Source organism: Anabas testudineus, chromosome 9, assembly GCF_900324465.2.
Source record: "Anabas testudineus chromosome 9, fAnaTes1.2, whole genome shotgun sequence".
NCBI classification, from domain to species: Eukaryota; Metazoa; Chordata; class Actinopteri; order Anabantiformes; family Anabantidae; genus Anabas; species Anabas testudineus.
The window spans coordinates 5629341-5690287 of record NC_046618.1 but is presented as its reverse complement, the minus strand read 5'-3'; the positions used below and the strand labels follow the sequence as shown (position 1 = coordinate 5690287).

At 41.5% G+C, this 60947-nt stretch overlaps 8 protein-coding genes across 9 annotated transcripts; 7 read left to right on the top strand and 1 right to left on the bottom strand.

Annotated features, from left to right (window-relative positions):
• The first annotated feature begins 481 nt into the window (after positions 1-481).
• On the top strand, positions 482-16696 carry si:ch73-138n13.1 (trichohyalin). The gene is made up of 9 exons (XM_026342713.1): positions 482-3003; positions 3286-3411; positions 12631-12746; positions 13664-13829; positions 13985-14147; positions 14337-14467; positions 14722-14865; positions 14981-15068; positions 15156-16696. The coding sequence occupies exons 1-7, from the start codon at positions 610-612 to the stop codon at positions 14803-14805; spliced, it is 3180 nt and encodes a 1059-aa protein (XP_026198498.1). The 5' UTR covers positions 482-609; the 3' UTR covers positions 14806-14865; positions 14981-15068; positions 15156-16696.
• Positions 16697-18064: 1368 nt separating this feature from the next.
• Positions 18065-19499, top strand: crybb3 (crystallin, beta B3). The gene is made up of 5 exons (XM_026343488.1): positions 18065-18154; positions 18392-18510; positions 18628-18760; positions 18970-19112; positions 19250-19499. Exons 1-5 carry the CDS (start codon positions 18080-18082, stop codon positions 19497-19499), a joined length of 720 nt encoding a protein of 239 aa, XP_026199273.1. The 5' UTR covers positions 18065-18079.
• A 3160-nt stretch (positions 19500-22659) lies between these two features.
• On the top strand, positions 22660-23980 carry crybb2 (crystallin, beta B2). The gene is made up of 5 exons (XM_026343489.1): positions 22660-22722; positions 22927-23045; positions 23235-23367; positions 23476-23618; positions 23735-23980. The coding sequence occupies exons 1-5, from the start codon at positions 22660-22662 to the stop codon at positions 23901-23903; spliced, it is 627 nt and encodes a 208-aa protein (XP_026199274.1). The 3' UTR covers positions 23904-23980.
• A 270-nt stretch (positions 23981-24250) lies between these two features.
• ctu1 (cytosolic thiouridylase subunit 1 homolog (S. pombe)) lies at positions 24251-27512 on the top strand. 2 transcript variants are annotated; one of them, XM_026342503.1, is made up of 3 exons: positions 24251-24340; positions 25185-25699; positions 25856-27512. In XM_026342503.1, exons 2-3 carry the CDS (start codon positions 25204-25206, stop codon positions 26389-26391), a joined length of 1032 nt encoding a protein of 343 aa, XP_026198288.1. In that variant the 5' UTR covers positions 24251-24340; positions 25185-25203; the 3' UTR covers positions 26392-27512. The 2 variants fall into 2 exon arrangements, with proteins under 2 accessions (XP_026198288.1, XP_026198287.1); XM_026342502.1 differs by having other exon boundaries at positions 24260-24426.
• Positions 27513-27662: 150 nt separating this feature from the next.
• On the top strand, positions 27663-44960 carry LOC113150916 (paxillin-like). The gene is made up of 11 exons (XM_026343667.1): positions 27663-27799; positions 36851-37059; positions 37298-37383; positions 37736-37875; positions 37956-38139; positions 38976-39090; positions 41952-42101; positions 42179-42352; positions 42450-42531; positions 42617-42765; positions 42914-44960. The coding sequence occupies exons 1-11, from the start codon at positions 27787-27789 to the stop codon at positions 43178-43180; spliced, it is 1569 nt and encodes a 522-aa protein (XP_026199452.1). The 5' UTR covers positions 27663-27786; the 3' UTR covers positions 43181-44960.
• LOC113150915 (protein piccolo-like) lies at positions 39097-41939 on the top strand. Its single transcript, XM_026343666.1, has 3 exons — positions 39097-40505; positions 40998-41264; positions 41374-41939. Exons 1-3 carry the CDS (start codon positions 39231-39233, stop codon positions 41788-41790), a joined length of 1959 nt encoding a protein of 652 aa, XP_026199451.1. The 5' UTR covers positions 39097-39230; the 3' UTR covers positions 41791-41939.
• A 242-nt stretch (positions 44961-45202) lies between the features above and the next one.
• On the top strand, positions 45203-46920 carry rnf181 (ring finger protein 181). Its single transcript, XM_026342411.1, has 6 exons — positions 45203-45305; positions 45887-46012; positions 46093-46229; positions 46461-46576; positions 46680-46754; positions 46852-46920. Exons 2-6 carry the CDS (start codon positions 45927-45929, stop codon positions 46909-46911), a joined length of 474 nt encoding a protein of 157 aa, XP_026198196.1. The 5' UTR covers positions 45203-45305; positions 45887-45926; the 3' UTR covers positions 46912-46920.
• Positions 46921-48891: 1971 nt separating this feature from the next.
• Positions 48892-60216, bottom strand: tmem150aa (transmembrane protein 150Aa). The gene is made up of 8 exons (XM_026343426.1): positions 60140-60216; positions 54838-55114; positions 54541-54588; positions 54329-54415; positions 53784-53851; positions 52283-52410; positions 52011-52188; positions 48892-51367 (listed from the first exon to the last, which is right to left on the bottom strand). The coding sequence occupies exons 2-8, from the start codon at positions 54900-54902 to the stop codon at positions 51066-51068; spliced, it is 876 nt and encodes a 291-aa protein (XP_026199211.1). The 5' UTR covers positions 54903-55114; positions 60140-60216; the 3' UTR covers positions 48892-51065.
• Positions 60217-60947: the final 731 nt, after the last annotated feature.

Here is a 60947-nt window from a genome sequence, read left to right as displayed (position 1 = left end):
CAGCTGTCAGCCCCAGTGACCAGTGGATATTTGTGGGTTTAACCGATTCCAAAGAGCAGCTCAAAGTGGCGTCTACACCTGAAGAGTCTGAGATGAGACAAATGTTTGGTGTCACTTCTAAGGAAAGTGGTCCTACCAGTGAAGTACTGACAGTGAGAGCATCCATGTTTGAAAATGTTGTTGAGAGGCACAGTGTGCTACTGGTGGACGAGGCTAAGCCTGTGAACAAGTCGAAGGATTTGCTAAGCCCGTCATTTAAAAGAGAAACTAGTGAGGATGAGGGAACTCTGGTCACTGCCACCTACAAAGAACCTGTTGCTCCGTCAAGTCCTCTGCGGGTGGTACATGCCTTTGACACAGTGCAGGCAGTCGAAGAGAACAGGGCAGTAAGTGAGAACGTTCCACCAGCTCACTGGGAGGATAAAGCCATGACCCTACGCTCTAGACGCTCAGAGGGGAGCAGGGTGGTGCCTGAGATGACTGCTTCAGCACGCAAAGAACCAGCTTTGCCTGCAACACCAGAACAGCATCCGCGGTATCTCAGAATCGGAGCGTTGCAGAAATGGACCACTACCGACTTTGTCCAAGATACCAGACAAAGAGAAAGGGATGCTGAGAGAAACACAAAGGGAAGTGGCTTCAGCTAAAGAGGTAGAGCAGGAGGAGGTGCCTGAAGCACCTCCACGTTTGAAAAGACTACACACAGAGGAACAGCCAAAACCCAAGGCAACCTACTTTGCTTTGACTGCACAAATACAGGAGCCAGTTTCTCCTGTAGATGCAGGAGCAAAGAAAGGAGGCATGACTTCGCCTTTTGATGATTTCTCTGTGAGGTCTCTTTTGGGCAGCTCTCAAGGGAAGAATCTTCCAGTAAGGAGGAATCCGTCATTGGATGAAGCTTTTGGAAAAACCATTAAATCTCAAGATCAAGCTGATGAATCACTGCTGAGAAGCCACATGTCACTCAAAGAGATCAGGTCGGTGTCAGATGGACAGACGTCAGAGGAAATGATGGAGGTTGAGAAGAACAGAGAGGCTACAATGAAATCACTTGAAAAAGAAAAGCAGAAACAGCTTGAGAAACAGGCACTTTTAGAATTTGCAAGAATGAAGGAGCGAGAGATGCAAAGAAAATTTGAAAGGCAAAGGCAGAAAGACTTTGAGAAAGAGAAACAAGAGTTGGAAAGACAGAAGCAGATAGAGCTTGAAAAGCAGAAACAGCAGGAAATGGAGAGAGAGAAACAACAAGAGCTTGAAAGAGAGAGGCACAAGCAGGAAAAGGAGAGACAAGAGAGGCAAAGACAAAGGGAGGAAGAGAGGCAGAGAGAGCTGGATAAGGAGAGACACCTGCTGGAAATCCAGAAGGAGAAACAGAAATTAGAAGAACTGGAAAAATTTAAAGAGTTAGAGAGACAACAGCTCTTAGAGTTTCAAAAACAAAAGCAGAAAGAAAAAGAGATGCAGCAGGCACTGGAGCTTGAAAAGCAGAGACAAAGAGAGAAGGTGGAGAGAGAAGAAGCAGAGAAAATAAAACAGATGGCACTAGAACAGGAAACGTTAAGACTGAGAGAGCTCGATAAAGAAAGGGAAAGACAAAAAGAGATGGAGAAGGAGCGTCAGAAAGAACTTGAGTGGAAAAAACGGAGAGAGCTTGAGAGACAGAGACAACTAGATATTCAGAGACAGGAATTAGAAAACCAGAGGCTGAGACAACAAGAACTGGAGAAGGAAAGGCGCAGGAAGGAAGAGATGGAGAGACAACAGCTTCTAGAGTTTCAAAAACAGAAGCAGAAAGAAAAAGAGATGCAGCAGGCATTGGAGCTTGAACAGCAGAGACAAAAAGAGAAGATGGTGAGAGAAGAAGCAGAGAAAAGAAAACAGATGGCACTAGAACAGGAAACGTTAAGACTGAGAGAACTCGATAAAGAAAGGGAAAGACAAAAAGAGATGGAGAAGGAGCGTCAGAAAGAACTTGAGTGGGAAAAACAGAGAGAGCTGGAAAGACAGAGACAGAAAGATTTAGAAAAGGAGCGACAAAGACAACTAGATATTGAGAGGCAGGAAATAGAAAACCAGAGGCGAAGACAACAAGAACTGGAAAAGGAAAGGCGCAGGAAGGAAGAGATGGAAAGAATGAAAGAGATGGAGAGACAACAGCTCCTGGAGTTTGAAAAGCAAAAACAGGCAGAAAGGGAGAGACAACAAGTTTTGGAGCTTGAGAAGCGCAGACTGAGAGAAAAGATGGAGGAAGAAGAGGCAGAGAAAATAAGACAGGTTGCCAAACAGCAAGAAGCAGAGAGACAGCGCCTTAAAGAGAAGCTGAAGAAAGAGGAGCAGGACAGGGCAAAGTCAGAGTCTTCACCTCTAAGACCTAAAGTTGTGGATCTGGACTCTGTGCTCTGGAGTGACCCGTTGTCCAAGGCTACTCCTCAACGCAGTGACCCTGCAACACGATGGAAGGAGCCATCTCCCAGAGCAGAAGAGTCTTACAAACCTGCCATTCTCGATATAGACTCTTTCACATCACAGACGCAACTCTCTCCCAGTAAAGACTTGTTTTCCGTTTCTAGCATTCAGGGAGTAGATTCTGGTTTGGGAAGTAGATTACAGCCTACACCCGAGAGAGATGTTAGCTGGAAGGTGCCATCACAGACTTCAGGCAGTTTCTCTAGCCCAGTATGGACAACCTCTCCTCAGGACCCATGGGAGATGTGGCCTAATGAGATATCTGTGGACAAGCCCATGGCCGAACCTAGAAAACAGGCCAACAGAGTCAGCCCAGAGCAACTCTTTATCAGGCAGGAGGAACGGCAACTGGCTCCACAGAGGCACTGGTCTACTTTGATGGATGAGCCACATCTCTTGGCCCCTTTTAATCAGACCAGAACTGGTATTCCTCCTGGAGGAGCATCCAGCAGCTTTCCTGCAGAGCCAGTCTGGTTCCCCAGAGAGCCACAACGTCAAGACAGCAGCAGGGAGATTCAGCGCCACAGGAGATCCCAGGTGAGTAATAAATAATTTCAAGCTTCATATGGATTTTGAACAGCAACAAGTTTTGGTAGGATAGCGAAACAATCTAGTGTAAACTTGTCTTAAAATGGATGCAACATTAATTTGGAAATCAGAAAGTGAAGCGATCTGCATATTGAATACTAAAGCTACTGTCAGTGTTGATAGAGATATGGCCGGTACTCTCTCACAGATTGATGATAAACTATGCAGTTTTCAAAGATGATATTTATTAGGTGAGGAAGCGTTCACACTTCTCCCCTTGTGTGTCTTTAGGAGTTGAACAGGATGCGGTCTCGCAGTGTGTCACGGCGATCAGCTCCCTCAAGCAGTGCCATGGAGGGAAACCTTTCCAGGATGAGGAGTCGCAGCGCTCACAGAGAGCGGGACCGCCACAGCTGGGTGAGTAAGAACTGCAGCTCAGTCTCTGCGACAGTAAATCTGTGCTCCACAGAAGCTATAACTCAGTAAGATTTAAAGCTGCTGCCTAAGTTGTTGCTTCAGTTTGATTGTTGGCTGCACGCCCTTCATTACACTCACTGTTTTTATTTGGACTATTTATCAAACAACTCTGTAGGCAGGAAAATCTGTGTGCTCCTGAGTATATACTCTGTTGTGTGTGTGTGTGTGTGTGTGTGTGTGTGTAAGTCTGCATGTGTCTAATGCAGTGTTAGGAGTGGAATGCAGTTAGTTGACTGAACATTGACAGCTGCTGTGCTCAGGTAGTAAAAGGTCTGTGACTAATGTTAATAGCATTGACTCGTAGCCTCAGCTCCACCCTTCCCACATCACAATCTAGGGAAGTGGCTTCTCAGACCTGTAATTCAGGATTGGACAAATGGTTAATGAATACATGTTCCCACTGCTCATTTATCAGAAAACCTGTCAGCATAGCTTGGAGAATGCTGACAAGAGAAATGGTGCGTAATGATCATGTGTCCTGCATCCAGGCAGACACATTATATTATCTGTGTGTGTCTCCCCCTCTGGGCTGCTTGGTTACACCTGTCATTCTTAACTTTTAACCTTGTAGTTTAGATCTTGAATTTTGAGACAGAGTAAATAAAATATCCCAGCATTTTTACAATTATACAGATCACATACATGCTTAAATCATGTGCATTCAATCACAATTATTTTTATAAGATAAACAGGGTTAGGCTCTTTGTCACTGTGCCTGTAATTGCAGGGCCAAGTTGGAAGCCTACCCAGACATACAGCATATTGTGTCTCATAATTGCACAGTGCCATGATACAGAGCTGAAATTAAGTTACTATGAGCTTAAGGTCACTACCACCATCTAGTGGTTGTGTTTCACCTTGTGTGAATCATTCCAAAATGCACGTACTTTTCTCCTTACTGGTGTTGGTGCTTGTTGTTTTTTTTAATTAAAATGTTGCTGAGTTGTAATCATCTGCGGGCTGACGTTGAAACTTCTGTAGTGGAGCTTATTACAAATGTTCCAAGCAGGTCAGCACCATGTTTAGATGTTTTTACAGCTCAGAAAATGTTGCACATGTGATGTGAAATTAACTATTGTAAAATAAGCAGCAAATATAATTGTTTGCATTGTACTGTATGATCACTTTCTCTCTATTTTAGATGTTTGTATCAACTGCATAAATCTTGCTAGAAAAATGTAAAACATCTGGTTAATTTAATGTGGTGGTGTTTACAGATGTTACAAAGAATGTTTAATGCCAAAATCTGTGAGTATTCATCTATTAGAAATTATCAATTTCCCTTTAAATGTGTTTACTGTAAGAAGCATCCTCATAAAGTACTCACACAGATGATGTAATAGCTGTGTAGTGTCTCACTGGTCAGAGGGTCTGATCTGGTGAGTGGGACAGAGCAGAGATGGGAACTGTGCTGAGAGCTGTGTTGTACATGTGGTCATGCTGCTTGACTGCACGCTGCCTCTGGGTAAGTGACAGCACAACTCTCTTGTTACAGATGTTTCTCCGTAAGATGTACCATATATGTCCTTTTACATAGCAAGTAAAGTAGGTAGTTATTATATTCAGTATAGTGTTTGTACTTCCTGTATCAGTTCTATTGTGTGCTTGATGGCTCAGTTTCTGTCTGGAGCTGCGCACCGACTGATGAGGTCAGCAGAGGAAGGGAAGTGGCAAGTAGCCATGAATCACTTCCAGTAGGTGATGCTTTATTAGAGGGGTGGTAATAACCTAAATCTTAATGCATAGCCTTTATGTTATGATAGCCTTATGTTTTCTCTGTTATTAAAATCAGTAGAAAGAAAAGGTGAATGGATGTGAGATTTCCTGACATTGTTCATCCAAACCACCATTATGTGTTGTGACAGAATATTATGAAAAGGAATTTGGACATTTCTGTTATAAAGGGCTGCAACTGACAATTACTTTCATCTAACGCTCCATAAATAATATTAATAATAATAGTAATTTAGTTTTGTTCAGCGTTGAAGGGTGAGAGGGATTTGTTTGCGTGCTATTAGAAATAGAGTCTTGCAAATAGAGTAAAGTTAATCAGATTACCTGCAGGGGGCATATGTGGACAGGGATTCAACCTATACGAGCCCCTCTGTCCCAGTTTGCTCTGAGGTGAATTCTCTGAAGTGCCTCTGGAGTCACCCACTGTGGCTTTATTTAGGGTACCAGATGACTGGCACCATATTACAGAGGCCTGTTTAAGATCGTAGCATGTATGTATCAGAAAGTTCGAAGCTCGTGTTGTGCTTAGTGTGACTGACAGGGATTTAAACAAACATTCACTCGACTGCTGAGATTCCTGCTTTTGGATTCATTGTGCTGACAAAGTGGTTTATTTTCTTTGGTAGAGCCACACCTGTCTTTCACTTTTCTCTCTCATGCATGTCTAATGCTTCTATTAATAGTTTTCCCCTTAACATGATCACTGAGTTGAGCTCATTCCTCTCATCACACTTTGTCATTCCCACTCTCTCTTTCTGTGTTAATTATAGATGCTACTTAATAGCTTTCCTGCTTCCATCAACATTTGTTTCCACTGCTGTTCTATTCTGGCTGCGACACTTCAGTGTCTTGCCCTGCAACTGGATCAGGCTATAACAACAGAGTACTGCAGAACATATATCTCCTTCCGTTCTCCCTCCTGCTCTGAATCAGGGACCTCCCATTCTCTCTCTCTCACTCTCCCCTACTCTGTTCCACACTCCCTCTCTCCACCCAGTTTCTCCTTGACGGTGAGTCCTAGCACTCATTGCAGAGAGCAGCATTGCTGACGCATTTTGTCCTACCTGCCCATACCTGCAGAAAAAGGCGAGGGGATAATTTTTTTTCCTCTGTTCATCTTTTCTCCTCTGGATTTGTATTCCTTATCACAGAACCCTGTTCTGTTTCCTCTGTTTGATACTGTATCAGTTGCCTTCTGGCTTTCCGTATGGAATACGAATTACTACGGCAGCTTTCTTTTTGCCACCAGCTGTCCTGCACCATTTCATCTCTCAGCTTTTTGCCAGAAGGTAGCGTAGTACTACGCACTATGGGCATGTAGCCTTGTTGAATGGATGGATTCTTCAACTCCGAAACTGGGGCTTGTTTTAGAAGAAGATCAACATCAACTGTGGGACAGCTGTCAGTTCAGCTGTATGTGAGGCTAAGATCAGGGCATAGAAGCTCATACCTGGACGATTGGTAGAGCGTTGTTTTGACCATTCTCATACTCAATCAACCTGTATGATATAAATAGATAATTGAAAGTTCCGATTCTGCTATTGCTCATCACCTGAGTACCTCAGTAGTTGATGCCAGAGAAACATGGCTGAGAAACCTGTTGGTTTTTCAGACTGTCTCAAAAAGTAGTGTACTGCATCATTACTTTTAAGTGCTGACCTTACGTAACATTTTCACGCACACGTGGATGGTGTGGCAGGCTTCTCATAGCTAGCATATCGCGTGTGCATCGAAATAGACATTAGAAAGCTTCACAATTCACTTAAGGCGCCAGTCTGGAGCCTTGACAGTGATGAGTTGAAACAGAGACCTGACGGCTCCAGTGGGATTGCGCAGCAGAAAGGCCATTTGGAAGAGGACCGGCTGCTCTTCTCATACTGCAGTGCTGTGATCAGAAGACACCTCCAGCATCACCAGATCAAACCAGCTGAGCTGTGGAGCTGTTCCTCACTGCTGCAGTATTGACCCTGCAACACACATCAGTGAATACCTAGGATACTGTCACCTCTCCATAATTAGACTCTAATGATCCCCTGCTTATGTGATAGCCAAAGTCACAGCTCAGTTCACAGACTCTATTCTGACACAGCAAGTCTCATTACTAGTGAGCTGCCATGGAGTATTTGGGAGACAAGCTGTCAGTGGCTCACTCTCAGGTGTCAGGATGGGTGGGAAATGTCCGCCGCTCTCTTCATGGGGCACTCAACTTTTTATCCAGCTCGGTAGAGAGGGGAGGCAGAGGGGAGGATGAGACTGGGGACTTCAAGAGAACAAGCTCCCTGCGCTCCTTGGCCTCACGCAGCAGGGAGTCCATCCGCAGATTCTCACTGCGCAGCCAGCAACGTCTGTCTTTACGCAGGCGCACTGCACCCAACACCCCTACTGCTGTAAGATTACACACACATTTAATACAAACACTGGTACTTACTTTTTTCTGATACTGGTTACAAACAGTTAGGATAAGGAGAACTGTAACATCTGGTGGAGTAAAAAATTCCAGTCATTTTGCAGCAATGTCCATGCATTCCCTGTGTTAGCAGCTGCTCCTTCATCAGCTATTTGGTCTGTAGCCAAACATGTCAAGAACTTGTACATCTGCGTTGTTGTGCACAGCCACTCCTGTTTCTCCTCTATCTCTGTCTTAACCACTTTCCCATCTTATATTGTCTTTGCCACAATATAAACATCATTTCATCTCTCTTTGTTTAGCAGTGCTGTTGTTATACAGGTTCTTCAGGCCGTTCTATTGTCAACCATTGTTGAATAGAATTGGTACTGACAAGAGTTGAAAGGGAGATTCTTAAGAGAAAAAAGACTATAATGTTGATTTTGACCAAAAAAAAAAAAAAAAAAAGCCCAACAAGGACAAAGATTGTGATTCCTTGACTCTCCACTCTGACATCTAACCCGGTGTATGCTCTATGTAAAGCACAGATTTGTAAATCCATGTAGGGATATGAATACATTGCTGTGAAGTTGTTCCTATCTTTAGGTTATGCCTTTTTGCTGAACTGCTGTGCAACACCTCATGAGTCAGAGCTCCAAAAGATAAGAGGTGTTTTCATAACTTCTGTGCGACTGTTGGTTGTGTTGACGTCTTACTCTGTCCCAGCTATGATTGTGGTCTGTGAGAGCTGTGTGCCTCCCTGCTGGACTGGTGAATGAGTGACAGTAAGAGGTCAGTTGGGCAGGACGGCCAGGGCTGTTAGATGGATGGGATGTTGCCAGGAAATGGGGGAGAGGAGAGAGGAGATGTGGAAATGAGAGAGTAAATGGACACTGCTTGTGGAACATTGCACCAATTCTGCCACTTTTACAAATGCTTTTTTACTTTTATATCCAATCAGAACTGTCACTCCCTTCTTACTCAAATTTTTAATATTTTTTTCTTCAGAAAATATAAAGAAACGTCATTATAGCAGATAATGAAAATGGAGCAGAAAGCGATTCATGGTTTTGTCCACACATATTCATTATGTGTGCACTTAGCGACATTTAGCAAATAGAGTTGTTAAGTCAGTAAATGTTGCTTTACCGAGTCTCACTGTGAATAGCTGAATTAGGGTTCCATGATATTTCACCTTATGGCTGTTGAAGTATATATATGAAGGATGGAGACTGACGTGTGATAACTCACTGTCAGATGTCTTAGCAGGGTGACAGATTTCCCAGTCTCTAAAGCTTGTTAAGTAGTCTGACATAGAATTTGAGTGATATTAGCTGTTGTGTAAATATTAACGAGCAACTGGTCATGTTGACCATACTTCAAAACCACCCACCTGGTGTCACAAGTTATTGTTTGTCTTGTTCAAGCAGTAGGCACACATTATTAAAACCATCAGTAGTAAGTGAAATTCAATTTAATTTAACTCATTCTTTCAAAAAGCCAGTTAAAGGGGTATGTTGCTGATTTAGCTCTCCACTCCTACATTGTCCTGCACTAATAACTGGTTCTGCAGCAGAGGTTTCTTTTATTATTATTTATGTATTTGTTTATTTTTAATTTTCTGAGCCTGACACCTACATTACCCATGCTATGCTATCTAATGCTGATAGGAGCTACTGTGACATCACTTGATAAGCTTTGTTAGACTTGGTGTGGCTCCTTATGCATTAGTACGCTACAAGTGGAGACAAGTTGAGTTTCCCTTAAACTGTGACTTCAGCTTTTTACAACTTGCTTTGTATGGTTCTAGTTTGGGTACTGCATAAATAAATTGTATTAAACTTAATTAAATCACTCTTCATTACTCTGTTAAATCACCTCTTTGTTTCAGGTGATGTCATCTTTCATACTATACAGTCTATAGGAGCATGTTGACCAAGTTATAGTCTTGGTCGACCTGCTCCTCCAGATGACATCATCTGAACTGAAAAACTACTTGCAGCTACTTGTAGACATGTAGCTGCTGTGTGTCACTTTGTTGTAGCTTATCTCCAAAGAATCCTCACAGTTGAGCTGTATGCTGTACATTTAGGTACTGATAAAAACTAAACTCTCAACAATCTTAATAACAGCAAAAATCAGAAAAACAAACCCCAGACTGAAAGAAAGGGGAATAATCCTTTAAGTCAGATTCAGCTCTCTTTGAGTTAAAGTCTTAAGCCAAGTCAGGTTCTTAAATTCTTTTCCTGTGCTCTTACTGCATTGGTCCCTTGTCTGTATTGTACTACTTATGTAATGATAGAATAACACAACACTATTCCGTTTGTCTCACAGACTTTGTCTTAATGTAAGCCCTCTGACATGTGGCTATAGTGCATGGGATTAGTGCTTGTGGGAGCAGTTTTTTTGAATATATGCAGGATATTGTTATTGATTATTATACAGCATACAGCAAATTTAATGTTGTGATAAAACATTTTTAGTAGTCTAATAGTAGTTAGTAGTCTTACAGTATTCAAGGTGGTCTTGTCAGATCCTATTTACTGTTTATGTGGATAAGGTCATGAGCCACCTCACTTTCATAGCAGTGCTATCTGCAGTACTGAAGTATGTTAACACCTTTACCAGAGGTTGTTTTCTTTATAGATATGTGATTGGAGATAACACTTTTATCCATTTTGAGTAGACAAATGGGACAGCTGATGGCAATACTGAAATGGACACTCACTCTTCAACAGTATCACAAACTTAGTTGTAAGCTTGTGTCTTGGATGTTGTGTTCATGTAAACACAGTTATTATATGTAGAGCAGTGACTCACTCTGTGTGCTCTGCTCTGATGTAAGACCATCTGTTAGGTGCTTTATAGCAGAGCCCTTCCCTTTTCAGGGAACAGAAACACAGTAACTCGTTTTCCATTTAACTGTCGAGATAGGAGCATTCCAAAGGCGGCTGTTCCTCCGTCCTCTGTGAATGTGTCGTCAGGTTATGTGTGGCGATCAGCGATCAGTGCATTATCAAGAACAAGTTTCCACAACCTTGTTCCAGCCCCTTCCTCATCAGATTGTCAGTTAACCCTATTTAGTGATCAGCCCTTTCTCTCCTCTATCCTTCCATTCATCCGGTCTTTGTTTTGTTGTTTCCCCTGACACACCCTTCCTGTCTAGAGGAAACTGACTATTGCTAATGTTATTAAAGAAAAACCTTGCTCCTGACAACCATAAATCCTTGCTACTAGTCTGGCTGGTTCCTCCATTAACCATGTTCTCCATGTCTGTAGTCCATAGCAGAGCCCACACCTGTTACTGTGTAACTGTGATCAATCCTAGTGCTCAAAAGTTGCCTTTTTTCTAACCTGGCATTATCTGTACATTAATGCAGACTACACTAAAAGAGAGAAAGAGTTCATTTGAAGTTCAGCACTGAAGCTGTAAAGATCCGATTTTACTGAATAATAAGTTAGAAATCTACAACAGCTTTAAGCGGCTTGGTGGGGCCTGTTCCAGCAAAGGCAGTGTTCCACATCTATGCTGATCAGGTGAGGGTGTGTTCGGGGTGTGTTGAGTAACACACGCAAAATGAAAATTTTATGACCAACATTTTACAAGCCCTGATTTTTTTTTCGAGCAGTGATAGCAGTGTTATATGAAGATAGAAGAGAGGAAAATGACATAATATTGAAGCCTGCCGCTGGAACTGAACCAAAAATTGTTTAATGTCATGGTTTGGTTAATGATGTCTTGTTGTAAGCTTAAATCATCCATGATGAAACTTAAGGGTTCAGTATATTTCTAGCAAACTAGGTTGAATAGCGTGTCATTTGGTCAATGGCAACGTCCCTGATTCCCCATCAGATCTATACCTTCTGTACTATTGTAATGAACTAAGCACATAGCAATGTTTCTATACAGGTAGTTTAGGTACATCTCCCTCTAGCATATTCTTTGTGGCAGATCATCTCATCTGCTTGCATTAGCTGGCCTGTTAAATTAATCCCACAACCACCAGATACAGTAAGTGTCTGTATGTGTAAGTGTAAGTGGTGCGATCCTGTGATGTCAACTTGAAGAGTGTGAATGCAGTAAATCTTTGAGAAGAGGATGGACTTGACAGCCGGAGCTTTCTCTGAGGCACTGAGCAGTGCTGAATGCCATTCTTGCTGTACTACGTTTTCTTTTTTGCTGTCAGGAAAGGCTTAGCCGATGAATGACATCCTGCACCGCTGTTCCTTTTTCACACTCTCAGCTTTAATTTCTCATTCTAACCTTACATCTATCCCGTCGTCTTGGGGCTTTTTATGCCTTACTGATATAGCTCTGTTTTCACATACACAGAACAGACAAGGACAGCTTTCAGGAAGCTGTGAAGAATTTTGAGCTGTGATCTGTAGTCACTGTTAAAATAAATATCCCTGCTCTCATAGTCGAGGAGGAACCTGGACTGCCAGGTGTATCACATTTCTCTGTCCACCCCTCAGGCTGCATCTGAGGACACAAGGATTTATCTTTTGTGTTTTTTTTCCTATATAGGCCAGGGTTATCAGTTCATGCACAGGCGTGTCCCTGTAAGCTCTGTGTGGTTCTGAGACAGTGTGTCCTCTGTACCAGCCTCATTAAAAGAGGCATGGTTCAGTAGACAGCAAACACACACTAAATCACCCACCCACCTATCTCAGCCTTTGTCCCCACTTCAGTCCTGTCTCTATTAACTCGTCCCTTCACCTTTCATTATGCATCTTACCACTGCAGGCGGCTCAAGCCAAAAAAGATGCAGATCTATTAGCAGCACTGTTGGCTTAACCAACTTTCCTTTATTTTTCATAATAACATGTTACCATTCTAGTTAAACTGATTTTCAGTTGATCTTTGCAATGAAGATAATAAATGGACCATTTCCACATATTTGCCAAACTTAAGATTTTTAAGCTGTCACCTGCAGATGTGAAGTGAGAGATACTTTTAGTGTCTCGGTGGCCTGTTGCATAACTTGGATCCAAATTGATTGCTCAGCATCCATTAACAATACCCTGTCTGCCTCCAGGTGCCACAAAAGCAAGGTGTCCGAGACGAGGAGGAGGGGAAGGACTCTGAAACACCGGTCCATGAAACTGACAGTCAATACGGGACCTGGGAGACAGGACTGCGCACTGATGACAGGTAAACATACATTCTCTGTCCACTATTCTGATATCTGATATGTTTTTATTTAACATTAACATTCAGAAAACAGAGGTCAGTGTCCCCGAACTATCAGACCTTTTCACTTTATGTGTGTGTGTCTTTAGTGTTTATTTTATCTTTATCTGTTTGTTTTACTGCTCTAATCTCTGTGTAGAGAAAGGGGTGCGGCAAATGCAGGTGTGACGTAATGGTGTGGAGGAGCATAAAAGAGTATTTTTTATAAGCAGCCACTGATTGCTATTAAGAATATGGAATGAATACGACATGTCATTATATGATTGTGCAAGAATACTTTGTGTAGTACTACAGACAAGTGCAACAAAGATACAAGACTGCCCCTGATATATTGAATCCACTGCATAAAATAAAAAACACAATATATTAAAATGAAGGCATGTAAACATAGCTTGCTAGTTTCAGTTTGAGTTTAGTTTTTAGAGGCCATTGTCTCTTCAGACACTGTCTGAGAGTGTGCAGTCTCAGGAGCAACAGTTGGTAAAGATTTAAACATAAAGGATGGATTCATACACAATGTTTGCATTGAATCCAATTAGATTTTCAATGAAATCTCTACTAACATTACTACTACTACAGTACTACTGTGCAACACAGTAGTACAGTTGTTTTGTGTGGGTAGTTACATTGCAAGGTATTACTGACCTCCTGTGGCCAGAATATTATGTTAATCAACACTCACAACAAGGTCATTCAAATTAATAAAAAATGCTAAATTGCAGTCTATTACATATGTGTTTTTTATATGAACTGCTTTTGATTATCGCTGAAATGATGACAAGATAACGGGAATGTGAAACTGTGGTTACAGCAGCTGCACAGTTGTTTTCATAAGTGTTTCCCAACTTTTTTACCCCTTTTCTTGTATTCTCTGTCAGCCTCACTCCTGCCACTCCCAGTTCAGAAAGCAACCTCAGCCCATCACCAAGGAAACCCACCCCCCCACACACGCCGGGTGAACGTGGCTCACAGTTTGAAAGTGATTCTCCGGACAGCCTTCTTCCCTCATCATCATCTGAGAGCCAGACCCTGTCTTTCCCTGATGTAAGTGTCACCTGAGTTAAGATCATACATGTCTTTCAACTGGCCTGTTTGAATTGTAGGCTTCTTAAGAAAGCCATGTTCATGTTCTCAATTCTACTTTTATGCTCATAATGCATGTTGGCTGACATAGTTTCTCTCTGTGTCTCAATCATCAGGCTCCAACCACTTTGTTAGACACGAGTGCTCTCCGCTCCAGAGCCCAGCTGGCAAAGAAACGAGCGCCGCGGACACGGCCCACCAGGGCTACCCGTCAGAGTGCTGTGCTGGCAGACGGAGAATCAGAAAACACTGAGGACTGGCTTTACAGAGACTCCACGGGTTAGTACTTTGCCTAGAACCTGTAGTCTTTGTGTTACTGATGCACTAAAGAGATAAATGAGATACTTACACTTTTGATCTCCCAGAAATGAAGCGCTAAATGTCTAACTGCACCTCACCCCCTACACCTTTCTAGTGACTATGCTGTGTCCACACAAATGACAATAACTTGTATTCTTCCTATGACAGAGGCAAAAGTTGAGAGTAAAGATGATTCAGACTCTGAGGAGCAGAACAAAGGAGCTGATGCCAGCCCTGCTGTTTCCTCTCAGCCGCAGAGGATTGCCCTGTTCCCTGGGGTCGACCCTTCAAGTTTAAAGGTGAGTTTTAATCTTATTTGCACACATTTAGGTTTTGGCCATAGTATCTACTTCCCGAACCATTATAAGGAAGTCATTGCCACAGGATATCGGGCTCCATAGAAAATAGAAAAAATCTAGAGAAAATCTACAGTCACTTTATTGTACCTAATTTTGGCCTCTCTTGTCATGGCTACACTGAGTGCTTTCATTGTAAGCTCACCTGGATGACCTTTTCTAAAGCAATTAATTCATTTGTCTTGCTTTTGTGCCAGGCCCAGCTGAAAAGGAGGGGTGACTCTGACAATCAAATTGATGGACCTGCTCCCGCCACCTTTGCAGCCCTCTCGATCCCCTAAGTCACCCTTCCTTCCGCGGGCAGCACGTGTACTGCCCACGCCTGGTGGGAAGGAAAATGGGTAAGAGACACTTGATGAAAAGATGTTTTCTCTATAGACTGAGTTTGCACATTTATTTTTTTGTTCCTGTATTAACTTTCAACTTAGTAATGTTTTCTGCCTCCTATCTGTGTAGTGTGGAGGACTCACCCCAGTGGTTGAAAGAGCTGAAGTCCAAGAAGCGCTTGAGTCAATATGAAAATGAAAACTAATGAAATAATGAGGTGAGAGACTTTTCAAGTGTTAAAAATCTCATTTATTTGCAGTATATCTTTTTTTCACTGTCATCTTTCCCTTCCCTCTTCCTCAAGGTTGCCTTAACGGAAGAATCTAAATGAAACAGAAGCCTTAATGTTTGATTGACCCAGAGAGTAGAGAGAGTCGAATCTACAGCTGCTGATGGATTTTGTTTTTTGTTTTTTCTATTTGTTTGTCGTTCTCTTCCTGTCTGGGTTGATAAAAGTGCATGGTGCCTTTTTTATGGACAGAAAGAACAAGCAAGGGGGAAAAAACATCAGGCTGCAGTGCTTTATCCATTTCATGCTTGAACCTGTGGGAGCTCTCCTGCACCAGGAGGGACTTCGTGTGAACACTTAAATAGGGACCAGAAGAAGTCTGGGTGGGGGCAGTTATATCCTGCCAACAACTGCATTTCAGGAAATGGTTAACTAGTGGGACCGCAACGCCTCTTTATCCTGGACATGCTTCACAAATGCTGGACGACAATCCAGCCAAACCTCTGCAAAATGTGTTTAGTTTCATTACTTAGCTGCGTATGTATGTGTGTGGAGGTTGTTTTGGGAGGGGGGGGTCATTGCCATAGGATAACATTTCAGACACTAATGACTTTTGAACATAGAGAACAAATCACCACTGACTTGATTGTAAGTGGGACTGTATATGATGTTAGTAATTGTAATCAAGAGATGTTATATTTGTATTATGAACCGTTTAACAAAGGCAGAGAGCTAGTTTTGAAAACATTAAGATGCATCAATGCAGTGGAGGCTCCACAGTCTTACTTTGATACACTCCACAACCTAACAGTGTCACGGTTACAGCATACTGTACTGTATGTGCTTTTGTCTATGTGTGTTTGTCTTTTCATAAGATCAACAGGGGACTTTTTTTGGGGGGGGAGAGGGTTAAGTGACTTTGCATCTGTCAATCATGCACACTCTTACTCAGCACAAATGTTCTCTTGAATCTTTTATGAAAACACTAATCAGCCTGTCTTCCCTCCTTTTAAAAGGTTGATTGATTGTAGCTGTAAGCATCCATAATAAGCCATACTCTCTTGTAGCAGACACGCACACACACGATCGTGTTTTGACAATGGTTTTCCAATGAATGTGCAATTTTCCCTCTATTTTGTCCCCATTAATGTGTGGGCACAATCTTTACTGACACAACAGGCTTTTGCTCAAACTGACTGAGTGTTGGGGTTACTCTAGTGGAGGGGTGGTTTGTTGTTTGTTGGTCACTACATTGTTTAAATGACTTTACCCTTTACAGTGCTCCAAACACACCTGACTATTTGTAGCTGCTTTTACAGATAACAGTTCCTCCTCATGTTTACCATCCACCCACTCACTCTGCGCTCCTATACAGCACTTTGTCATTCGATGCACTACAGCACTGACGTCTGCCCCCTTGTGTTGGCTATGTCTTGTCTGTTGTTGGTCTGCTATGTACATGGATGTTTTACTTTGTCATAAAATGTGAGGGTTTATTTTTATGTCCTTCTTTGTCCTTTTTTTTAAAATTTGAAAGTAAAGATGTATATTGCACTGTGTTATGCTGACCAGTGTCCAAAAGTGAATAAATTCTTAATAAAATTTACGTGAGTTAAGCTACAGTCTCTGTTTAGTGCTTGTTTACATATACATACCCATTTAAACATTAAACAGATGTTTAGATTTTTCTGGTTTAGTGAGAATTATGGAAACTTAAAAACCTTAAAGGGTGAATTCACAGATGTTCAGTTTACATCCTCTGTGTGTGTGTGTGTGTGTGTGTGTGTGTGTGTGTGTGTGTGTGTGTGTGTGTGTGTGTGTGTGTGTGTGTGTGTGTGCATGCGCGCGCGTGAATGGCAAAACACATCAATCTCAGACTCTCAAAAGTTGCAGTCTCTGGTCACCTTGCTCCTTCAGATGACATCATCTAAAATCCTGATGATATAAACGTCTCTCCCCATGATGTCAACTAGAGGGTGTTTTACCTCAAAACAGAGGAGGGAAACCCTTTAGAACAGGCAGAGAGAAATAAAAAAAAAAAACAACATGAAAGTACATGTACTTCTCAAACTAGAACCACAGGAAGCACTTTGAAAGTCAAAATATTCTGAATCAAATATTTTTTCTTACTGATCAAAGTTCTATTCTGGGCTATTTGTCGAACATCTGAATTGAACCATTTGACGACAGTGCTGATAATACTAACCCAAAATTGCCAGAAAGATGTGATGAAGTTTTGCACGGTTGAGCCTGGGCGTAGTCTGAGAGTGTGTGTATGTTTGTGTGTTTGTGCTGAGCAGGGCTGAATCCTCTTGGCTCTTTCCCCCTGTGCCCGCACACAGTGCTCACTGGCAGCCAGGCGGACAGGCAGGGTAGCGTGTGCCAACACAGCTGCCTATTGAGAGGCAGCGTTACGGACACAATGTGAACGACAGACTTGCTGTATCAACAGCTCCCCCTTTTCTGCTGTTGTGGCCAGAAATAAACCATAAATACCCCCCCTGTCCCTGCCCTCTAATGGCTCAACCCCACCAAACACCAAGTGGCACTGAGAAAGAGGGACACTACCATTTCCTTGCAGGCATACCCAGGTAAAAGCCTCATTCTGGACACTGGAATCAGTAGCTGAAGTGTATTTATTCCATTGCAACGCACAGTTAGATTGTCCTCCATCAGTGAAAAGTCACGGTTGGAGGATTTTGGTATCATGGATTGCAATAAAACCTGACGATGAGTGTATACTTTACAAACCTGAATAATCTAGCATTAGTTACACAATCATTTGATATAGTGTAAGCTGAAGGTTAAGCTACTGTACTTTAGGCCAAAATGAATACAATCCTTCTGTTCAAGCGTGAGTTAGAAGCTGCGACTGTGACACTTCAGCTTCTCTCCTGTGTGCATATATACATGCCTGTGTGTATGTGCATTATGGACGGTGCTTTGTCTCTGTGTGTGTGCGCTGCTGCCAAGAAGTGGAGGAGCAGTGGATCAGGAGGATGTCAGAGCAGCAGAGTGCCCCGGAGCAGCTGGCTGCTGGAAAGAGCCAGGGTGGAGCTGGAGCCACGTATAAGGTACTGGTCCTGTCCAAAGGTGAAGACCTGGCTTGATTTTCCAGTGTCAGTATTTTTTGCACCCCTTTTATGCTCCTTCTGTGTATTTTAGTTTCTTTTAACCCCCGTATCAAATCACCACATGTGGTTTTCTAAGATGACATACAGTGTGCCACTTCCCCAAGTGGAACTGAAGCGAACGCGGCTGTGTCAGTGCCATGCTGACTGGTAACATGCGCGTCTCGCTCTGTGATCCAGGTGGTGCTGTTTGAGTTCGAGAACTTCCAGGGTTGCAAGGCGGAGTTTTCTGCAGAGTGTAAAGATGTGACGGAGAAAGGACTGGAGAAGGTTGGATCTGTGATAGTTGAGTCAGGACCGTAAGTGATGCCGCACTCACAAAACTGTTTGACTCAAGTTCATTTAGAAAATTTTATTTGATCTGTTAAACACTCCCCTTCTCACATTGCTATCTGTGTTCCTCTTTCTCCTCTAAGCTGGGTGGGTTATGATCGGCATGGGTTCACAGGGGAGCAGTTTATTCTGGAAAAGGGCGAGTATCCACGCTGGGACACCTGGACCAACAGTCAGAACAGCTACTCCCTCTTTTCTCTAAGGCCACTGAAAGTGGTGGGTCCCGAGTCTCAATACAAAGCTGACACTGCAGACACACAAATCTTATAAATATCTCCAGACATGAAAAGTGTGCAGGGTTTCATATGTGAGCTACCCACACATTCCTTTAATTCGTAGCATTTTGATACCAAACATCGTTGTTTTACCTACTCAGCATCTAGTGGAGACACACTGAAGGATGTGGATGTGTTTCTCCTTCGCAGGACAGTGCTGAACATAAGCTACACCTGTATGAGAACCCTGGATTTACTGGTAGAAAGATGGAGATTGTTGATGATGATGTGCCCAGTTTGTGGGGCCACGGTTTTCAGGATCGTGTAGCAAGTGTTAAGGCTCTTAACGGAACGTAAGCTCCTCTCTACGTCCTTGTTTCATACAAAGCTCTCCTGTTTTTATGTTTATTCCACCCAACTCCAACCAGATAAATCCACATAGTTTTTTAATTTGTTCTATGACCTGTTCTCACTGTTTCCCCTCTTCCAGATGGGTCGGCTACATGTACCCAGGTTACAGGGGGCGTCAGTTTATATTCGAGCGAGGAGATTTCAAGCACTGGAACGACTGGGAGGCCCCCGCGCCACAGATCCAGTCTGTCCGACGTGTGCGGGACATGCAGTGGCACAAGAGAGGCTGCTTCACTGTTCCTGACCCAGATCCAGCTCCCGGCCCAGGCCCCGACCCCGAACCTGCCCCAGCACCTCCTGCCCCCCCTGCCACAGCTGGAGCCAGCTGAGCAGGATCCTCACCTGCCTCCCAATCCCTCCCTCAGCCTCCCCTACGCTGCAGACAGTGCCTGCCCTATGCCTTAACCTGACCATGGCAAACGCTGCTTGTGCCCAGTGAGGTGTGCCATGTATGTTTCAGTGGCGAATAAAAGTTGTTTGACCTGGAGTTGTCCTGTGTGTTGGTGATGTTATATTTGTAAGTGAAAATGGAAATGACTACAAAGATTTGGAAAAAAAAACACTTTCAAATATGTCAACAAAATCAATGTGGAAATAACATAGAAACAACATGATTACAGATTAAACCACACGTGTTTTGGACTGAATTTAGTTTTACGGTACATGTGCCATTTTTACTCTTTGTGTGTTCCAGTTAAGTCAGTAAGCTCATCCAGCATTTGGAGACCATGACTTATAAAGTGAATATGTGAATATGCTTCTGCTTAACTACAAGGGAAATGATGTCATACTGTATGTATGCCTTCCATCAAAACAGAGTGCACTGCATTCCTGTCCATAGTGATCATTGTACATGTGATGGTTAATGATCCTCATGGTGCATGACCACCAGGTAGTCATAAGGAACTAATATTAGCTACATTAAACTCGTGATTATTAAAAAGCATCTTTTAAACATATATAGTTCTGGTAGGTTTAATATTAGTCTTTTAATAACACAGGGTCAAAATTCATGTTTCACAGTCCTAAGAGTTTTTACTGTAACATAAAAGTACATATGCAGGCTATTAGATATTTATTATTCTTAGAGTATATTTTGGACTATTTCTAGGTTGAAGTCTCACCTTCCATCCAACACTTACATCTGTGATTTTCCCTGAAGCATAAAGCATCGGTAACAGCCACATCTCTAATTCAAATTCCTCTGTGTTGTGAATCATCAAATAACAGATGGCTTTATCATTAACAGCTCCGTTTTCATCTCAAGAAAGCTCAGTTAAACCGTGACTGATTACTAGTAATTGAATTCATTTGTTAAGTGTAAGGAGGTGAAAAACAAATCAAATCAAATAATCAAACCACATTTGAATAAATCACAAACATATTATTTGGAGCATTCATGTACTCAGAGTCTCCATTTGGGACCATGAGGCCTTTACAAAAAAAAAAAAAAAAAAACACATCGGCAACTTGTATTGCATGTTTGAGTTCATTATAAATACATTATATTATGGTATGTCATGTTAAACACTATTTTCAACACTGTTAGCATTTTACAGATTACCAGGGTTGATTAGTATTAGAGTAGTGTGCAGCACAGAAACAGAGTATGTGCAGTGAGAAGAAAGCCAGTGTGGCCACATCATGATCCAACATGATGACTGACGCTTATATCAATACAAAAACACACTTATATCAGTACATCAGTAGTACAGGTTGCATGACTAAAGATGTAATTCAGCCAATGACAGTGATGTAAATAAACATTCACTGTCTAAATACTTTCACCAGCAGATATGAAGAACGATTCAAGCTATTTGGAAATATTTTAAGAAATGTTCTAAAATAAAAAATAAATATACTCCCAGTTCACAGCTCCTTTCACGTTATCACATGTTGCCCATGCACATTGATGCAGACGCCTCCTTGTTGAGTCTGAGTAGAAGAAAATGTATTTTAAACTGTATCATAACGTTGCACATACATCCTACATTGAAACATAAATTCAAAGTGCCAAGCAAATGTAAGACGAATGTAAAGGAAAACCATGTAAAAGCTAATGGAGTAACGTATAAAGTATGTGAAAACTGAAATAGTCAAAGAATTATAGGGATAAAAATACTCCACCACCAGCATGAGTTGAAATTTTGACTATATATTATTATCTATATTGGTACAGGCAACAACATTATTTGACTTTTAATACCGATGCATCTATGCACGAGCAGTATTTTCCTTTGGAGCCAGTTTCATCTGCTTCAAACAGGCAACAGTGAGAGGCCACTGAGAGTTAGACCACTGGTTCCCAACTAAGGGGTTAGGTCCATGCAAATGGTTTTTAATGAATTATATTATCATTTCTTTAACTTAAAATTGTATATAAATGTTGTATTTTGGCAGTATATAATTAATTAAATAGTCGAGTAACTAATAACTACACAGGTAAACAGGATTTTCCCACTGATAAACAGTGGACTACATACTTTCCAACAACGGTGTATTGCATGCATTAAATAAAATACATTGTCACTGAACTATTTTTTACTGCCAGTACAAGAAAGCTTTCATGTGTGGTCAACAGGTTCAGCTTGGGAGCTGTTTATCTGAGCAAACGGCAGCTGCAGTGGGGTTTCACATTAAACAACAACAATACCGTTTTCTAGAAATGAAATACTAAATAAAACTACACTTGTGGAAATATTCAGCGGTATTTGGGCTGTTATTCATGTGCGTCTGAATCACTCCAGCGCAGTAAAACCCATCTTTTACAATCCTTCTCTCTCTCTCTCTCTCTCCCTCTCATTGTAGGTGTGGGACTCTTGGCACTGTTTGTGCTGAATCATGTGAATATCGAACAATGACGGGCTGGACAAAACTGACAACTAATGAAATAACTTTGTGGGAGTGTGACACCCCCCGGGGTGGGGGGGAGGCTACATGGTGACCCCTCATTTCAGTGTGCTGGGCCTATGGCAGGCCGATCTGCAGGCTGGCTTGGACTCTGTGGGTACTGTTGGCAGAGTTTCCACCCCTGGGCGTCCCGTATATATTGAGCTCACCGTGCCATCGCAAACACACTGGCACAGACAGGTACTGGTAAGAGGTTCATGTCCGTCATGGCACATGCTGTAAATATAAATGTAAAATTAACATTTATATTCAGAATATGTCTTCCTTTTGATTCTATATTTCAGATTTTGATTTCTACAATCTATATCCCATTTTGCATTGCTGTAATTTTGTCTTTAGAAGGCTGATAACTTATTTTGGGGCAAAAGGCGTGGATGCTTCTGTGCAGAAGTGTGTGAGAAAATAATAGAAAACAAAATCAGTGAGCGTGGTATTACCTACAGTTTAACCTGCTCAATTTAGACATTAAGATGTGTAACTACTCATACCATGTAGACATCCATAGCTATTAATCAGAGACAAAACTATATCATTTTGTCTGTATCTCTTTTCAGTTTCCTCCTTGCTGATCCATTCACTATGGCCACAGACCACCAGAACCCTGCATCCAAGCAGCAGCAGCCAGGCACCAGTGCATTTAAGGTGAGAGGAAATGCTTCAGACTTACAGACACCAAATCATGCACACCTTATAATTTACAACCTCCTCCTCTTGTGCAGTCCTTATTTGCAGCCTCTTAACATGCTAGACTAGCACAAATTGAGACCAGCAGCTCAATGATGCTCTCGAGAGCTTTTTCAACGTGCTAAAAACACAATTCTCCTCTCTTCTCCTGCTGCGTCACAGCTGGTTATCTATGAGCAAGAAAACTTCCAGGGACGCTGCCATGAGCTGACTGGTCCCTGTAACAACCTCCAGGAAGCAGGCGTGGAGAAAGTGGGCTCCATACTGGTGCTGTGTGGACCGTGAGTGTGGGTCAGAGACAGACAGTAAACCTAGGAAATTATTTCCCAACAGAGAAAGAAAAATGGGCTGCTCTGTGAATGAGTAGGGGATGTCATGGACAAAAACAACTATGCGTGTCACAGTTTTCTTTCCTGCTTTGGCCCCATGCCAACCACAACCTTATATGTCTTTCCTTTCTGCCCTCTCAGATGGGTGGGATATGAGCAGGCCAACTGCAAGGGGGAGCAGTATGTGTTTGAGAAGGGGGAGTATCCTCGCTGGGATTCCTGGACCAACAGCAGGCGTAGTGACACCATTGTTGCATTCCGCCCGATTAAAGTGGTAAGGAGGCATATTTTTGTGGTTCCATAATCCCATCAGTCATTCAATCAGCTGCTTAACATGTCACCCTCTGCACTAATGCGAGTTTATGCTTTGCTCCTCTCTCAGGACAGCCAGGAGCACAAGATTGTCCTTTACGAAAACCCCAGCTTTGCAGGAAAGAAGATAGAAATCATCGATGATGATGTCCCCAGCTTTCACGCACACGGCTACCAGGAGAAGGTCTCATCTGTCCGGGTTCAGAGTGGCACGTGAGTCCTCCATGTTTAATGAAATTGTAACTATCTGCTACCTGTCACTCATTACTGTCCTTTGACCTCTGATTGTCTCTTACATGTTTTCCCTCTCTGTTGTCCTGGTGTACCAGTTGGGTGGGCTATCAATATCCAGGCTACAGAGGCTATCAGTACCTGTTTGAAAAGGGGGAGTATAAGGACAGCACTGAGTTCGGGGCCCAGTTTCCTCAGATCCAGTCAGTCCGGCGCATCAGAGACATGCAGTGGCATCAGCGGGGTGCTTTTCACCCTGTCATCTAAGCTTGTGACTCTTTCCTGTTATGAACCCTGACCACGGCCACCTTACTCCCCTCCAGCAGATACCCTTTGTCCTTTGTTTCTACCAAACAGCATTCTGATATCTATTGCAGCTGCTGCAGTAGTGACATTCTTTGAAGCAAACTAATAAATCCTTATTGCTTACATTTGACTTGGTTGTTGGTTGTTCTTTATATCTTAAAGGGACATCACATAATGGACAAAGGTCATGTCAATAATGTTGAATTGTTTTAAGTACCATACAGCATCCCAAGTCTGGAATTGCAGTTTGTCATGTGTCCTGACCACCTCCGACCAGTAGGTGGCACTGCAGGAGCTCAGAACTCCTGGTACTTTCCGGTCTGCCATGAAGATGAGCTGGACTCGTGATGGAACAACATGCTACTTTATTTAGTCGTCTAATACTTTATATTGTTTAAGTAAGAAAAAGTACATATTTCAAAGTATTACGCTAGAGTACTCCCATCCTCTTTCTCAATTCAGACTTCGGTCCATCGGATATTTGGTATGAAAATGTTACTATTTAGCTTAACTTGGCTAGCTAGGCGTTGAAACACGTTTAGTAACGTTAAGTGAGTTTGGACCATATCTCCAAAAGTGGCTATTTGCCTTTTATGTATGTGTTTCAGAGTTAATTATATCAAACTATTTAAACTCTTACGCAAAAAAGGTTTAGTCATCTGTATCAACCTTTTGGTTAGTCTATGGTCTGCGTGTGTTGTTGAATTGACAAACTCTAACTAACTTGGTCAGCTGAGCTTCATCTTCAGAGCTCACGATTAAAATCTTATGTCTAAAGTAAATTCCTATTATAAAGCGTTTTTAATGTTTTTGTTTAACTCTCGGCTTGGCTTAGGAACATCAGACCACAAATATCGCTGAAGGGTCAGTTCACTTTATCCACAATGTTTTTTCTGTCGTGAAGTGTCCTGAAGTGTATTGAATTCTCTAGTTTAAAATACTGTTTGTCGAATCACTGGTGGTTTGTATAAGTTGGTCTAATTGCCAGATTTCTAGTGTTTAATATAAGTTTAAGTTGCAATAAAATATTATTACCATAGAGATACCCTGAAATCCCGGAGATAAACGTATTTATGGTACTTTTTTTTTTTTTTTTTTTTTACCTGTAACTTTGTTTATTTATGCTATGAAAATAGTGAAAGGATGAGATTTGATTTGATGAGTTGGTGTTTAATTATACATCTGACTTTGACATTAAAACATTCAGGATCATTTGGTTTACTAAGTTTTTACATTTTTCAGATTTCCATTAGCTGTCAAGATGCCTGTCCTGTGTAGCAGCTGTGCCGAGAAACGTGCCGTGCTGAAACGTCCAAAAACCGGTCACTCGCTATGTAAGGAGTGCTTCTTCTGGGCCTTCGAAGAGGAAGTGCATCAGACAATTGTGGCAGCAAAGCTGTTCAAACCTGGGGAGACGGTAGGAATCGCTGCCTCAGGAGGAAAGGACTCCACAGTGCTGGCACATGTAATGAAGCTCCTAAATGAGCGATACAACTATGGCCTTGAACTTATGCTTCTCTCAGTGGATGAGGGAATCACTGGTTACCGAGATGACTCCTTGGAGACCGTAAAGAGGAATCAGCAACAGTATGAGCTGCCACTGAAGATTGTGTCATATGAGGAGCTGTATGGATGGACTATGGATGCTATAGTGAAGCAGGTGGGCTTGAAAAATAACTGCACCTTCTGTGGAGTGTTCAGACGGCAGGCATTAGACAGAGGAGCCATCATGCTGAAGGTGGATAAGATATGCACAGGTAACTTCAACCCAGATACCTTTCATTAAAGACAGAAATTTCAGACTGGAAATGTAAAATGTAACATCTAATATTTTATTAGCTTTTTTTTTTTCTTTTCATTTGGTAGATGTGGTTGTTGATTTATTTATTTATTTTATTTATTTTTTTGCACAGGTCACAATGCTGATGATGTGGCTGAAACTGTTTTGATGAACGTCTTACGAGGGGACATAGCTAGACTGCGCCGCTGCACTGCCATCTCTACATCCAGCGAGGGTGAAGGGGTTGTGCCGCGTTGCAAGCCCCTTAAATATGCATATGAGAAAGAGATTGTTTTGTATGCTTACTTCAAGAAGTTGGACTACTTTTCTACTGAATGTATATACTCTCCCAATGCTTATCGTGGCTATGCTAGGACCTTTTTGAAGGACCTAGAGAGTGTAAGGTCTAGCTCCATCATGGATATCATCCACTCAGGAGAGAACCTGTCTGTGCGAGAGGGGATAAAGATGCCTGTGCAGGGGACATGCAGCCGCTGTGGCTACATCTCCAGCCAGGCACTGTGCAAGTCATGCGTGCTCCTGGAGGGCCTGAATCGAGGCCTCCCAAAACTGGGTATAGGCAAACACCACCGCCTGCACGACAAAATCCTTTCCCAGCAGCCTCTTACTGAGAAGGAGGAGAGGAAGCTGAAATCAGTAGAGTTTTAACAATTATCACTTGGTTTATTTTAGACTTTTATTTAGTTATATATTACTGTATGTTTTTAGAATAAAATGCATTTTTATTTTAAATTTCAGTAATTGAATATTTATTCAATTTTTACCATTTTCATTGTAGTAAATCCTAATTCAGTGAATCTTCACAGTACTGAGGTCCATTCAGTACTGGTACTCACCCGCTAACCTGGATCACTGGTGGGACCAAGTGAACATACACCGAAGTAGGCTGAATTGTGTACTAATACAGTGGTATTGCAAAATGTGTTCAATAAAAGCTGAATGGTACATGTACCCAGTAGTTTTTGTATGATGCAAAAAAATGGAAAAAAGTGGAATATTTTCTATTTGTGTGAAGGCTTAGGTGTTTAATTTTGTACTGCTGTAGTGTACATCTTTCTCTTTTCACTTTACTTGTTACGTTACTTAACGTTGGGAGCTGGTATCATTTGGATTTTGACATAGTAAATATTTCTACACAAGAAGTGTATACATACTGTTGGTGTACAAGGTGCAAAGACAAGGTGAGATTGTTAATTCTTCCACTGCAGCAGGAACACTATTTATTTTTTTGCTTCCTCATATCAGTCTCTGGGGAGGGAATATGACATCTATGGTCACCTTCTAAGGTGTTTTTTTTAATGAACAGTGAATTAATAAATGAATTGACCCTTTTCTTATCTCTATGTTGCTTTTGTATTTCTTGATTATGTTTAGGATGATGTATTAAAAATCAAACAGGCCAGGTTATGTGTCACTATTATAAAACTTTGGCCTACCTTAAAAATGTGAACTACAGATATGCTTTAGGGAGATAACCCAATCACAGTCAGTCACTTTAATACAGTCATATCATTCAGTTTAGACTTGCAGTTGAAGTTGTAATTTGCAAGAGCAAGTAATTATCGAATGTGCAATTTGGTATTTGTGCATTTAGATGTCATTTGTACACACCTACACATACATTCATTTATTTGACACACCTGTTTGTAACTATACAGATTTAGTATATGAAAAACTGGTCTAGTCGAGCATGTACAATATGTCTGATGATTTTCTTTCGTTGATTACTTGTACAGAGTGTGGTGTTGTTTGACCAATAATTAAAAATAAAAAAGATGCCATCGTTACTTTCAGAAACACGTGTGAGTCTACCATTGATACCTGTAGTCGCAGCCTGTGGCCGCTAGATGTCGCTCATTATTCAGTTAGAGCGCGCGTTCTGGGAAAGTACACATACATATCTATTGCTGCGCGTTCACGACAGCTCGCCTGACCAACTTCAGGGCAGCGGTGCAGAAGTCCAGAGAGGAAAACTGAGACTTCGTGGAGTCGAGAAGCTCAGCAAAACACAAGAGGGACGCAGGACGGAGACACACAGTCACCATGGACGATTTAGGTAAGTGAAGAAGTTGTTTTGAGAGAGCTCAGTGTTTCCCTACAGTGCCCAGTGAGGAGTGGAGAGCAGGGTGGAGGAGTTGACGTTACGACCAGATTTCATGTTGCAAACACAGTTTCTGGGTCATTGTTGTCACCTCGCTCGGGAAAAAGCTCGCTAATATGTGCCTCAAGTGTTACAGCACGGCGTGGCAGCGTGAATGTTTGGTACGGTTCCCATTTTTGCCCACTTGGTTTAAGATAAGCATCGTAGTAAGTTAACCTAGCAACTGGGACCCGCTAACGTCAGTCCCCAGCAGCAGCAGCTCCTTTAAACTCTCCCTGTCTGCACGCTTCAGGTGATCTAATGGTACTCCTCACTCAGACCAACTCGTTTTAATCAGCCTGTGTGCCAGAGAAAGGAGATGTTTGGCTGACATTTTGACATCGAGCTTTTACATTACCTCCTCAACTTCCCCCCCCCCAGGCTATTCATTCCAGCTTTGAAGTGGTGGAGTCACCAGGCCTCCCCATTTAGACTGCTCGGTGCAGCACAATGTGAGCTCCACCTTGGCCTGGCTGCCCTGTAGTGTGTCTACAGTCAGATGGAGCAGCCTTAACTGCTGCTGATCCTCGGGTTAATTACTGACCTCTCAATTCACTTTGCTGTCTCACAGATTGAAAGCCACACTACAGCACACTAGGATGGGACCAGGACTATATGGGAATTATTGTTGTACTGTAGTTAAAATACTGTGTGTGAGTACACATATGGGGTCATGAGTTCAAGAAAAAATGTCTCACTGTGTCACTTTCTACTAAGACACACATTCGTAGTTGTTGTTAGTCTTGTGGCTTTGTGCTGTTACTCTGATTTCTACTACAGGGCAGGCTTTATATTTTATATTTGTGTAGCCATGTCTGTAACTATATATGGCCAATATATGCATTACAGACCTCATTTGTAGTCAGTGTAACTGTGTCAAAGGCCTTACTTAGTTTACTTTGTTTAATTGGGTATTAACAATTACATTTTCTTTTCGTTTTGTCTACCATCTTAATAAAAGTACAAAATTGGCATAGTGATTTACTATTACTACACAATAGTCCGATTTAAAAAATAGAAGACAACCTCTCATCCTGATTAGTTATTTTCTAAAATTGCCAGGAACAGTGACATTTCATAGCATTTTGATGAAAGCTGGTTTTAGGATTTCAATTGGCGTTCATTTGACAATACCAACTGCTGATGCACAAATTAATTTGAATGTGTTACTAAGGAAAATACCCATTACAAGTTCTGAAACACCAGGTGTTAGTTGGAATACCCCGAGATGTGAATATGTGTTCATCCGTTTAACAAAATAGTAGACTCCATGCAGTCTATCAGCTCCATCTATTTCTTGCGTGTCACTAACCAGTCACCTTTTTATTTCACTGGCCCTTGACCTTAGGCACTGAACTTTTGAACTTCTAATTCTGTTGTTATTAGTTTTTCAACAGCTGGTCAGTTAGCTATATTTGCCTTGCTAATTCAGAATAAATTACTCCTTCTCTGCATGACAGGTATTTGTAGAAATGCTTCCATTATACTCATGTCACAAAGACAGTAAGATACCTTTGTGAATTGTTTAAGTGGAGAGGCACTGGGTCATATTTTGAGCTTGGCCTGTGAGAATACCTCCAGGGCACATTAGATGCTCTAGCTGCCATGGGCCAGTGAAAGGCCTGATTGTTGGTTGTGCGGGAGCCTGCAGTCTCACTGAAACAGTGTGAACAGCAGGCTGAAGGAGGGGGCGAGGCTGCTAAGGAATTTCGAACATCACTCAGGGTCCAAGGCCAAATACTCTCTGGGTCATGACTCACCTCCTACCCATACTCTCAGCTCCATGTGTGCTGCCACCAGACAGAGGCTGATGGTTTCGGTCTTTTGTGATCTTCTGGTAATTGTAGACAATTAGAGATTATTAGAAATGTCTCTTAGCTTTTAGGTTTTGTAACCTGATGATGAGAGAACTGTTAAGGTAAATGGTTCTACTGTAACGATGTAAATATTTTTGTATGCATCGTGTGGCAGAACACTCCCACGCTCTCACTAAATTTGCAAAAACAAACCACACTAAATACCTGTAAATACTTTATGACTGTGGTTTACATTACTTCCAGTAAACTCGCAGCTAAAAACTCCCACAGGTTCTTGTCTAGAGGCTCCCTCATGACTGACAAGTCAACATGGAGCTGTTTGGAAACCTGATCAGACTCCTCTCTATCTGTGTATATTGATCCGCCTGCGTTGCTTTCTGCTCGAGGAAGGGAATTCCCTCAGCAGAGTGTGAGCTCTATTCCAGTCCGTTCCTCTGAGTCAGAGTTTTCCTCAGGTTTTCTCTCATCAGTCTTTTACAGTACAGGCCAGGTGGCAGCCAGACCACATTAGGATTGCTGATATGGCTTATGGAACAAGTCTTCACCCATATGTGACCCGTAAACCAATTGTGACAGTGTCCTGTATGTTTGTTTTTTTTGTCTCCTGCTGCTGTACTTTGTGTTTGTAGAATAGAATCTGTGAATTTCTCAGGATTGTGTGAGATTCAGGTAGACTGACCTCAGTGGCTAAAGAGGCCCTGCTCTGTATCTGCAGGTTAACACAGAAGAAAATCAGACATGCATTACACTGAGGGTCATGACTAAAAAGAAAATAACACTCAAGCAAGACAGATTCGCCTTTTAGCTGTAAATTCTTACTAAACTGGTGGCTTGTTAATTACTAACAAATCACAGATATGTCAGCCAGAAAGGTCAAGGGTCTCGGTTTACTGTTAGGCTATTTGATAACTGTATATTTATGAAGAAATATCCACTATTAAATCACATTAAAAACCTAAACCGTAAGGACCTAAAGGTGGTTCCTTCATGTTAACCAATCTTTAGCCCATTTTGTTAATACAGCAACTACAGTCTTATTCAGTAATTGTAAATTTAATCATATTGTTTTCCTCCAGGGCTAATCCACATCTTTTCAACAGTGGTAAGGTTGGTTTTCAAAATATGACTTAAAAATTTTTTGTTTACAGTACACATTATCCACGGGAAAAAAAAGCAGCATTTCTACCGCATTTCATGTTTGATAAACTGTTGAATCAAGAGTCTTGACTGAATTGAGCTGTTGTTGTACGTTTTTAATATTCTGTGGTCTCCTGTAAAACTGTTCTGTTGGTAGTAATTTTACTAGTGTTTTTACTTTCATGAGGATTGGAAGTGAATGCATTGAAGAGGAACAGATAGAAAGAATAATGTGCATTACCCTACCAGTCTACAAACATGTCTTATTCTATCATCTCAGAATAAATATCACAGAGAGCAGATACTATTTGTCACTGAAGTGGCGACATCTTATATACCAGTGTGAGCTGCTCAGCTCTATAGTGTGCAGACACACAAGTCCCATACGTATCTGCAGGAGGTGGCTACGTGGCCTAACACAGCAGCAGCACATGCATAAAAATATTTTGTGAACACACAGCAGTCCTGGTATATTTACTGTGATCAATTTGCAGAGGAACACCTTGTTCTCCAGGCAGGAGTAAAAGTTGGCTGAGATGTAAGCAGCATGGTCTTTAAATGTTTACAGCGTTTGCACAGCATACCAAAAGATCTTAGAAGGTCTTTAGTGGTTTCTGTGTCTAAGTGTCTGAGCAGCACAGAGTTAGTGTTACCAGACTAGCTATCATCACCCTTTGAGAGCTGTAAGGTTAGTGCATACCATGCCTAACCAGTGGACTTGCCTGCTTAGCCATAGGGAAGCTCCTGACTGTAAATCACTCTTGTTCATGAATCCCACACCCATCCTGTTCTGGATTTGGGGAAGAGAGAACTGCATGGCTGACCTCATCGCTTAGGCAACAGACCCTGCCCCACATCCTCAGGAAACAGAGGACAAAAACAATGAGCAGAGTCAGTGCTGGAAGCCAGCAAACACTGTTAGAGGGTGCAGCGGTGGTCCTCGAGCCTGAGGTCCTGCTGCTAGAACAGGGGTTTTCCTATTTAATACTGTAGTACCACATTGTGACTTCACTAGTAGCGCCTTTCACTCTTCCCCTGGTCATGCTGTTTCCACGCCTGCCTTGTTCCCTGGCCTTGTAACTTGGCTCTGAGAACAGTGCTGATTATTTTCGTGACAGGTCTGGGTAATGCAGCAGGAATCTGAGTCTCTGCTGGGTTCTAACATTATTTAAACTTGGGGACGCCCGAGGGCATGTTCAAAGACGAGAGAAGTTCATATCTGTAAACACCACATTACACTTCTGTTTTTTCCCTCCATTCTAATGTCATACAATTTAAGTTTTGTGTCTGCATTGCTGACACCTCACAGTCTGTTACTAGGGCTGGGTATAAAACTCTGTTAAGCTTTTTGTAAACACTTATCTTAAGCAACAGGTGTCAAACATTTACACAACTGGTTAGTCATATAGAAACTAATTTACAGGCGGCTTTGTACAATTGCTTTAAGACAACATTCACGTGTTACTGCCTGTTGTTTTTACTTTAATGATTTTTAAAAGTTCATGTAGAAAAAAACATGTTCCATAGAGTTCTTGTTTATTTTTATTTCAGTCTTTTTTGTATCTGTGGCAGCTGTCAGTAATTAGCAACAAAGGACATTACAAACACAACACTCACAAATAATGCAACAACCTTATTCTGGTAAGCTGAATTACACACAAGCACAAAAAAAAAAATATATATATTAAATGATTCTGCCAGTTTGGGTGATGTGGGCAAACTTCACAGTGACCCAGTCTATCAGGATATTGTGGATGGCCGTTCTTACTGTCTTGCTGGATATCTACCAGTCGTGCGGCTGGGTGTTTAGGTCAGTGTTTCAGCATAAGAAAGACAAGACAGCCTTTCTTTGAGCATCTTCCTCATTCAATCCAATTACATGACATATTGTCCTCCTATGAATGAATTCTTTCCTCTGTCTCTGATTTAGTGTTCTGTTGGGGAAGTGGTTTTTATTTTGGCTTAGCTCTCTCCCAAGGGGGGTGTCATCTTTCTGATATGGGGCTGCCTGGTGGTATATTTTTAGGTACATTTATTTTGAAGTTATCATCCTAAGATGCCTTCATTCATCCTTGGTTTGTGAGATGTAATGAACTAACAAGTTGTTATCTGTACATTGTAATTTATTTATTTGAATATTATTCATCTTTTGATGTGTTTGCTGTTTTTTTTATGTCTTTATTTATTTATTTTTTTTTTGTTTCTCTGTGCCTGGTTTCTCCCTAATCTTTGCTGTCTGTCTCACTGGCATCTCACCCTCCACCCCTCTCCCTGGCCCCTGCCCGTCTTGTTTGATATAAATATCGTGTTGGGTAGGGTTGCGGTGTGGGGGCTGTTTTTGTCTGCTCCCTGGCTATAAACAGGTGAGCTGTGGACCCTGGTAGCCTATCAGCGTTGCCCACATGTTAATAGAAAAAAATCTTAACTGGTCCTGGTGCCTGCTCTGTACTCCATGCTGAAATGGAGTGGGAAATGGACAGTAAAAACATTGACATCTCCCTTATCCTGGAATTCAAAGCATGCTGTAGTTAGTGGAGTAGCTCCTGCAATTGTCAACACATTATTTTCATTTTTTGGACTGACAGATGAAGTTTTGTGTTTAAATATATTCCTCACAGTCTCTCTACCTAGAAACCTTTGCTAAAGAGGAATATCTATTCTGCTTTTATTTCGAACCATAGTTTTGATTTCTGTTAAGACACATTGGATGTTTCACAGCATTAAGGCAACCATGTGTACCCTTTGTTAGAGCCACCTTCCCTGTGTCCCCTGCCTGATTGGTTTGTTTCTATGGAGCGAACAGAGGAATGTGTGGAATTCTCCATGCACCTAAACTCCCATCTGATAAACGCTGCAGAGCCTTGGTAAAGCCTTGGGTGAGGAGGGGTGTGCACAGACAAGTTTATACATGTGCCCACTGCCACAAGTATGTGTACAGTGTCCACATAAGTTCAGAGTTGTTTGTTGAACATGATGAACATTAGTTACAACAGTGTGACCACAGATGATTCCTCTGTCAGACAGAGTTAGTGTTAAAGTAAATCTAGACATGGTTTGACTGAGGTTTGATAAATTCATCTTGAATTATTAGTCACAGTCATGCTCTTTTTGATGACAGCTTTTATCCTCCAGACCTTGCACAATGGCCTATTGAGTTAGGATGCTGTTAGAGCAGAGTTGGACTTTGTCCATTGTGGTTCCTACCCCCTGTCTGGAATGGAAAAGATTAGCCTGTTACTTGGCTTACAGTGCATGTTTGCATTCTTAATGCTTCTAACCCTTCATGGACCAAACCTTTTTGAGGCTGAAAAATACCTCTTTATCACACATACAATGCTGCCATCCCTAGAGAAAGCATCATAATTTCAGTAGCATATTCAGGTTTTTATGCTTTTGTCACCTGCAGTAAATTATATTAATTACTCATTTTAGTATTATTGTAAGATCCATGTACACGTTGTCAAGAATAGAGTGTGTAATACAGACCACTTACTCAAGGGCTATAAAAGGATACAAGCTGGCATTTTGGATTTAGTAATTAGACTTTTCTGACACTAAACTTAAACAGGTCTGACTATGTTACAGTTCTTCCCTAATGTGGTTCTTTTATTCTAGTATGTTCTGATCTAGAAATAGCAGAATCCATGCTGGTGCATGTGCAGCTGTGATTATAGTGGCATCTATATGAAGTCATATTTCAAGTCAATTTCAAACTCTCAGTTCAGTTAATTTCCTACTGTTTTAAAGCTGCTTTTTAAAACCTAACATTTCTTAAATTTTGACTCGTTTTATAGTCAAATTTATTGTTTATTGTTTTAGTGTAAAAACACCAAATGCTTTTTCAGGATCTAGTGATTTAGTATTTTGGCTTCGACATTTACTATTATTATGATTAATTGGTTATTAAGATAAACACAAATAATTTTTTTGTCCATTGACTGATCGATCGAATTACTGTGCTTCCACTTTAATACAGGTCTTCTATAAAACCCATTTGATTGAAGAGACACTGAGAGTGAAGGCCTCAAAGAAACACTTACACTATTTCAGGTTTTACTGATTGATTTTAGACAAACAAAAAACTTTGTCATTACAATAAAGTAAAAAATCTACTTTAAAGACATTTAACACACAAAGGAATGAATAGAGGAGTAATCAATGGATGTCCTCTGGATCCACTCTGGAGTTCATGGGTACACTTGTGTAATATCAGGAGGTTCGAGCGATTGTAATAAATGCAGCGACGCTGTCAAAGTCTTAAAGACCTGCCTTTTGTCTACAAGTGTTTTGGGCATTATGTGTGTCCTCTCTGTCATGACTACTCTGAACTTTCTAGGAATATATATCCATAATTAGTAAGTGTTGGGGCATTTCTGAAGATCTGCTACATAAGAAATATTCATGTTAAATCTAAATCCTGTGCAGAATTTTAGATGACTCATCTCTGTCCCAAAACGTGTTGTGGTATTTTTCTCTCTGGACGCTTTGTTTTATGAGTGACAAAGTCAACTTCAGTAAGGCCTTGTTTTGCATGTCAGCACCAGGTGCAGCTTATTTTGAGCTGGTCATGATATTTCAGCACATTTGCACAGACATCGGCTTCTCGCTGAGCGTACTGCTTTAAATAGGCTTGTGCTCCCTTGTGGTTTATGAACATTATGGTTCAAACTTCGTGACCTAAACATTTAGCTTCTGCCTGGGCAGGATCTCCTTTGGGACTATGGTAAAGTATTGTGACTGAATATGGCAGATGTAAAGTTGTGTGTGAAAGACTCTGGTTTACATAACACTTAACCTATAAACTTATCCTCCTTAATCTCAGTTGAGCATTTAATCTTTTGCCATTTTTGCTCTCTTTTTAGATTTAAATACAGAAATTTGAAGTTACAATCTGTAGATGCAAATTTATGTATGATAAGGCACTAGGAAACTTTCCATTGTGTTTGTGATTAATTTATAGGAACACTGAAATGATACTGTTGTTGAAAGAATACGGTCACCCAGTTTTGGCTCTAAAACCACTCCCCACTCCCCCCAGTACAGTAGCAGCATGTTATCATTTCATGTTGCTCACACTATCTTTGCCTGTACTGCTGTCTACTTCACATATAACCCTGGCTGGAGGATATTACAGACACAGCTGCTGGAAAAATTAATCAAAGTACAGGTACTGGGGTTTCTCACAATTTCAAAGCTTGCCAATTTTTCAGACTTTTTACATTAAATATTGTTTAATATATTGCAACTTTGTTTAAAATAATGGTTGATTGTTTGTAGAAGTAGAAATATTTAGATGACAACTCAAAAATACTATAGTGGTCGGTATAATATTTTTAAATCATAAAGAATTACATTTATTCCATTCATGTTCATTCATTTTTTTCTGAAATAACCTCCAGACCTTCAACTTTTAGCTACATAGATTATATTTTAGAAATGACAGCAACTCAGTAAGATACCTTTCTTCTTAGTTATTTGGACAATTTTCCAACCTTTTTTCTGGCTCTATAAATTAATTGTGCAGTGATTCTTTGAAACAGACTGTCACAGGTCCAAGTATGCAGCCAGTGATTGCTGTCTATTCTGGACAGGCTGAGGATGCATGGATTGTGTGATGTAAGAGTCTATTTTGTTCCTGCGTTCCTCACTCTGGACACTCAGTGGGGTAACACTGTACCCCCTCAACCCTGGACAGTATTCAGAAACACTGTCTTTTTTTGTTCACTTCAGTTGGTCACAGTCATTCTCAGAATAAGATTTAATTCTCAGTAAAAAATGAACTAGTCTCCAGCTCGGGCATGTTTGTAGGTTGAAATATCTTATCTAATAAATAAGATCCAATCAACACTAAAAGCAGCTGCAAATCTAGACTTTCAAATATTAGTTTCATTTGACAATCACAGATTTGCTTTGTATGTTGCCATTGATTTCTTTTGGCAAGTACAAGATATCTTCTCATGTTGTAGTGCGTCTTGCAACAAAATAAATCTTATATAAGCTACATTTAATTTAGATGCGCTGCTGGCGGACCTGGAATCTACTACGTCCCACATCTCAAAGCGGCCTGTGTTCTTGCCTGATGAGACGCCCTACTCCATCCCTACCGGAGGACAATCATACCAGGATGTGTCAGTTCCACCTCCAGTCCCTCCCCCGCCCACAGCTGAGGCTCTGAATGGTTCTCTGGTAGATCAGTCGGACTCTCACCACTCCTCTCAGCAGGTATTTAATTGGAACCTCACTTTTTAACTCATGTTTTTCCATGAAGCAATTTAACAAACAGTTTTGTTTAGGGCTTTACCAGTTAAGAGTAAAAAGCAGCATGTATTTCTCTCAGGTGTGTCTCTGTGCCTCTGATCAAAATCTGATAAAAAACAACAGGAAATTGAGCAATATGTTTTTCATCCTGTCTTGTCATTCTTCAGTGGGTAGGTATGACTAATTGATGTGTATTTTGCAGTCGTTAGGTTCAGCCCAGAAGAGTTCGTGGTCCAGGGACAGTAGCAGCTCTCCATTGTCTCACATTGAAGAGGACCACGTCTACAGGTAGCTTTCCGAACCCTTCAACTATTCTATGTATTATTAGATACTTCCATTGTAACTCGTCAAGATTTACTTAGTGTTACTAGTATTTATATCCTTCAGCCCTAACCAATATGTGAATATCGTATGCATTATCTTCATGTTTATTAGTTTAGTGTTACAGTCTTGTTCTTTGTGATTTTAGCACTTTGCATCTCACTACTCCCAAATATGAATTAGCAGTACAACATGAAAACCGATTGCTCCTTGCTGCCAATAGTCAAACTTCCACCAAATACACGTATATTTAAACTAATATCATGTTGTCTTTTACCTCTAGTTGTTATTGCTTGGTTTCTTCTTTCCATCTTTTCAGTTTTCCAAATAAACAGAAGTCATCAGACTCATCAACAGCAGCCATGACCTCTGCCCTGGGCAGTAACCTCTCAGAGCTTGACAGGCTCCTGTTGGAACTTAACGCTGTACAGCAGAGCTCCCCTTCATTCCCCACCACAGGTAGACACACATGCATCCCTCTGCTTTGTAAGCACTGTTTGTGGTTAGCAGAATTAATTGTAGTTGTCATTTGTCCACAGAGGAGGCTGCTCCACCCTTACCATCTTGCAGCATCACCCACTACGAGAATGGCAGCACCCCTGACATCTTGGTAGGCCCCCCCACTCAGGAGAAGCCCAAGAGGAATGGAACGAAGTTGGATGAGTCCCGACCCACCGTGGAAAGTCTTCTGAATGAGCTGGAGGGCTCTGTACCTTCACCAAGGTACAGTCCCCCCACTACAACTTCAAATGCATTTTCTAGTGGTGCACACTTTCCCTTCATCTTTTCTTAAAGTCGTTCATGCTGCTGCATTTGTCTATACAACTTGTGTAAGTACATATGGGAAGAATGAAACCAGTGCTTAAGAGAAACGTTTAAATGCTGCCTCAACTCACTTTTTCACCCCTTTGCTGCTTCAGATTGTCAATACGTAAGAGTTACATTTAAAAAGTGTCAAACACAAGGTATTCTGTAAGAATATGCTCCATTTAACAGCTGTCTGTTATTGATATCAATGTATCTGCCAAAACATGTGATTATGTGTGGTCAACTCACCCTGAGCTGGGCTTTGAAATCTTTGCTTCTGTACTTTACAACACAAAGGTGGCTAGTTTACAGATCGGATCTATGGCTATCATTTGCCAACCTCTTTTGCTTTCTTGGATGACTGTGGCAGTTAAAAGCAAAAAAGAAAAACAGTGACGACTTCCCATAACCACCTTTTCAGTTCTAGGTACACACATCATAACAAAAATTTAAAAACTGGAATAAAATTATCCTCCTGTGGACAGAGCACATGTAAAAGCTGACAGTCAGCTGGTCTGTCAGCTGTAGTCTCGGGGTGTCCAGTTGTAAATTTTAATAGAAGAGTGAGGTAATATAGCACCTGTTGGAGCTTGTTATCTGATCTTAGTGTGATGTGTAACAGCTCTGGACTAGAGAAAAGATTTGGCTTCTCATCTTGTGAGGAATCTTGTGGGAATTATGGGTATTTTAAGTCCTGCTGTTGTGCCATTTTAATGTTTGCGTGTAATTACAAATCGTACATCTTTTTGCAGCCCCACTGCTCGCCACAGTGATTTGGACACACCCTCCCAGCAGCAAGCCAGAATTTCAGCTTCCTGTGCCACTAGAGAGCTAGATGAGCTGATGGCCTCTTTGTCTGACTTTAAGGTAATAAGCAAAGGGAGTCAAAAGACTACACTTTATCAACAAGCAAAAGCTAAGAGGTCTTTTGTAACCTCTCCTGTCATTTTCTTTTTCCTTTCTTACTCTCACATTTCTCTGTTCTCTAGCCCAGTAATTTGGGCTCTATGCTGGACCCAGCAGCAGCGTCTTCCACCTGTCTTCATCCTCCAGTCTCTTCCTCCATCAACCCAGTGGTTTCTCCTCTGCTTATTCTCTCCCAACCGTCTGGCTGTGCCTCTCCTCTGTTCTCTTTGCCTGATGGTCTAGAGTTGCACATAGATGAGGATAGAGGTGACGGTGGTGTTTCAGTTTACCATCCAAATCATCTCCCTCCACCCAGTCCTCTGTCCTCATTGTCTGCAGCCAGTGACCTTGACCTGGACTCAGCCATAGATGTGTCTGCCACCATGCTGTCATCCCAAACCAAGTCGCTCCTAGTCCTCTCTCAGTCTTCCTCTAACTCCAATTTGATGAGGAATAGCCCCAGTCCCTCCAATTCCACCACTACCCCCTCTCTTACCTCAGTTAACACTGTCCTGGACCACAAATCCTCCAAGTCCCCTAGTCCATCTATGGAACGGGTCTCACCCTCAGCTACTGGTAAACTTTCTTGTGGTCCTGACACTATGAGCAAAGGGTCTGCTTCTTACAACAACCTTGCTTTGAATTTATCTGCTCCTCCTCCTTCAAAAAACCTCACCCCTCCTCTCTCAGCTCCAAAGAGTCCTTCACCCATCCCTGCTACTGTCTCTAGCCTATCTGCACCTTCTGCACATGCTTTCTTAAAAACATCCCCACTATCTCCAATCTCTGCATTGACGATTCCCCCTGCACTGCCCCCCTCTGCACTGACCTTCACCAGCCACAGCAGAGAGCATTTGGAGTCAACACCCTCAGCCCAGAGGGTCAGCCCGCTCGCAGTACAGCAACCTCACATGCTGGAGCCGTCCCTGGATGAGGCACTAGACAAGCTGCTAGAAATGAGTTTTGCACAGAATCACACCACAGCACATGTGGAGGAACCACAGTTGGGCAGAGGAATGCAGGAGGTGCATGAGGAGCTCATCTTGCCCATGGACAGAAACAGTGTGCAGCCTGACACTTTCACAAGCACCACTAACACCATCACAGATGACTCAGTGGATGGAGGCACTGATGGCAATGGAGATCTAGATTGGGCTGATGAGGAACTGTCAATGTCTTTCCACGATGGACTGGATGGCACCATGACGCCTTACACTGAGAGGCCATACACAGATGGCAGCATGACCCCACTGACGGAGGCCAGCTGGATGGATGACTCCATGACACCATCCACATGCCCCGGGACCCCTGATGTGGCACTGGACTTGCCACTGCTGCAAACTCCCAGTATAGACAGAGTTTCTGCATCTGGACATGTATGCACCGCCGCTGCTGCCTGACACATGTAGCGCTCTTATTTGGATTTGCTGTTTGCTCTTGCTTATTCTACGCTAGTGTCTGAATATAAAGATTAACTACTAGTGTGTACTCTGTTATAGAATATATGTATATATAGTATTGTATATGTATATATGAGTATTAGGAAAACATGCAAGTTTGAAAGCATAGAGGAAAAGTATATTTATTATACTTTACCAGCACTTGGCATGGTACATGTCAACCAGATTGTCTATCTAAAAGCTACTTTTTGGACCAGGTTTGTGTTAAAGACTCTAACGTGACATGTTGTGAAACTGATATAGGCATGCAGGTGCATGAAGTGTGATCTAAGCCCATTCACCGCTGCATCTCAGCTTGATCTAAAAACCCACAGTTTATCCACTCACCTACTTGCCCAGAACTCTGCTGTGACTGCTTCAGCTGATTTATGATTGGACATGTGATGAGCTGCTCACCATCCTCCTTAGATAAAGTCAGTGATTAGGCGCACTAAGGAGACTCCAAACGTGCACCCCATGTACCGAGATGGTCACCTGCGCAGGAAGATGGGACCCATCATTGTGAACAAGAACAGTTCCCAAGACCGCCTCATAGAGGAGCTTCAGGGAAAGTTTGGGATCGGCCGCTCAGAGCGACGACGTAAACAGTCTGATGACTGGCTGACTGAGGGTGTGATCGTCACATCCAAACCCCAGCGTTTCCGTCCTGATGGAGCCACCAGTGAGGTCGACAAGGTTGGCTTCAGTGTGCTCACCAGTTTTCCCAAATAATTTTTCCCCAGTTAATTCCTATACCTTTTCCTCTGTGTCTGCTTCCCTCTTTCCATTTTTCTCTCTTCCTCAGATCATAATTCCCCCAGAGTCGCCTGTCCCTGTAAGGAAGGTGCTCCCACCTATTTCTCCCTCCACCCCTCGCCGCCCGCCTGTTGTAGAAGAACCTAAGCAACCACTACCAGTACAGCGGCCCCCTGTCCCTATTCCACCACCACCACCACCACCTCCTCCACCTCCTTCTCCCCCTCATCAACCTCGTCACATCCTGGAACCGGTTGCACCAATTCGGCAGATTATAAAACCTTTTCCTCCACCAGCCACAATTCAGGAACCCCCTGCCCCCAAACCAGAGCCCCATCTCCCTGTCCTTGAAACCCCAATCCGGCCTCCACCAGTGGAGCCAGTTACACCTGTACTGCCTAAAGTCCTGGTTTCTGTAGGCTGCCAAACAGAGTATGACCCAATCTTCCCTTCAATGCAGGCATGAACCCCTGTTTCTTATGCTTTCTTTTCACACTTCTATGAAGCATACCGTAATGAATTTAGCTGTAGTATCCTCAGACTTCAATATCTCTCACTGAGTTTATTTTATTATATTTCTGTTTGGTTCATGTACATCTTCAACACAACGGTTTTCAACTATTTCAGATTATGGCCCAAGGAAAGGGTGGGCCCCCGACACAGGTTAACAAGCTGGACAACATGCTTGGCAGCCTGCAGTCTGACCTCAACAAACTAGGTGTGCAGACAGTAGCTAAAGGAGTTTGTGGTGCCTGCTGTAAGCCAATTGTGGGACAGGTGAGATGCCCCCGGTAAGATGATGCATCTAGAATTTAAATTAATATAATGAAATAATAAACTTTCTATTTGTCCAGGTGGTGACTGCTATGGGACGCACATGGCATCCTGAGCACTTTGTGTGCACACACTGTCAAGAGGAAATTGGCTCCAGGAACTTCTTTGAGCGAGATGGACAGCCCTACTGTGAGAAAGATTACCATAACCTGTTCTCTCCACGATGCTACTACTGCAACGGACCTATACTGGATGTGAGTCATTGCTCTTTACATGTGTTGTCATGTTTTCTGTATCTTCTGTATCTACTGTATACGTTGGCCACCTATTAATGTTGTAATGTCTTTCCAGAAAGTTGTAACGGCTCTGGACAGGACATGGCATCCTGAACACTTCTTCTGTGCTCAGTGTGGATCCTTCTTTGGTCCAGAGGGTAGTGTGTTTTCTTTATTAGAAAATTAGTAAGTAAGTATAAAATTATACACTCTGACTTGATTTGTTTTCTTTTTCCTCTGAAGGATTTCATGAAAAGGATGGAAAAGCTTATTGCAGGAAGGATTACTTTGACATGTTTGCACCGAAATGTGGCGGCTGTGCCAGAGCCATTCTGGAAAATTACATCTCCGCACTGAACTGCCTTTGGCATCCTGAGTGTTTCGTTTGCAGGGTCTGTATCATGCCTTTTTGTCATTCTGTTGACAAATGTTTGTTTATCTATTTAATGTACCTGAGATTACTCATCATTTAATATGTACATTATCACAAGATAAGAATAATAGAAGAGTAACAACATCTATCTCTGTTTGTGTCTGCAGGAGTGCTTCACTCCGTTTGTCAATGGCAGTTTCTTTGAGCACGACAGCCAGCCCTACTGTGAAGTGCACTACCACGAGCGCCGTGGTTCCCTCTGCTCCGGCTGTCAGAAACCAATCACAGGTCGCTGTATCACAGCCATGTCCAAGAAATTCCACCCGGAGCACTTCGTCTGTGCCTTCTGCCTGAAGCAGCTTAACAAAGGCACCTTTAAAGAACAAAACGACAAACCCTACTGCCACAGCTGCTTCATCAAGCTGTTCAGTTAGGGAGTTAGAGAGAGCCTTTAAGTTTAGATAAGTTTCCTTAGCACAGGTAAGGCAAGAATGGATAATGTTTGTAGGTGGAGGTGTTGGAAGTATGTATGGATTATGTGCATGTTGGTGAAGCTGTTGTCTCTGCCAGACTAAAATACTTTAATAGGTCATTCAGAAATGTGGAAAAGGTTCCCCTTTTTTAACTAATGGCAATTTGTTTTTGAAGCTTCTATGGGTTTTTGAAGTGGTCCTCAGACCTTAATGTGACGCAGACCTGCTCAATATTTGAAGGACATTGCATTTTTTCACATGACAACATCTTTTTGGGTGTGTTTTATATCTTCTACAGGCAAAAAGGCGGTTCTGTTTTTTCGTAATTCTCACATTTTGTTTCAGATCTTTTTAGTTTTCGTAGAAAACAGTGAAATTTTAAACATCGTAGAGAGACATGAAATACTCTGCATGACGTTGCTCACTGGTTGAGCGTGTCTGAAAACTGTGGCAGGGAACTGTTGATTTTAGCATCACAATATAAATTGTTTTCACAACTGATAAAAGTAAAATGCTTTTAGATACTTTTATCCATGGAACAACACAGAGCAGTTGCATAAACTGATTGACCATTTGCTTACTCATAATTCATAGTTATTTGATGTGTGAAATGATTTTTTGTGTCTTTAGACTCACCCATTCAAGCTTAGAAGAATGTTGATACCACATTGTGACAAAGCTGAGTTTCCTTTATAAATGAATCAACAATTGAATTAATCACCTTTTACAAATCAAAGCACATGCATTTTTTTGCATGCAGCATTTACTCTCTATTACACATTTGAACAACTCTCACATTTTTGTGCTGTCACATCATTCCTTGTCTTTTCACTGCACAAAATGCAAAAATCAGAAATCAGTTTATTGAACTGTTGTCATACAGTGAAGTGGAACCTCACTAAGATATTGGGAGAATATTATGTATCTCTTCAACAGCCGTTACTGCATAAATCCTGAGAAGTGTTTTGTAAATATTCAATGCAGCTACATTGTAAGCAAAGTGCCAACATGCTTAGCGTGTACTTGTGTTAAATAACCACTCATTCTAAGAGCAAGAGGGCTGGTGCGAAGGCATTGCAAAGATACTTTGATAATGTTGTGTCATTACTGTATTGATAAGCTGATGAATGTTTACTATTTTGAAACAAGTCATTTCAGCCTGTGATATTCCAATAACTATGCAACTGGGGAATAACAGCATCAGTGTATATTACTTCTTAAGTAACTGGCTGTCTGTGCCAGTCTATCAGTACCGTGTCTAATAACACTGGCAAAATACTGATAGTATTTTGATAGAATAGGTCAATAGTCCACAGTTATGTTTGCAGTTAATTGTCTGAGCCCAGTGAAAATAGAGACTACAAAAATAAGAGCATGGTGGTCCTCGAGAATAAATCGTAGGACTGAGGTTACTCAGTTTCCCTCAGCAACTTGAGTCTACTGTAAATGACCACCAGATTGGGTCTGTACATGGTTTTTGTTGACATGCAAGATATATCTGGCCTTTTGTCTTTTTCAGGGAAGTGTAGAGCCTTAATATTTTCCTCACTCTATTTAAGAGATCATGTAAGAGGTGTCTTTTCAAATCAAATTAGTAGAGTGTTATTTAACCAAAGCCATACCTTCTTTGAGTTGTTTTTATGTCTGTTTTTTTTTCATTTTTACTTTGAATGTCAGTAGTTCTGAATAGTGAGGTTCCTCACTTCTGGTCTGATCATGCCAATAAATTTTTGTTTGGGTATCAAAATGGTGTCTCAGGGCTTAATGTGTGATATGATTTGTTTTGGTGCATTAATGTCTTTTCTGTACAATACCCCATTCATCAGCTTTCTACTTAAGAAAAACCAAGAAAAGTAAAAGACGGAGATTATTTTTAAGACGTTATCGAAATATTAATATTACGGAGAAAGCTGCACGTCCTTCACCGGATGGTGGCGGTAATGTAACAAAGTTGTTTGGGAGCTACCAGTAAACCTGTAGAGAAGAAGAAAGAGCGCGGCGCTCTGCTGTGATTGGACAATGTACCACGTGGTTAACTTATCATTACCGGAAGAATGACAAATGTTATTTGTTGCTAACATTTCAGGTTGGTCGATCTAATTTCTTAAATCCGATCAAGAGTTGTTTAAAGATTTAACGCTCTACTTTCCTATAGTATGTTTTGAATTTTTTGAAGAAACTATAAGGTCTTTCTAGCGTCCTCACTATACCAAACAAAGTGAATAATCAGAGTATAATGTCGCTGTGTGTCATTGTTTATCAGATAACGAAGGATTTTATTAACGTTACAATCGTATTTGGGTATTTTGCAGGTTATTGTAGTTATTTTATTTTTCCATTTTATTGGATGAGCCCTGCCTTTTGTGCTTGCTGCTGCTTAGTACTTAAACGTTTTAAAACAATAGAAAATAAGCATTAACGTGATTTGAAAATAATGCGAAACTTTTCATCTTCTGTCTTTTGCCTGAACTCGGACACATTGATCAAAAGTAATCAGTCAATCCTAACGTGTAAAGGTCATGATGATTACTTACAGTAATTAGTAAGAGTTAGACACAATTGGGCGATGTAAATTCCAGTAAAAGTACTTAGTAAATAATTACAACAACATCATAGTAATAATTATAACACTTTTATTTTGGCAAGTAACATACGTTTGCCTGTCAGGTATCAATAAAGAGAAGAGACGACCAAAGTCTGGACCAGAATGGCTTCCTATTTTGATGAACATGACTGTGAGCCCACCAACCCAGAGGAACAATATCGCCAGAATGCTCTGCTTGAATTGGCCAGGTGAGGCTGAACGCTCCTCATTCACAAAGTTCTGCTTCACACTGACTAACAGTGCACTGACTGTCTGTCTGCATGCCCAGGTCTTTAATGCAGGGCTTGGACTTGCTTGACTCAGGAGCATTTGACCTGTCAGACTGGGACCAGCGTCTTCCTCCTCCAGCTGCCAAAACTGCAGTTCAGACCCTCACAGTGGTCGTCATTTCTCCAGAGCAAGCAGGTAACATTTGCTCCAGTAGCATTCAGTGTGTTAATCTATAAAGTAATTCATCTATAAAGCTCTTACTACCAGAAACAAAATGTAGAAGAAGAAGAAACTGATGACAACAGAGTGAGAGATGATGGTTACACACAGCTGATGGGCGACAAACCTAATAGTGTGGATGTGAAGTATATTATATTTTAACATTACTAGAATGAATCATGTTAATCAGGCTTCTTGTGGTCACAGACAAAGGTCTCAAGTGTCCTGTGTGTTTGCTGGAGTTTGAGGAACAAGAGACGGTTCGAGAAATGCCTTGCAAACACCTTTTCCACTCAGGATGTATACTGCCCTGGTTGGGGAAGGTAAAGCACAAGAATTTCACAATCACATTCTTCACCAGATACGTACCGAAAGGGTGCGAGTGGCTAATTAAATAACCTGACTGTGCTTTTTGTGTTAAATCAGACCAACTCCTGTCCACTATGCCGACTTGAATTACCAACTGACAATCCAGAGTATGAAGAATTTAAAAAAGACAAGGTGTGCAAACGCGAATTTGAAAGTACAATTGTTGAACGTTCAGTATTCGTCCCTGGCTGAATAGTTGTTTCTGTTTGTTTGTTTTTCTGACCACTAGGAGAGAAGAAAACAGAGCGCGCACAGGCTGGAGTACCTACATGGAGCCATGTACACGTGACATGAAAGGGTTGTGACAGAAAAAGCCTAATGCTGCGTTCCTGCCATGTCGCACTTTTAATATCCTAAATTTCATATTAAGAGCACGAATCAGAACTGTCAGGAACCCACAGTATCTTCTATACAGAAATATCAAGACAAAGAAAATCAGACTTTTTTCTTTTGAAACATTTGACGTGGCATGAAAGCAGCATAAGCACAAGATTATTACAAATTGAAACAACTGTTTTCTCACGAACATATTTTAAGATGACTTTGCTGTCCACAGCAGAACTAAGCGTTCTGAAGCAATTCACTTCAGTCTATATTACATTTTTACTGGCACAAGCTTTAAATGTACAAACATGTTAAACTGTATTTGTCTAATTCACATGAATTATTTAAAGACAGGAATATATTTTAATCAACAACTCCTCGTTTGTATTTTTTTCCAATAAAAAATGAATGATTAAAGAGAATTTAAAATTTCACCTCAGCAGTGTGCTTTAAGTAGCACTGTATGTACGTTACAGAGGCACAGAGAGATCCTGACTGCTCCATAGCACTGCACCTTTTGGGAATTTTATGTTAGATTGATGCTTCCTGGTGAACCCCTACATATTTTCATAATAATAATATTTCACACTCCAGTCTAAGGCAGGCTTTCTGTAAAATAATTTTCTAAATACATTTTTCACGCTTGACCGAGCTGCTTTACCGAAGATGTTATACAAGTCGCCACTGGATGATTAGTACTCGGCATCAGTAAACTGACTTTGACTTGGAACAATGTTGGACTTCCCCTTTAAGTTGTCTCAGTGCTATTTAAAATGATACTTGACTCCTACCTTGAAATCGGACCTGTTTCAAAGCATCACCGTCTTCCTGCCCCCACACAGCACAGGAACAGTTCCCAGAAGCAGCATGGTCTGAAACCGTCAGATGCTTTTATCCAAAGTGAGTTATAAGTGAGGTACAAGACAAAGGCCGGGTCAGCGTAAGGAAGTCTTGCCTAAGGACCTCTACTAGAGGGAGGGAGGGAGGACAGAGCCAGGATTTGAACCCCGGTCTCCCGCATGAACTTACCACCACACTAGCCAGCTGCTATGGCATTAAACAGTCGCACATTATTACATTATTATTACAATGGACTCCCTCTACACCACAGCAATAATCTGGGTAAAGATATCGGACCTCTGCTCTGATACTGCATTGTTAGTCATTCTGTTTGTCCTCCTGCCAAAACCTGTTTCTCTTTCTGCTTTTAAATAAACCTTTTCATAAAAACAACCACCTAAAGATTCTATTAACCACTGGATGACTGAAGATCTTCACATGGTGAAGTGTTTCATGTGTGGTGTACACATATACATGTTCCTGTTTAAGAACACTCGTGCAAACCATCTAATAATTTATCATTTTTATTTAATATTTCAATATAAATCTCTGTCAAATGAAAATACCTAAATGATAGACAAATCATACATATTTACAGAATTTATAAAAGGAAACAAAATAATCTGTTATTTTTGAAGACTCCATATCATTCTCAAACATTTTTCAAATAAAGGAAGTAAGATGAATACATTATTCTAGTTTCTGTGTTGCTGTACAGGTCCGGCAGAAACACAGGATTCTCCCGCAAACAAACAAACCATGTGACAGTTTACTGAAGTGCACACTTTGACAGAAACCCTTTTTAAATTATGGCCTGTAGATGATGGCATTATGGTTTTGATGCTGTTCGAAAATAAATCCATCCTTGATGTGAAGGCCCACACAAGCTGCCATTTGTAGTCACACCTCGTGACTTGGTTACAGTATGGTGAAATGGCTACAGCTGAACACAAGATTCAAAAACCAAACAAAACAAAAACTATTTGAACATGTTCCCCTGGCACAGTACGAGGGATAAGGCTAAAACAGTGCACTCACACTGATTCATACACCTCCTGCTGACACACAGAAAACAAACAATTCCAGTCTCTTTTTTTTGGCAAGATTTGCAGAACAAGACAGGACTGCAGCAGTCCCAGAAAAAACAAGAAGGAAAGTAAACTGACCCGACGCATGAATACGCATCCTGTGTAACAGCAGATCCACTGGTTTGACTGTCCTGTCAAAAGCTAACACCTGTTAAGAGATCTCTGTGGACTGAGCTGCGAGCCACCGTCATATTAAATAGTTCATACCTCATATCATTGTGAGATGGAACATATGTTGGAACTGTAGCTTTCACCTTTAAACAACACCAAACCCACAAAAGATAAAAAGAGGTAGGTGATGTGACCTTTTAAAAATGTGTATTGCTGGCATCCGGTGAGTAGACAGTTAAAAAAGTATCAACACTACACAGAGGGCAGAATACTGTGTGGACACTTACTTCAGAACTGAACGGGAGTGTAACTTCAGCTGGGTACTGTAGCACTGGTCAGCTTTAGTTTGAGCAGTGGTAGTGGTTTGTGGCAGTCTGCTGAAACACGGTATTGACGCCACGTTCACTTGTTGCCTGTGAGTAAAACCTCCCCTGTAGCTACTGAGAAGCATGGATGGATTACGACTAAATGGGCCCCGGAACAGAGACAGGTAAAAGGCCCCAAGCCCAAAAGAGATGCATAATCACTAAAACACTACTAAATGAGGTTGTTTGCAGTAATTGTGTGTCTATTTTTGGTTGTTCGTCCATCTCTCCGTGTGTGCGTTTGATTTGTCTCTTTTTGGTCATTTTCCAGCTGCTTGTGGTCATTTTGTTAAAGTTATTTTTTTGTTTTACATCTTTTAACTGAGCTCTGTCACTTCAAATAAAGAAATATCAACACTCACTTCATACACAGGTTCTGGCCCGAGGGTCCCTCCCTGAACTCCCGGGCCCCTTAGCCCGTGCACAGCAGGCCTGTTTGTTAATCCATCCACGCTGACAAGGCTTCATATCATGCAACAGAAAACCTCAAAAAAATCAAATAAGGCTTCCAAGGCTCCAGCCTGGAATCAAATCAGTGTGTGGACAAGAACTGTGTCATTCTGACAGTGTGATATTCAGGATTATAGTTAGTTATAGTTTTAGGATCTCACTCTCACTTGTTTTACTATAAGGTGTAGGTCGGTTTCAAATGACTTGGTGTCACTTTAAAAAATGAAGGAGCTCCGTGTTCAACTCCAACACACTGAAAAAGGCATTATTCACTCCAGTGGAGCGTAAATAATCAGATGACCGATGGCGAATATTGCACCGGAAATGAGAGTGAGTGTAATAAGATATGGCATGTAATCTAAAGGTTTAAGAAATCATAAGTTCATGCATCATGTGGGACACTGAGAGACGGCTTCCGAGATTGTCAAATAAGAGATTGAGATACACACGGTCTTCATCGTTAGGACAGAGCAGACCTAGTTTTTGTGCAGCCATCCTGCATGCACGTCTGTGAATGAATTATGGCCTCATGAGAACAGTGTTTGAAGATACACATTTACATATTTTGTTAAACAATAAAAAAAGAAACAATCAAATGCATTCAAATCATCTGTGCAACCAAATCAAATTGTCAGGTGACATGAATGATTTCTGCCAATCATCTGTTGTACTTGATTGATTAAAAAGGTCATATTCTTACAGCCTGTAAAAAATACGCAACTATTCACGTTTCAAACATTCAATATTTTTCTACTTACTATGCAAAGTCAAAACTCAAACATAAATTGTTGTTCTGTCATTCAAAAAGTGTGCCGTGCAGAGATAAGCAAAAGGCCAAAACAGGTGGGCCGCGCAAAGCATTGGGTAATTCATGAAGGAGTGTCTGGGGGAGGGGGAATCACTTTGTAGGTTTAAGGAACTTTCCTTTTCCACCAAGACGTCAGTTTTACGTCGGTACTGTTTTAAAAAAGAAACCTCTAGTGAAGAACTGCCCACATCAACAGCCATGTTGGAAAACATTCACAGTTACAGTACTCACACTGGCTCTATACATTCAGCCTCTCAACATCACTACAGAAAATGTACCAAGACATTTAGCTGTAGCGGCCTGCACCAACACAAAAGATAAAAGATAGTAGAGCAGATGGGACAACCTGCTGTTGGTTAAAGACATCCCATCTTCTTCTCCCCCTCTGTCGCCTTTCCTACCTGTGGCATCCCATCAAGCACCTCTGCAGTGACATTTCAGACTTTGGGCTGCAGAGCTACAACATGGCTATGCTCTCTGGGGTACAGTTGAGATGTGTGGATGTGCTGCTTCCCCCAGGGGACTTGAGGCCCTTGGTCGCCCCACCTAGTGTCGAGCCCCGAGACCTGGGGCCCATCATAACACCTGAGCCATGGTGCTGACTCTGCTGCAGGCCTGCCATCATGGTCTCGCTGGTGACTGTGCCAAACTCATAGGTGAAGGTGCCGTAGAAGACCAGGATGTCCACGGTGAAGACCCACTCGCAGATGGCAGCAGCGTGCTGAAGGATGAAGCTCTCATGGATGAAGAAGATGCCACCTGGGAGGAGGACGGGTTAAGGAGGACAAACGTGTCTAGACATGTATGGGTGGGACAAACAGCCCTCAATTTCCTCTCTCACTTAAGCAGTGGCACACGAAGGAGAGAATAAAAATGTTAGGCGCTTGAATCAGTGATAAAAGGAGCTGAGGATATCACGAGTCACTTAACCTGAGGGTGAGCTGCGTCCTCAGATAAAGTTAAAGAGTGGCCACGTGGTTAAGAGTTGATTTTCATCTGCGGTCCGTGGGCAGGTGGACACAAGTCAAACATGGAAAGAAAGAGAGCCACAGATGTTATCGTGGACTTATTGTCCTTTCTCACAGTACAAAGACAAACATCTTTATCTGTGCAGAAGTGTCTCAAGGTTGGAGCAATGAAAAGGAGATGGAATCAAGAGGTCTTGCCACTGCTTTATCAGCAGGCCACCACTGATTGGACACTAAGGGCACTGAAATCAGGATAGCAAGGTGGAAGTAGTATGGACTTCATAGAGTGGCATAAAAAGACCAAGGAGTTAGACATGCAACCACCTACAGGCCTCATTTCATTGTAAACTATTCCACACGCTATTTGATACACAGACAAAAACAAACATTGCACTAGTGTTCACATACAGGAAATAACTGCTTTATTAGGATACTCAGGACGAGCGAGACCATAGCTCCCAGTGCCAGAGCCACTCGAAAATGGGCCATCCAGTAGTCAAGTGCAGTCACAGCCACCCGGTAGGTGAGCACACACTGCAGGCACACAAACAGCAGCCCTGCTGGAAAAGCCACACCGGCACCCACGTAGTGTACAGATTTGGCATGATCAACCTGTTGAACAGAAATGTGAAGTCCGGTGGACACCATCAATATTTGTATTAAATGTATTTACTGTATGTCAGTGTATTTGATGCTGAACTTTTACCTGGAAGTTGCCCACCATGACCAGACCCACGGCGTTGGTGCAGCCAGACACCAAAGCACTGGTGTTGACCCAACAATGGCGGCTATGTTCAATCACCTGGGCGTAGCGCAGAAGGCACACCATCACCACTGCAGGACACAAGAGAGCATACATACACACTTAGAGCAGCAGCAGCATCAAATACAAATAATAGTGTAAGAAACAATCTCTCCCCCAAGAAGCACTTCTAATCACATCTACATAAATGAGGGGGCAACACATTGGAAACACCTTTTAATATAACACAGCACAGCTGGTGACATGTCATGTGACTGCACCCGTTCTGCTGATGTGATGACTATGCAATTTGTTTTTATTGCTGTTCTGTAAATTATTCACATGCCTGGTTGTGTAAGCACACATGTTACTAGGCAGGTCTTCCACTACCGTTTGTAAACCATGAACCTCTGATTTGCTGTCTGTGATAGTCCTACCACCAAGACAAATACAAAATCAATAATACACACCACCATCAGGAAGGAAGGCAAAAACATCTAGACAGCCTATACGCTCAATATACCAAGGAAATAAAAGAAAACCATGTACACTGGAAAAATGAAGCTATAGTGAAAACAGCAGGACAGATGCAATTAAGGGCAGAAGGGGAGACTGGCAGAACTGAGCAGTGATGAGACAAGATGAGAAATGGAGGAAGGCCATAGAGGGTAAGTACAGGGGAGAGGACGGGGGGAGGTGGAAGGAAAGCTGCATTCATAATTGATTAGAGACCACAGGCTATTTCTGAATCTCCTGGAGACTAGTGGCTGATGTCTGTGGACACGATGGAGGATTACCACCACACAAAGAATAGACAGAGGAGCCCAGCGTTAAACACCTCAGGTATACTGATGGTGTGTGTACGGAAGAGTAGAAGGCAGCAGTTTTATTTTCACACAAGTGTGGAGCACATTTATAACCCAGAGCTGACAGCTTCACAGAAACCCTTATTCTATTTCTCATTAGATGAGCAAATTACTACCATCCACATGTAAAAATAAAGCTACAGCCAGAACATTGTTAGCTTAGCATGAAAGCTATCAATAGCGAACCTGGATTTATATAAAGTTAATTAATTTAGTTTTTCTGACTAAACAACAACAACAACATTATCTCTGTTTTGTTCACTGTAAAAGTTAAAAGTTGGAATTTCGCGGAGAGTTATTTTAGGGAAGCTGAAAGTCTTCTCTTCTACAGATGCTCTCACTTCCTGGAGTGTCCAATGGTTGCCTGGCAACCTCACAGAAAGGTCATGACCCTAAGCTAAGAAATAGTGCAGTACATACTCTTCATTTTTATCTATTAATGAGCTTCAGAGTGGTAGACAAACAGATTTACCTCTGGACAGAGACAAGCTAGCTGTTTCCAGTGGCTTATATGAAATACTCCTGCACATACAATGGATTTTAATCACATAGCTCTGTGTGTGTGTTTGGTTTTAGGTTCAGGCAGACTGAGAAATTACCCATGAAGGCTCCAACGTTGCCGATCAGGCTGAACAGGCAGCTCTCAGGAGGGTAGGAGCCACATTTACTGTGGGACATGAAGACGAAACAACTTTCAGAACAAGAAAAAATAAATCGACAGTATCACTGTACGCAAGGCACAGACACTTTGTCAGTATTTCAAACCAGGAACAAAGAAAAATATGTGATTGATACTTCAGAATTCAAGATTGTGAAACCACTTTGCTCTGTTATCTAGATGTAAAAGTGAAATTTAACTTTTTTTAATTTTTTTATCCTCTAAATACACTGTGAATGAGCCTACAAGTGAGTCCCATGATGCCTTTTTACAAGAGTGCTTTTGTACTTGCCTGTGGTTAGAGGCTTATTTGCAGATTAAACAAATGCAGTATATGCAAAGCGTGGGATAATGACTGTCACAGAGCTACAGTGTAACAAGGTGCTAATTCATGCCTCTGGGCCTTCACCGAAACAAAAGTGCTTTTGTATTTGGCACAAACAAAGACTTGGAAGTGCAGAGAGGAGGAGAGGTGGAGCAGGAGACCTGATGAGGGGGATGTCCTGGATGGTGCAGCATGTCTTAGGGTAGCCTGGCCGCGGCAGCTCCTCTGTGCAGGTTACGTTGTAAGACCTGTAGCAGTGACACAATGTGTTCAGTTGAATCACTGCTGATAGCTGTGAATTTAGACTGTGTTTATGTCTGGAAAAAACTGTTTTGTGCCAGTTCACTCAGATTAACTGAAGAAAATCACTCACCAGTTCTCCACAGGACACACGTGGTGATTCATCACAGCCATAGCATAGCTAAGGGGTGAAGAACACACACAGGACAAACACAGTGAATGAAATGATCACAACTAGTGTCAAGAAACAATAATGTACTCAGTTTAAATAAACGTCAATCAGCAGAAAGAGCCCAGTTGACTGCATGTCAGTGAGTGTATTTTTATACTGACATACTCCTGGTTGTCATTTCCCTTTGTAACTGTTGATACTTTATGTTTCAACATGACAGCACATGTGAAGCACACAGGAAAGATTTGACTAACTCACACTATCCATATTCCTGTTATGGAGAAGGCAGACAGGCTGACAGGCAGGACGATCCAGGCAGTCATTGGGCTGGCAGTGAGCTGGCTTTGTCCCAAGCATGGGGTGAGAGGGTGGCTTCGGGCTGGAGAGGTGACACGACAGGGGGGGATGAGGTGAGGAGTGGGTGGGGGCGCAGGGTCACTAACACACAGGAAAACACACAGGGGGGGACATGAGAGGACAAAAGGGGGAATGGCACAGCTATCCTGCTCCACAGGGCCCTGCAACCAGCAGCAACCTGAAAAAGGGAAAATCACAGTTAAATGGGTGAAGTGTGTGACTGCATTACTGTAATCACACTACAATATGCATTTAGCTAATTTGTGATGTAGTATACAGTTAGTGGCAGTTTTATGAGTATCCACATTCCATCAATCTACATTTTGTCTATTTCAATCAATAACATCCTATATTTCTTCTCAATGCCAGTTGTCATTTGTCAAAATGCTTTGTGTATTGTAGCTGTATTACAATTGGTTCAATCTTGCCATGATAATAAATTTAAAGACAAGCGGCATCACATCGTCTGTTATAGCTGTAAGACATGAGAGCGTGAGATGCAGGACAGCTGGTTGACATTCACGTACTATATCTGTGCCTATGTGACGAGATGTAACTAATAAGTCATCTGTATATTTTACTAAGAACATTACAGAGAGATGCACAAAACAAAGTAGGCACACAGTTTCACATCACGCTGAATCTCGAGTCTTCTCGTGCTTCTAATACGACAAAGTGTCTTGGCTGTTGAACCTGTGCTGGTTTATGTTAAATCGAACTTAGGGCTGCTGCTAAAAGCCGACGAAGCAGGAATTGTATGTGACGGTTTGTGCGTCCTAACATTTATCACTGCTGAACATCAGCACAGTGTTTATAGAGAGAACCACTGCTGTTTACTATAAATGCTGAAACATGTTCCTCAATAAAACCTGTATTGGTGCAGAGAAATACTAGTAAAATGTTTTTGTACATCTACTACACTCCTGCCCTTTAATAACATAACAGCATTTTCTTTTCTCTAAATGACATGTTGACAATGCTGATTACAACTTCAATGAGCCTTAATGACAAGCACCTCTTGAGAAGAAAAGAACAGCAAAATGTGTGATCAGGAAAAAGTAAAGCCTTGTGAGAATCAGGACTCACCAAGGTTGGCTATGTGGCAGAGCGAAGCGTGGGACAACACAGGCGGTATCACTTTACACAGTGTACAGTTACAAGTTTGTCCTTTACCCAGAGGGAATATACAGTGAACCAAGACCAACCTGTCCTAAATAAATCCAGATAAAAGTAGCACTTGTTCCCAAAGAAAGGTCATACTCATAAATAAGACAGCGTTAAAAACAATTAAACTAGTTTTATATGCATGACTGTAAAAGAGGTGCAGGAAACCTTGACAACCAATTTAAGGAGGCTACAGCTTTGGCCTCTGTTTTCTTTTGGAACAAACATTGCGATTTGTATGAAAGTGTATGAGGCAGCTCACGTAATGCCACTAACTGGTTTATTTACAGGTTTTCTTTTAATATTATGTCAGCTTCAAATGTAGCTGAACAAACCAAACACGTAACGGTCACAGCCAGCTGGTGACAGAGTAAGAACTTCTCATTGTCAGAATTTAATTGTACATACAGGTTTTTGGCTGTACGCAGTTTATCGAGCTCAGACAATTATGCAGTATAGGCTGCTTTGTGACACTGGGGCTTAAGTATGTAAATATAAAACTGAATATTGTCAGCTTAGTAATGGTAAGAGATTAACATAACAAAAAACACAAAACAAGCCAAGACAAAACCTTGGGATACATGACAGGACAGAGCTCCAATGAAATGAAATACTGTTTTGAACAATAACTGAAATAGACCAGTCTAAAAGGTAAGATGAGAACCACTGTGCGGCTGATCCAGAAATACTGTAGTTGATCCTATCACAAGCAGCACTGGGATCCAATAAGACCAACATGGAACATCCTCCTGCAAACTGTGCCATGATCTGAGATGACGGGAAGAGATGTTTTTGTTGAGGGAGAGCGATGGCAACCTAGACTAAAACAGCAGTTGGCTGCTGAACAAATAGTTTTTAAGACCTTATCTATAAAAGGTAACATAAAATGAACCGACCTGTAGTCTGGGGCAAGGAGATGTGGCTGAACGACAGCTTTTTTCAAATTGCCTGGGCCATGGCCAGATGACAGTCAGGTGCTGATTATAGACAGACACACAATGACCAACATTTTTGAGGTGGGTCAGGTCATGTAGAGAAACTAGAGAAAAAATATAATTCTTGGCCAGAATGAGCAAGAAATCGGAGCAAAAAAAAAAAAATGTTTGGATTACACCGACTATTAGATATAAGGCTAGATCTAGACTCCTAAACAATGGTATTAAAAGCCATAGTTAAGGATGCTTACTTTATAAAGGATAGCGAAGATGGTAATTTTCCAAATATGATTAACTATGTGGCAGGTTAGTTTAAAAAGTAATTTTTCTCCAGGGGGGAGGAACTGATTACAGGACCCAATCTGGACTTATCAGGAGCAACTACTGTATGTCCAGGACTGACAGACAGTGCTCATAAATAAACTGCACATGAATCTACATCACCGTTGGACATAATAACAGTTATTATAGGAAAAGGATATGAGAGCTCATTTCACTGCTGCAAGGTAGGAAATCCAAATGAAATCCATAAAACCAAATAACTCATTTATTTCCATTCTCAGCAACTGCAACTTTATGTCAGCGACTGCTTTGTCCCATATCAGGAAGACAGAAAGATATTTAAAAGAATGGTTTGGTGTGGTTAGGTTAAAGGTTAAACTAAACCGACCACAGACAGAATGTCTATTATTTACAACCCCACACACTCGAAGACAATGAGTCACCCGCCACAATGACCACCCCCCATCTGCCACACAAGCTCCTCCATCTGCATGGACATCATTAAATAAACAGACGCTGAGTCACATGAGGTCAATGGACATTTGCTCTCAGCTGCACATCTGACAGCAGTTCACCAGCTTTTGTTTGGCGTGTACTGCTGTACTAACGCTTGATTTCTCAAAACAGTCTCTGTCTACGCACTTTCCTCTGAAATCGTTTAAGTTTGACAAGGTCTTTATAGGTTGCTCCAGTAACCAAGGATTTCTTTCAAAAATAAAACCTACAACCAAGATTGAATACTCTCTGACTTTTACTTTAATAGGAAACCATGGAGGAATTAGTGGCTTTTTAATTTACTTTTGTGGCTTGGTCATTGCCAGTGATGTAAAACTGCATTAGAAAAGAAGATGCGCCAGTTTAGGGAAGATTTATTTCCTGCTACCCCGTATACTTTAACATGCTACTGAAAAGGAGACTTCACTGATTTTCAACCTGCTTTCTATAGTTCGAGTTTGGGACATGCATGTATATGATATGTACATGGTAATGCACATTACAACAATATTACTGCTTCTAGCTGTGAAACTGAGTTCTGAAGAAGCAGACAGACCAGGACAACATCACGTGTACTGAAGTAGAGATTTAATATAGGAAGTTCGATACACATACATGTATTCCTACTGCCCAAACTAGAAGCATAGGAAGTAAGTTGAAAATCAGTGAGGTTGCCTTTTAAGTAATTGTTATGTTATGGGTAGATGTTGTTCCATATTCCTACACCATTTCCTCTGATGAAAATCTGTTCTTCTTTTCTCTTTACATAAACAAAGGCCCTCTACATAAACAGAAAGGCTGGATTTGCACAGGTTTTTGTGCACCACATGGTGTCATGAATCCACGTTGCTCCTCTGCATACAACATTCACATGTAGCCGTTGCCTCATATGGTTTGTTGGGCATGCTCGTTGTTTCCTCTTCTGTAGGTATAGTCAGCACTAGAGTGTTTGCATTATGGTGCTCTGCAAAAAGGCAAGAATTCTCACGGCAAGTTGTGCAGATAGTGAAGCTTGATAATCACAGCAAAGATGAGACATAAAGAAAACCATAAAACAAGCAGCCTGGTGGACACGCATTAAAAACAGACGGACATTGTCGCCCTGCAGCAGTTGAAAGAAGTAGGTTACTGCCCTCTGCCACTGCGTCTGCTGTGATATGTCCACCACAGGAGTCAACAGCGCCAGACATTTTCTGATTCTGCATACAGTGACTTTAAGATTTCAAAGAAAAAAACTCAAGCTCTAGTGTGCAATCTTATGCATGCAATTTTATCCTACTGGTGACACTGACCAGGCAAATGGTGAGAGATCAAACAACTACTCAATCTGTATTTTCATTACAGATCAATAAGTTCCATTTACAAGTAAACTAGTTAAACTATGCTAAATATATTCTTCATGATCAGCCCCCCAAAGGATTTCTTGGAACGTCCTTGTTATGTACAACAACAAACTGCATATCCTTGACTGTTATCTGACATCTGACATTTTGACTCTCCAATGGGCGACACAGAGATTTTTGACATTTCTATACAAGGAACACTTAATCCACACAAATCCACAGATAACAATATTTAGCAGGAGACCTAATATCAATTAACTGTGTTTCGATTGCCACAGTATTTTTCTTCAACTGACTTGCCTTACAAATAAAATTAATGGCTCATAAATTATTTGAAAAAATTAAAAACCAAATGAGTTGAATATTCTGATGTCTATGAATAGTTACTCTAATTAATAACTGCTGTCTTTGCACACTGCTACAATGGACTGGGTATCTTAAATTATTTCCATTTACTGTTTTTAATCAAAAGATTAAACATGTTTGGTTGCTACAATCATCTGAATATACTTAACTAAGCCCCCAGAAGCTGCTTAAGGAAGGATATTAACTATTAACTAAGGATATTAACACAAAGCTGTCTGTCTATCTGTCTGTCTGTGTCGCGGGGGGCCACAACACACACAACCCCAGCAGCCATCCAGAGAAAATGTTCGCCACTGCACTTGTGAGACTCAATATAACTGTGGCAATGTATTTTTTAAAACACAGATTAGGTTTTGTTTTTAAAATAATGAATTGAGCAGCATCACTGAGCTCAGCAGCCTGCTGTGATGAACCGGGTATTTAACGCTACCGTTAGCCTCGTTAGCTTAAATCTAGCTAGCTAGTTAGCTTACACTTTACAGTTGTCTTCACTTGACACTTGCCCGTATCTTGATTTCCGCTAACTAAAGCGATGCGCTACTAAAAGGGAGGCATTAGTCGGACAGGAACACCGAGGCTATTGGGCTAGTCAGTAAACAACAATAAGTTTAAACGTACCTTCACCAAGCTATGCCAGCCACAGACCTCAACAACCTTGGTTTCCCTTTAAAAACAGCGTTTTCTTAGCAGATGAAGCTAGTCGCGAAAATGACTTCCGATTGAGTTTTTCAAAATAAAATGAAGTATGCGCTTCATTGTAAGAAAATTACGATTTACAAATCGATACCCTTTTAAAAACGCGTTTTTTTTCTGACGCACTTTGTTCATAGGAGTCTATGAATAAAGATGTTGTTTGCTACCAAAAGCACCGAGAAACGTATTCACACAGACAATAGAGCTGGGACGGATGATCACCTGAGTTTATCCCGCGGCCAAAACACCTGAGCCTTCGCTGGCTATCAAATCACCTCACATATCATCCAGTTTCAATACATGACCGGCACATTTAATCTTAATATGAACATCTGACACAACTATGGCGCTTTTATTTTTGCACAATCGCACAATCTCTGGTGTCTCGGTGGAGCTAACTTGACGCAGCCCTCGGTGGTATCAGGCCCTCCTGTCTCTAGTTTTCAGTGACAACACACAGGGAGAAGTTAAATGTGTTCCACCTCCTGAAATCAGCTGAGCAGCGTCAGTACACTCTGTCCATTTTAAAAATATGTTTGAGGGATGTGGAAATTCATAAAATACACTTTACTACCCAGTAGGTCCTTTGATTTCATCATTTCTACCTGCATGCTATATTAGGATTGACTGTCTGACCTGTGCTGGTGGCAAATGAGCAGTTTTCAGTGACAAATGGTAAATGAAATATATGATACGAGGATTTAAAAGTCTAGGGATTATGACCTATGTTTTT

Bases quoted from the DNA above. Each gene is read 5' to 3' on its own strand.
- si:ch73-138n13.1 (XM_026342713.1), top strand. From the start codon at position 610: ATGCTGAGAGAAACACAAAGGGAAGTGGCTTCAGCTAAAGAGGTAGAG. The intron at 3,004-3,285 runs GTGAGTAATAAA...GTGTGTCTTTAG, and splicing joins AGCGCCACAGGAGATCCCAG to GAGTTGAACAGGATGCGGTC. The intron at 12,747-13,663 runs GTAAACATACAT...ATTCTCTGTCAG, and splicing joins GGACTGCGCACTGATGACAG to CCTCACTCCTGCCACTCCCA.
- crybb3 (XM_026343488.1), top strand. From the start codon at position 18,080: ATGTCAGAGCAGCAGAGTGCCCCGGAGCAGCTGGCTGCTGGAAAGAGC. The intron at 18,511-18,627 runs GTAAGTGATGCC...TTCTCCTCTAAG, and splicing joins GTGATAGTTGAGTCAGGACC to CTGGGTGGGTTATGATCGGC. The intron at 18,761-18,969 runs GTGGGTCCCGAG...TCTCCTTCGCAG, and splicing joins CTCTAAGGCCACTGAAAGTG to GACAGTGCTGAACATAAGCT.
- crybb2 (XM_026343489.1), top strand. From the start codon at position 22,660: ATGGCCACAGACCACCAGAACCCTGCATCCAAGCAGCAGCAGCCAGGC. The intron at 22,723-22,926 runs GTGAGAGGAAAT...GCTGCGTCACAG, and splicing joins CAGGCACCAGTGCATTTAAG to CTGGTTATCTATGAGCAAGA. The intron at 23,368-23,475 runs GTAAGGAGGCAT...CTCCTCTCTCAG, and splicing joins CATTCCGCCCGATTAAAGTG to GACAGCCAGGAGCACAAGAT.
- ctu1 (XM_026342503.1), top strand. From the start codon at position 25,204: ATGCCTGTCCTGTGTAGCAGCTGTGCCGAGAAACGTGCCGTGCTGAAA. The intron at 25,700-25,855 runs GTAACTTCAACC...TTTTTTGCACAG, and splicing joins GGTGGATAAGATATGCACAG to GTCACAATGCTGATGATGTG.
- LOC113150916 (XM_026343667.1), top strand. The intron at 42,102-42,178 runs GTGAGATGCCCC...CTATTTGTCCAG, and splicing joins GTAAGCCAATTGTGGGACAG to GTGGTGACTGCTATGGGACG. The intron at 42,532-42,616 runs GTAGTGTGTTTT...TTTCCTCTGAAG, and splicing joins ATCCTTCTTTGGTCCAGAGG to GATTTCATGAAAAGGATGGA.
- LOC113150915 (XM_026343666.1), top strand. From the start codon at position 39,231: ATGCTGGACCCAGCAGCAGCGTCTTCCACCTGTCTTCATCCTCCAGTC. The intron at 40,506-40,997 runs GTATGCACCGCC...CATCCTCCTTAG, and splicing joins GAGTTTCTGCATCTGGACAT to ATAAAGTCAGTGATTAGGCG. The intron at 41,265-41,373 runs GTTGGCTTCAGT...TCTCTTCCTCAG, and splicing joins CCACCAGTGAGGTCGACAAG to ATCATAATTCCCCCAGAGTC.
- rnf181 (XM_026342411.1), top strand. From the start codon at position 45,927: ATGGCTTCCTATTTTGATGAACATGACTGTGAGCCCACCAACCCAGAG. The intron at 46,230-46,460 runs GTAACATTTGCT...TTGTGGTCACAG, and splicing joins CATTTCTCCAGAGCAAGCAG to ACAAAGGTCTCAAGTGTCCT. The intron at 46,755-46,851 runs GTGTGCAAACGC...TCTGACCACTAG, and splicing joins AAGAATTTAAAAAAGACAAG to GAGAGAAGAAAACAGAGCGC.
- tmem150aa (XM_026343426.1), bottom strand. From the start codon at position 54,902: ATGACTGCCTGGATCGTCCTGCCTGTCAGCCTGTCTGCCTTCTCCATA. The intron at 53,852-54,328 runs GTCTCCTGCTCC...CATGTCCCACAG, and splicing joins CAGGACATCCCCCTCATCAG to TAAATGTGGCTCCTACCCTC. The intron at 51,368-52,010 runs GTATCCTAATAA...TCCTCCTCCCAG, and splicing joins TATGGTCTCGCTCGTCCTGA to GTGGCATCTTCTTCATCCAT.